Here is a 69780-nt window from a genome sequence, read left to right as displayed (position 1 = left end):
CTTTCCTCCTGACATTTTATTCTTCGTCCTCTGTCCTTCACACTTCCAATGACATCAGGACTTGCCTCTCCAGCTTGACTTTTCACCACAGCCTCCAGCCTTGTGCTGTGACCCATACTGTGACCTGACCCCAGCCACAGATGACCCCTGGCCACTAAGCACAACCCCAGCCATTGACAGCCTGGTCTCTGATTCATATCTGACTCCTGCACAGACCGAACCCTGACCCCACCAGAGAGTCAGCCTTCTCCTGGTGTCTTCAAATGCCTCTGTGTCCCAGCTGCACATCCAGATCAATGCCTGGCATACAACTGGCACTTAAGAAATATTTGATGAATGAATGAATCATGGGGGAGGGAACTCAGTCCCACTCAGCAGCACCAGCTGCCATCAGGTGTCCAAAGGTCATGCTAGTTACCTACCTGCCAGATAGCAACTCACCCTGGGAGAAGAGTGGGGGAGTCTCAGATCCTAAGTTGATTGTAGAACATAAGGCCCTTGGCAAATCATAATCCTCTCCAGGGCTCAGTACACCCTTCCATAAAATGGGATTGAGCAGAGCAGCTAGTCTCTTTCTCCCAGAAACATTGTAATTACAGTCAGGCCTTTTGTTGCAAAGTGTTTCCCTGTCCGGTCTTCCCTCTGGCCTTCACAGCAGTCCCAAAAGGCAGCCAGATTATCTGCCCCATTGTATAGATTCCCAATGCAGAAGCCAGAGACATCCTTTTAAAACACAAGGCAAGGGCCAGCCCGTGGCTCACTCGGGAGAGTGCGGTGCTGATAACACCAAGGCCATGGGTTCAGATCCCATATAGGGATGGCTGGTTCGCTCACTGGCTGAGTGTGGTGCTGACAACACCAAGTCAAGGGTTAAGATACCCTTATCAGTCATCTTTAGAAAACAACAACAACAAAAAAAAAACCACAAGGCAGATGACTACACTCCTCTCCTTACAGCCTTCCCATGGCTCCCTGTGTCACTCAAAGTAAAACCTATCAATGTCCTGTCAATGGCTGCAGGATCTGGATCCATATCTCGCTGACCTCATGTCCCCTCATGCCCCATCTCAGACACTGCAGCCACACTGGCCTCTTTGCTCTTCCTCAGCCATGCCAGGCACCTTCCCACAATGGGGCCTTCACTCTGACTCTTCCTTCTGCCCAGAACACCCTTCCTGCAGACGTGGGCTTGGTTAATTACCTCCCATCCTTCAAGCCTGTGCTCAGATCTCACCTCATTGATGAGGCCCATCCCGACACCTTATGAAATCCTGCAACCTGTCCCACATCCTGCTTCTCCGGAAATAAGTTCTCTTTTTCCATAGCACTTGTCACTCTCTAACAAATAATACAATTTACTTGTTTATCTCCTGCCACTAGAATGTAAATTCTATTGAGGACAGAGAAATAGCTTCATTCATTCACATATCCCAAGCATATAGAACAGCGCCTGGCACAAAGTAGATGCTCAATAAATAACTGTTGAATAAATGAATGAGTGAATGAGAGAAGTGATCTATGCTTGCCTGGGACAGGTATAGCAGATACAGGACTGGAGTCCAGGCCTGCTCCCTTCCCACAAAGAGCCCCTTTTCTGGTCCCTTTGTTTATGGCCAAGGTTTACTGGGGTCCAAGAAGGCCTCACACAAAAAGGATGAGCTGGGCCATGTGGACAGTGGGCAGGGTTGGGCATGCACTGCCTGCCTGCTCCTTGGGGTGACTCATTTGGGACTTAGGAACCAAGGAGGAGAATGCAGAGGGGGAAGTCCCAGGAGACTCCACCCACCTGGCTCACTCCAGGTGAACTGGTAGGAACACACACCTGTAAGCCTGGAGTGCCCAGACCAGGGGAAGACAGGTGTATCAGGCAGTCTCCTAGTCTAGGTTAGGTGTGACACCATGGGGCAAGACTCCCAGGAAGGTCGAGAGAGGGAGCGTGAGTCCCCCTGTGGCCCTGTTGAACAGCTCCAAATCTCTGCACACTCGCAGGGTCTCAGATTCAGATTTAATAAGTTTGAAGAAAAAAGTTATATCACTGAACTACCTAAATTTATTATACACTTTTTCTATGTCAGTCATGACTGTATTAATTCATTCAATCTTTCCAGCACCCTGATGAGATAGGTTGTATTAGCATGCGCATTTTACAGGTGAGGAAACTGAGGTATGGAGGATTTAAGTAACATGCTCAAAATCACACATCTGGTAAGCGGTGGAGCTGGAAATTTTTGTTCTATCAAAACAAAACTTCTGATAGTTGTTGAAATTTTGCTGAGGATTAAAACATACATTATATGCATACGCTGTGAAGGAGTTCACTGTCCCCGCAGGAGTCAATGTAACTATGATGGGAATATAGTGTCTTCTTAGTAACTAACACAGTTCCTGTAAAGGAGGACATTGGATTTGTTCACAATTGCCTTTAAATTTTTCCCAACCATTTCTTATGAAAAATTTCAAACGTACAGAAAAGTTGATTATTTATATACCCAACACCTAGATTCAACTATTAATTTCATCTCTCTCTCTTTCTGAACAATTCAAGTCAGGTTGTTCCACTACTGGTGATGCTAAGTTTGATCACTTGTTTGAGGTCATGACAGCAAGACCATACTACCTTTTTTTTTTTTTTTTTACTCTTGTAAAGCATCTTTCCTTCTTTGCAACCAGCAAGGAGCTTTGGCATATGACTACTCTGTTCTCCCTCAACCTTTTTTTCTTCTTTTGGTGGCTGGCCGGTCCCCCAAACTTTCATTTCATAGTGTTGGTATCCATTGATCATTCTTTCCTGATCAATTATTACACTGGGGGTCACAAAAAGAGATTTTCTAAGTCTATCTTTTCTTGTGCAAGAATGCGAAAAGCTTGTGTTCTTCGGTAAAGTTTTTACTCAGTGACTGGGACTGAACTATATAGTTCCTTCTAAGAGGCAGGGTAAATTATTCTAATTGAGGCTGGCATTGTCCCACATTTGACTGGTAGGTGCCCCTTCAAGTTGGCTCCTGGGACCTCTGACAAATCCCAGGAGTCTTTGAGTACTTTCTTGCTTTTTTTTTTTTTTTTTTTTGGTGGGGGTTGGGAGGAAGATGTCTCAGATTCATCTGTATTTTACCTTCCCCAGACCTGGAATCAACCAGGGATGTGAATCCAAGTAGTCTGCCTCCAGCCCTTTTGTTTTTAACACTTGTGCCCTATTGCAGGGGCCAGTTCCAGTTCTGTGGACCCTGCCGTGTGACCTTGGGTCTGTTCCTTTCCCCTCTCTGAGTCAGATTTTCTCCATATGAATAATGAGGGAGCTTGGTTCTGCCTTACCCCGTATCATGACAATGGTATGGCATCCAAGCCCTTTGCTTCCTGCCCCTCTGTCTCCTTGCCCTTGCAGGCAGGGGCGGGTGGAACAGTACTTCCCCACTGGGCTGGGGGATCTGTGTGACGACTGCGAAACTGGAACCTCTGACCCTGTTAGGGATGATGGAAAGAGCTATCGCCCAGCCCACCTTGGGAAATTCAGTCTTGGCGCCCACTCTCCTGACTGGAATCAGTCTCTAGCCTTCTGTGGGCAAGAAGAGATGGCCTTGGGGTCATCCAAAGCCTTGCCCTAAAGCTGCTTCACAGGGAAAGATTTCGAACTGCCATTTTGTCACAATCAGCTTAGAATCTACTGACTCTGATGCAGTTTTTCTTTAAGTTTAGTCTTACTTTGTATCACAGTTATGGCTTCACATAGTTGGAAGAACCAAATACTTCTACAGAACTTGCTGTGAAAAACAGTAGATCCTTACCCTCCTCTTCACACCCCTTTCCAGTTTTTTAGCTGATTCTTTTGGTATTTACTTCCATACCTCTGAATAATTTTCTGGTATTGTTACTTCCTGATTTTTGTGCTTTAGACATGATCTGGTTGGCTTCTCACTTTGGAAGATGAAGACCTGGCTCTCTTTCCTCCCCTGCCCCCCACGTCCCCCTCCCTATCTTCTCATTCTCCCGTGTGCCTCTATCGTGTGTTTGGTGATATCAGTATTCAGTGTTTACCATGTCAGGACAGCATAAACACTCTTCATAGCTGAGCTACATAGCATACTAGGTTTACCATTCATTTCCTATATAACTTTTGTTTTCCCAAGAGTTAGTAGGTCTTGGTTTTTCATTTGCTTAATTTTCTATGAAATCATCATAATTCAACCTCACATTCTACAAAAATGATCTAAATTGCCTGTCTGTACATTCAGATGTATCAGATATTTATCAATTCTATCTTGTTGAAGAAATGTCTTTCAGAGCCTTTGGGCCTGATCCAATCTGGACCTGTTGCCTTCCTCCTGGGACTTCTCTCTGCTAGCATCCTGTGGCTCCCCATCCCCTCTCAGGGGCTGAACTTTATTTAAAAAAATTTTTTAACTTTTTAATTTTATTTTTTTATTTGACTATTTCTTGTTTGGGGTTGAGCTTTAGTTTCCTGTATCCCAGGTCATCCTTTTTGCTTAGTGAACTTCTTCATTAGGAAGGAGCATACTATCCTGAAGCTTTCTGAGAAAGGGTGTATGGAAAGAAATGTTTTTAAGATAGTGGATGTCTGAAAATATCGTAATGATACCCTTATACCCATTTGATAATTAGACTCAGTAAAGATTCCAGGGTAGAAATAACTTTTCCACAGAGTTTTGAAGTCCATTGCTCCATTTGTCTTCTGGTTTCCAGGGTTACTGTTAAGAAGTCTAAAGTCGTTTTGATTTTTGATCCTTTGTATCTGTCTTGTTTTTCCTTTCTGGAAATTTATAGAATCGTCTCTTTGTCTTCATTTTTCTGAAACTTCATGGTGACGTGCCTTGCTGTGAAATTATTTTCATATCTTGTTCTTGGTACACACTGGACCCTTTCAGCTTGGAAATTTATGTCCTTGAGTTCTGGAGAAATAATGCATTATTTCACCGGTGATTTCTTCCTCCCTATTTTCTCTGTTCTCTATTTCTGGAATTCTGACCTTTGGCTGTTGGGCCTCCTGGACTCATCTTTAATTCTCTTATCTTTGCTGTCTGATTTTTTTCTTTATCTTTGTGGTCTACTTTCTGGGAGATTAAAAAAAAAAAGCTATCTTCCATTTACTGATTGTTTAATATCTGCCCTTGTACTTCTAATCTTCAAAAGCTGTTTTTTTCTTTTTCTATAATACTTATGCCTCAATAGCATCCTGTTCTTGTTTCATGGAGGCAGTGTCATCCTTTATCACCCTAAGGCTATTGATGACAGTTTGTTTCTCTGTGGTTCTCTTTTCCATTTGGTTATTTGTTTTGTTCACTCTTTTTTATGTTAAAGGCTTTCTTTAGATGTCCCATGATTCTTGATTGTCAAAAAAGCTGAGCGGAAGCTGTGACCCATGAGTAGGGCTCATCCACCTGCTATAGGGTCATCAGGTTGGTTCCCTTCATCAAGGAACCCCCAAAGTCAGAAGCTTTAGGTCTTTCCTCCTGGGGTGGTCATGCTCCCCAAAGTTTCCTCCAGCCTGTTGCGTGGAAGGAGAAGGCCTGGCTTGGGGCATTCTCAGTAGTGGTGAAGACTGGGATTCCCAGTTTCAGTACAGGGCTCCCGCCCTGCTATGCGTAGGGAATACACTTCCACCCAGTCTTCTCTCAGGGAGGGAAAAAGGAACTCAGGGAGGGAGAGGACGTGGGTATCGGACTGTTTTATAAACAGACTTCCAAACAATCCTTCTCTTTTTAGCCCTACCTGTACTCACCACCCAGGTACTTGTCATAGCAATTCCATAGAGTCTGGACTGCCACGTAATAGGTGGCTTCTCAGCTTTTCTAGCTGCAAGTTTAGGATTCAGCTTTTTTAGGTCTGCTAAGGGACTTAACACTAATCCATCTGCTTTCCAGCTTGTAAAATTCTTTTGTTGTTTTCTGTTCTACTTAACCTTATAGATTTACACTTTTTAGAAAATCTATTGTCTGAGCTAGGCAGCAATAATTAACATTAATGTACTGCATGTTATCAAATGGCTGGAAGAGAGGAGGTAGAATGTCCTCAACACAATGAAATGATTATGTTTTGTAATGATGAATTGCTAATTCTCCTGATTTGATCATCACACATTATACACAGGTATTGATATTCAACTCTGTACCCTACAAATATGTTTAATCGATTATATTTCAATAAAAAAAGAAAAAAGATCTATTGTCAATGTAACTGAAACAAAGTGAGAGAGGAAGCAAAAGTAAATGTGCATTCTACCCATCATTACAATGTTTTTAAAAATTGAGATATAATTCATGTATCATAACATTCGCCCTTTTACGATTGTACAATTCAATCGTTTTCCTTGTATCCACAAAGTCATGCATCATCAACACTAATTCCAGAGTATTTTCATCACCTGAAAGGAAACCCTGAGCACATTAGCCACCACTCCCTGTCCCCTTCTCCCCCACCCCCTGGCAACCATTAATCTTTCTGTCTCTAAAGGATTAGCCTGTTTTGGACACTTCACATAAATGGAATCATACAATATGTAGCCTTTTGTGTCTGGCTTATTTCACTTAACATAATGTTTTCAAGGTTCATCATGTTGTGCCATGAATCAGTACTTTATTCCTTTATTTTTATTTATTTCTTTATTTTTTATCTTGGTGGCTAGCCAGTAACAAGGATTAAATCCGGGAACTTGGTGTTATATAAACACCACACTTTAACCAATTGAGCACACTGGCCAGCCCTATTCTTTATTTTATTTTATTTTTTATAACAGTTTTATTGATATATTCATTCCTCTGTATGACAGAATAATATTCCATTATATGGATATACCACATTTGTCTACCCACTTATCAGTTGATGGATATTTGGATTGTTTTTACTTTTTGGATATTATGAATAATGGTGCTATGAACATTCATTCATGTGCAAGTTTTTGTGTGGATATATGATTTTATTCGTTTTGATTATCCAGAAAATATCTTGACAGTAAATATTTGAATAGTAACAGTTTCATTTCTTGAGCATCTTCTTGGCTGTGTGCCAAATTTTTATTTATTCTAACAGCTCTGCAAGGTTGCTATCATAATCCTTACTTTGCAAAGGGGAGAACAAACTCAGAAAGGTTGAGGAGCTGATTCAGGTCACACAGCCAGGATGTTTAGGACTTAGAATTTGAACTCAGGTCTGGCTGCATCAAAGGCCATATCTGCTCTTTTCTCCTCCCAGAATACATATACTATCTCCGTTGACTCTTGGTATCCAAGACTCATTGAATCTTGAAATCACAAAGTCTAAATTAAAAAGATAAAGTTTATTAATGCAAATTTTAAAACTCACAAAATACATAGATTAATAAAACAAATATGGTATATAAAAGGAAACTTATTTCTTTTTTGGTTTTGGCAGCTGGCCAGTATAGGGATCCAAACGTTTGACCTTGGGGTTTTAACACCGCACTCTAACCAACTGAGCTAACCAGCCAGCCCTTGTTTCTTTACGCTCACAACACTTCTGACACCAAATGTGGGGTTTTTTCCCCCACACCATTCCAGTTCTATGACTCTAGGCACCAACTGGGCATCCTACAATTCAATTCAATTCTGACACTATCTACCTGGGGTTAGCATCAGATTTCATGGGTTAAGGCCCTAGTCCCACAAGACTGCCCACACTTCAGATGCCTGTTGCAAGTCTTGGGCCTCCAGTAATTCTGACCAACTTGGCTACAAATCGGGGGTTCCGGTGACCTTCTCTTCATGTTTGATAAATTGCTAAAATGACTCAGAAAAGTCAGGGGAACACTTTGCTTACTATTACTGGTTTATTATAAAGGATATAGATGAACAGCCAGATGAAGAGGGACATAGGACAAGGTATGTGGGAAGGGTCTTCTGTCCCTGTGGAGTTGGGGGTGCACCACCCTCCTGGCACAGGTACACATTCATTGACTCAGAAGCTCTCAAAGCCCGTCTTAGGGTTTTTATGGAGGTTCCATTAGGTAGACATAATTGATTCAATCATTGGCCATTGGTGACTGAACTCAATCTTCAGCCTCTCCCCTTCCTGAAAGATGGGGTGAGGTTGGTGGGGGTGAGGATCTGAAAGACCCAACATTCTCATGGTTGGTTCCCTTGGCAACCAGCCCCCAACCTGAAGCTATCTAGGAGCTTTCAGCCACCATTCATCTCATTAACATACAAAAAGACACTCATCGCTCCAGGGATTCCAAGGGTCTTAGTAGCTCTAGTGTCAGGAAACCAGAGGCAGAGACCAAACATATTTTTTTATTATGTCACAGTATACAATCTACAGATATGAAGCAATAAAACCCCATCAAAACAGTTAAATCTCCCCTGGGCACCCTTTCCCAATCCTTCCTTCTTCCCTTCCTGCAGGGGCCCTACTCTCCAGGATGTGAACCACGCAACTTGAGCGTTAGAAGGTGGAGAGTAGAATGGTTAAAACACGGGCCCCACACTTCCTGGACATAGGATCCTGGGCAAGCACATTGTCTCTCAAAGGCTCATGTCCCTCTCTGTAAATGGAGATGATGTAATAAAACACTCCTCAAAGGGCCGCTGTAAAGATTGCATGAAACAAAGCATGCTCGCACGGTGCCTGGCACAAAGGAGGCTTAGTCAGTGGTGGCAAGTGTTAGTACCAGAGCCTTAAAATCATGGCCTCCTAGGTTTATAAAATGCTCCAGTTAGAAGGGAGCACAGGGGACACTAAGTCCAGCCTTCCTCCTCATTTCTGAGATGATATACTGAGGCTAAAGAGGACTTGTCTAAGCTCCCAGAGGGTGTGCAGCCCCATTCTGTACCCATCCATCTGTGGATGAAGAGGGGACACAAACAAAGGCATTTTCTGCTTCAAAGAGATTTCCTGTCTAGGGGGTGAACATTTGCCTGTTTCTTGAAACATCCAAAGAGCCTTATGAATCCAAAGGTCTGCCCAGAAACAAGTGATAAGAGCCCTGGGCAGCCAATGGGATCGCACTGGCCTTTCTACTACCTACCTGGGGGGCTCCCCCTCCTCATCCTGCCCCCTGAAAGGCAGCTTTGCCCAAGTGGGGTATTTCCAGCTTTGTGGCTTTCACTTCCACATCTCTAGGTGGGCGGAGTGGCCTCCTGTGGACGAATCAGATTCCTCCCCTGCACCAACTTCAAGTAATGAGCCAGGGTTCAGGGTCCCAGACACGCAGGCGGCAGCAGCAGCAGCAGCAGCAGCAGCAGCAGCAGCAGGAGCTGTGGGGAAGACCAGAGTCCAGAGCCATGGAAGACCAGCGCGACCTTATCTCCAACCATGAGCAAGTGCCCATGCTGGGCCAGCGCCCTAGAGCCACGGAGAGGTATGTGTGAGCTCCAGGGAAGAGCACACAGATCTGGACTGCACAGGTGTGCACAGGTGCCAGGAAGGAACACTGGCTGGGAGTCATAGGAAGGACGGATTCAGGCTCTGACTCAAACTGACTTTTTGGGTGATTTTGAGCAAGTCTCTGGCCGGCTCTAGGCTTTGGTTCCCTCTCCTGTAAAATGTGGGGACTACTTTAGAGCAGGGCTTTGTAAGCTTTACTTCTGAAAATAGGAAGAGGGCTGTGATTCTCTCCCTAGAGATTCCCATAATGTCAGGGGCTTCACAGACCCCACTGAAGCTGAGCCATGAAACCTAGGTTCGAAACCTTGGACTGGAGTTTGAAAATGTTCTAGATCCCATTAGAAAAACAGAGTTTATTGAAAAGAGAATGGTAAAAGCAGCTCCTTATAGAGTTTCCACCTAATTACCATGTACGGGTACAGGTGTTTGTAGCAAGGGAATTATAGTTGCAGGTGTCTGTATAATAGATGGAGGGATTGAGAGATGTTGGGAGGGGGTCAAAAAGAGTGAGGGGCTCTGGCTAAGTTTCTAGAAGGAGCTTAAGGTCGATGTGGGTTGTGCCCCTGTCTATGCCACTCCGTCTTGCAGCAAGAGGCCAGCACAGCAATCCAGAGGACCCTGGGTCCCCTCTTCCAGCCCCCAAATGGCCTCACCTGTATGTTCCCCCGCAGCCCCCAAAAGGGCTACCACAATGCCCCTGCTCCCTGCCAGTCTCCAAGAAGTAATTTGCAATCTATGGGGACCTACAGATAATTGTGATGTCAGCTGTTGCCAGGCAGAGAGGGGTTTGGGAGAGACGTCATGAGGAGCTGTGTTCTGGAGGACAAGGTAACCAGATGTAGACCATTAAAGCAGTGGCCTATGAAAATCCTGGGGAATTCCATGGCAAGGAGCACCGACTCACTTATGAGAACTGGATTCAGGTCCAAGTTCTGCTATGGTCACATGTGACCTTGGATAAATCACTGCCTCTCTCTGGGTCTCAGTAATAATAACAACAAAAGTCATGATAATAGTCCTCATCCACTATAAACCTGTCACCAGTCCTCAGCCACTGATAGTTGTTACCATGACTATGTGCTTGACACATAACTAAAGGCTAAACTCAATCTTAATTCTCACTGTCACCGTAAGAGTCGGGTACTTTTATTATCCCCATTTTTACAGAAGAGGAAATTGACACTCGTATTGGTAAGTGACTTACCCAAGTTATCACAGCTAGTGAGTGAGTTAGAGGCAGAATTAGAATTTGAACCCAGGACTAGTCTGATTTCAAAGTTTGAGCTCACTTCTCCTTCTGGCTCCCTTTTACAGGTGCAATTTGCAGGGAGGGGATGTGGGGCCGCTCTGAGCTCAGACCATCCAGTGAAGTGCAGACCCAGAGTGAACTCAGTGTTCAGAGAAGGTGCCTCCTCATCAAATCCTTGTCTGGTTTTCATTTTAGTTGTTACTGCTTCTAAAACTAGCCCCACACTGTATGCTCAGGCCATTCCAGACTTGACTCTGTTTTGGAACCTTTCCTGAACACTTCTGCCTGGCAACACTTGTATCATGATTCCTGCTAGTTCTGGTTGGCTCCTGACTTTGGCCAATTACATTTTTTTAAAATTCCAGAGGGAGGCAGTGCAAAGGAGGAAATAAAGAGAGGCGGTGACAAGAGTTGGCACTCTACCAGGACCAGGGGACAGGTATTCAAGATACATAAAGAGGAAGGAAACCAGATGCTAAAGTTGACTATTAACTCCCCTGAGAAAAGTACTAAGTGTTATTATTAATAGAGTGCTAACAGTGTGCTAGGTACTGAGCCATGAGCTCTACCCTCATTATCTTCCTTAATGTAACAACGCTTTGAATAGATGTTCCTACCTGATTTTACTTACACAGAGGGGTTAAGTGACTTGCCCATGGTCCTCGAGCTAAACAAGTGGCAGAGCCAGGACTCCAATCCAGGTTACATGGTCTCATCTTTGATATTAATTTCTAGATTCTATAGATTCTTTTTTTTTTTTGGCAGCTGGCTGGTACAGGGATCTGAACCCGTGACCTTGATGTTATGAGGCTGTGCTCTAACCAACTGAGTCAACAGGCCAGCCCAAATGCAATTAATTATTTTTTATTTGTTTATTTTGGCAGCTGGTTGGCATGAAGGATCTGAACCCTCAACCTTGGTGTTAATAACACTGCGCTCTACCCAATTGAGCTATCTGGCCAGCAATCTAGATTCTTAGGCCTCCTGAGAAACTGAGGTTCAGAGAGGGGAAAGGACTCCCCCAAGTTCCCACGGGGGATGGTAGAGCTGGGACTAGAACTGGGTGTGGGGTGGCAGAAGGGGTGAGTGTGAGGCTGGAGAGCTTGAACAGGCAGGACTGAAGACGGGTGAACTTTCACTGCCTTTAGAGGCCACCCCTATTCCTTGGGAAGGCCAAGAAGTGGAATGTGTTTTCCCCTCCTGTCTTATCTCTTCTCTTTCCCAAGCAGAATTTTTGCTTTTTCCTTCCGGAAGAATTCTCTCTTGGGCTGGGCCTTGGCCCAGAAAGCTATGAGGGCTGGGCAAGCAGAGAGCCAGTGAGAGTGAGTTGTGTCTGTGATGTCATGAGTTACTAGGCAGAAGGGTCTCCTGGAGTTTTCTAAATCATCCTTGCTGGTTGTTGCAGTAAGCAGGGTGCAGTCTCATTCTGACAATTTCCAATGGGATATTAGTCCCTTTTGTGCTGCTATAACAGAATACCACAGACTGGGTAATTTATAAAGACAAACATTTATTTCTCATAGTTCTGGAAGCCGGGAAGTCCAAGATCAAGGTGCAGACATCTGGTGAGGTCTTTATTGTTGGGTCCTCACGTGGCAGATTGGGAAGAGAGAATCAACTTCCTCTGTCAAGCCCTCTTACAAGGGCACCAAATCCCATTCATGAAGGAGGAATCCTCATGGTCCAATCACCTCCCAAAGGCCCTACCTCCTAACATCATCATATTGGTGACACATTTGTCCCCTGAATTTTGGAGGGGACATATCCAAACCATAGCAGGGACCTAGTAGTACCACCTTGGGATAATCAAGAGAGAGCAGGTCAGGAACTCTCAGGGTCCTTACATCTACCTACTGTAACATGTGCATGCACCCGCAAACTGCATCCAGGGCCCACAGCTACAAGGGCTCTCTGAGGTTTGAAGGTCTGGCTACCCTCATTGTGTAGATGGCCAGTCCAGAGAGCCTGAGAAATTCACCCAGGTCACACAGGCTCAGGTACCTATACTCCTGTCAAAATCCCCCCAGCTGGATGTTACCATTCAAGATACTTCTGTGGTCACAGTCAGGTCTTGCTTCAAAGAAAAAGACCACCAAATCCTAGAATTGCTGAAGTGAGCAGTACCCATGTGACAGATGAGGGAATTGAAGCCCAGAGACTGGTGGGGCATTTGCTCAAAGACACATGGAGGGTCCAGGACCAGGGATGTGCCCCTGGAGAGGGTAGTTCCTGGCCCAGCTTCAGCTTGACATTGTCAAGTGCTTCCCCAACCCACTCCTAAAATGTCAAGGTCTCACTTCTCCTTTTTAGGTGGGCCACCTTCTCTGCTGTTCCAGTCTCACTTCCTTCCCTTTTCTCCTTCAATCTGATTTCACTGCAGGGGTTGGGGGCTGGGTAGAGGGGTGAAAACTCCCTTCCCCTTACACGGTAAATACGTACGATTTTTTGTGTGCCACTTAAAAAAAAAAACCCTTCTCCCTTGAGGGGAGCCCTGATCTTTAGGAAATTCCCCATGGTAGAGGGAGACCCTTTACCTCAACCCCTCATTGCACAGGTGGGACACCAAGGCCCAGAGAGGACAAGGAACTTGTCTCTTGGCTCTTCCCCATTTAACCTAGACCCAGAGGCAGCTGCAGGATTTCTACTCACGAGGACTTTAGGGCCACCAATGGTTGGAAGTAGAGGGTTGGGGGAATGTCTTCAAGTTGCATTTCCATAGTCAGCTTATTGTTTGTGCTTAAAGTCTGTGCTCCGGCTGATGGAGATGGGGGGATACATTCCTCCACTCCCAGCCAGCCCATGGAGCAGCCACCTCCATGGATTCTCCTCTGACTTATCCCCCACCCCCCTGCCAACAGCAACTGCAGCCGTGGAGCACTGTACACAGGCTTTTCCGTCCTGGTGGCTCTGCTCCTGGCTGGCCAGGCCACCACTGCCTACTTTCTGTACCAGCAGCAGGGCCGTCTGGACAAGCTGACGGTCACTTCACAGAACCTGCAGCTGGAGAACCTGCGCATGAAGCTTCCGAAGCGTGAGTGCTCCACCTCCATCCTGACGTTCCTCCTACCCCCTGGGCCACTGTCCCTCACATGAGATCCCCATTCGTGCACCAGCTGGGCTCACTGTCCTCCTCTGGTCTGGAGTCCCAGCTCCTCCCCATCTGGTCTAAGCTCTCAGTCTCTGGGCACTGGGACCACACTCATGCTGTGTTCCTGCCCCCACAGCTTCCATGCCTGTGAGCAAGATGAGGATGGCTGCCCCCCTGATGATGCAGGCCCTGCCCATGGAAGGCCTGTCCCAAGGGGTAAGGACAGCCCTAGTGCGGTGGGAGGGGGAAATGTGACCTAGCCTGGATGGAAGACGGGTGCCAAGGGGAGAGGTGGGGGACAGCTGGCCCAGGAAAAGCCCAGTGGAGGAGGAGTAAGACCCACCTCAGGAAAAGAGGGCTCCCCGTGGGGGGGGGGCAGAGAGAGCACCTTGGGGCCATCCCTGGTAGGAGGGCCCAGCCCTCCACAGTTTACAAAGTGCTTCTCATTTCCACAGCATCTTACAGTCCCCTCTCACTCATAAAACCCTTGATATTGCATATCGGTAATGTTTCTGTTCATGAAACTGTTTGCTGTTGACAAAGCTCTGGGCAGGAAAGCTTATGCCAGTTTGACCAGTGAGGACACTGAAGCAGGAAGGAAAAGTGACTTGCTTGAGCTCTCATGTTTGGAGGTAGCAGAGATGGGCCCAGAAGAGCCTGTGACTCCAGACTCTTATCCAGACCCCAGATGCTGGCTCCTGCTCCAGGACCCTCCTTGGCCAATGCTGGTAACCCTCTTTTTCTTCCTTCCACAGCCCACACAGAATGCCACCAAGTACGGAAATATGACACAGGATCACGTGATGCACCTGCTCCTGGTGAGTGCAGGGGAGCCAGCCAAGTGGCCCTGCCTGCCCACCCAGCATCCAGAAAGGCTGAGCTCCAAGGCCTACACTGTGCCTGGCTCACTATAGACTTTCAACACACTCTCCCTGGATTATCAAAGGGAAGCAAGCATGGCCCTAAATGTTATACATAGTGCAGCCTCCTCTCATTTTTGAGATGGAGAAACTGAGGCCAAAAACTTGAAAGTGACTTACTCAAGATACACCGTTTTTTCCTTCCCAAACTTTTTTTTTTGTCTTTTTTCGTGACCGGCACTCAGCCAGTGAGTGCACTGGCCATTCCTATATAGGATACGAACCCGCGGCGGGAGCGTCACGGCGCTCCCAGCGCTGCACTCTCCTGAGTGCGCCACGGGCTCAGCCCCCTTCCCAAACTTTTACTGTATGTCTCCTCTGTGCCAGGCACTGTGCAAAGCTCTGGGCCCACAATGGTGAGCAACTGGACCCAGCTCCTGGAGCTATTGGGATCCCAGGCTAGTGTGGGAGACAAACAAGTGACCAGGTGATGAGGGAAGTGCAGGGGGCTTTGTAAGGAAAGAGGCAGAGGACCCAACCTAGTTGGGAGTGGTCAAGGAAGTCTTCCTGGAGGAGGTGAGACCTGAAAGATAAGTAGGCATCTTCAGTAGAAGACTGGGGGTTATTGGTGGAGTTGGACAGGAACCTGGAACCTAAGAACCCAACTTGCATCCTGAGTTTTTTTTTTTTTAAAGATGACCGGTAAGGGGATCTTAACCCTTGACTTGGTGTTGTCAGCACGATGCTCTCCCAGTGAGCTAACCGGCCATCCCTATATAGGGATCCAAACCCGTGGCTTCTGGTGTTATCAGCACCACACTCTCCCTAGTGAGCCACGGGCCGGCCCCTGCATCCTGGGGTTTTGTAACAATACAGCTGGACTGCCCTTATCCCCTTCCATCCCATCATGGCTGAGGTCCAGGGTCCGGGTTTGGCGCAGCTTGGGTCCACTCCTCAGAATGGAAGACCAGGGGTACATGGGCTGCACATTTCACATTGCCTGCCAGGGAGCTCTTTTTAACCTTCTTTCCTGCCCTGTCCCCTGCAGAAGGCCGACCCCCTGAAGGTGTACCCACAGCTGAAGGGGACCTTCCTAGAGAACCTGAAACACCTTAAGAGCACCATGGAGAACCCGGACTGGAAGGTGGGTAGGCTTCCCAGCACTGAAACTCTCTTTCTCCCAATGTCTTGGGCAAGACTGGGAAGAAGTGGGGTGAGGGGTGTGCCAGGGAAGCCATCCTCGAGATGCTGGTGGGTTCTTACCAATACTTACAAAGCCTCAGACCTGGAAGAGTGCCTGGAGCTGAAGAACCACCTGGACAAAGCTTTGTGGGTCTTTTAGGGGGAAGCAGGCTGCAGTTGGATTCTGGCTGTTGGACCCTGTCTGGTGCTCCATGTTTCTGTCCCCAGGGGCAAAGCCAGGCAGTGTAGGGGCTTGGTGATAGCTATTGAGCCTGACCCCCACCTCTCTCCCCATTAGGTCTTTGAGAGCTGGATGCATTACTGGCTCTTGTTCGAAATGAGCAAGAACTCCCAGGAGAAAACGCCCACTGAGGCTCCAACAAAAGGTACAGGGAGTGGGAGCTTTGGGGTGCCAGGGCTCTGGGAGCTCCCTTGGAGCTCTTCTGGAGCTACTGGGGTAGGGCCTTCAGCACTCCAATCCAAGCTCCACAGCAATCTCCCACCTGCTCTCAACTCTCACTTGTCTCTCTTCCTTGTTCCTCCTGAGCTTGGCTGCCCCCCTGCCCTGCTCCTGTCTGTGGATCTGTTCTCACACCACAGGGGCCTACAGGGTACAGAGGCCTCCCTTCATGGGGTGACCTCCCTTGTGGAGGACAGCACTGGGCAAGGCGGCCTGGAGCAAAACCAACCTGAAACACACCAGGCGGGAATCCTTATCCTGACACTCCCCAGCATTACCTTTGCAATCCCAGTGAGGGGCCGAGGTCACGTAGCCAGTGAATGCTGGATAAGAGGGCCTTGGAAGTGTCTCCCACCTCATGTTTTAGCCCTAAAGCCTTCAAGAGTGTTGTGTTCTCATCCTGGTGCTGTCTTTAATTTGCTGTGCAACTTTGGGCAAATCTCTTCCCTCTGGGCTTCAGTGTCTTCAAGTGGAAGGTCAACAGTCCACCCTGCCCCAGGCCTCAGTTTCTCCATCAGATTCATAGAAGGCAGCATGTATGCTCTCAACCAACTTCTAGCTGATGTGTGAATCCCCTCTACAATACCCCCTACAAATGGTAACCCCTATTTATACTTGGGAAGTCCCAGTAACAGGAAGCTTATACTTGCCAAGATGTCCATTGCTTTTCTCTAGAATTCAGAATCATAGGTGCAATCCCAAAACTTAATGGGCTTGGAGTATCAGAAGAAATAGTTAAGTTCTGGGTTGAACTAGCCACATAACCATTCACTTCCTCTTTGATCCTGGACCTTGTTGGTCTAGGCCTTGGGCCTCAGTTTTCCAATCTGTGCAATGGGTTGAGTGAGTAAAGCCACTTGGGCAGAAAGCATTAGGCCCACAGCAGTGGTGTGTGGGTCTCTGGCTCTGCTGAGACCCCAGCCCAGAGCCCACTCACTCACTGAGTCTTCATCATACCTGTCACTTCAGTACTAACCAAGTGCCAGGAAGAGGTCAGCCACATCCCCGCCGTCCACCCGGGCATGTTCAGTCCCAAGTGCGACGAGGATGGCAACTATATGCCGCTGCAGTGCTATGGGAGCATTGGCTACTGCTGGTGCGTCTTCCCCAACGGCACCGAGGTCCCCCACACCAGGAGCCGCGGGCGCCATAACTGCAGTGGTAAGCAGTAGCCACCGTGCCAGCAAGTGTCAAAGGACGAGGAAGGACTAGGAAGGCTGAGGGGCAAGAGGTCCTTCCTGGAGCACCTGGGGCCAGGACTCTCGGGATGACAGCACCCGGAGGGCAGCCGCTGTCAGCCATGCATCCAGCCCTTTGTCCATCCACTATCTGCATCCCTCTCATTTATTTGTTCATTAGTCCTTCAGTCCTTCCATCTGTGACTTCCACCATCCACACGCCATCCTCCTGCCTCCAGCTGTCCTCTGCATCCACCCACCTCATTTCACCACCCCTCCCTTGGCATGGCTCACCCAGGCCCCCAACCACACTTCTCCATTGTGGCACTAGGTCTGAGGCTAGTTTGGGAAGGAAGGGTGCCTTGCCAATGGTGGGGGAGACTGAGTGGCAAGTAACAGATGGATTTGCTGCTCCTTTGCAGAGCCACTGGAAATGGAGGACCCGTCTTCTGGGCTGGGTGTGACCAAGCCGGAACAGGGCCAAGGTAAGGAAGGGCCCTGCAGAGGGGATCTGGTCCGCAGAAGTTCATCCAGTGGGGCCAGCACCGCCATGGGCAGATGCCCACCTCAGCATGACCCTGAGCTATCTCTGACATCCCTGGGATGACCATTTCACAGATGAGAAAGGGTTGGGGGCTACATGAGTCCACGATGATCAGTACTTGTACCAAAGCAGGAGGCAGTTGAAGGCGGAGAGTCCTTGGCTGCTCTGTGGCCCCAGGGTGCTGGGAAGGGGCAGGGACAACCAACGGGAGACCCCAACCCCAACCTGCTGCTTCTTTCTCCACAGTCATCATGTGAGGACAGCGGAGGCAGTCTCCAGCACTCAGCCAGCCCACATGGCCACAGCTTTCTTGCTCCCCTCTGCCCCAGTCCCAGCCCTCCCCCTCCCCTTGCAACCCCCCACCCGCTCCCACCCCATACCTCATTCCATGAGACCCTGGTGCCTGTTTCTCCATCTTCCTTGGATGTGACAAGTCGAGTCTGAACAGCACAGATAATAATGCAGGAAGTCCCTGCTGCCCACCCCCCATCTGTCAACAGGGACTTGAGGCCTAAAAAGGTGGGCCAAAAGCTAAGCAGACCTGTTTCTGACATCACAGCAGCCTCCAACGTGGGCTTCCAAGATCTAAGCCCATGGACAAAGTGCGAAGGCACAGGGAGATGGGACAAACCTGCCCCTAAACCACAGGCTGACACATTTGCTGTCCTCTCCCCTGATGGCCTTTGGCCTCAGCTTTTTCAGCCCATTTACCTGGGGGAAGAGCCACTCTCTTCCCTTCCCCAGCATCACTCCCCAGGAAGAACCCAGCCTCTCCCCACTTCCTGCCAGCTCCCGTTCCCTGTGCTTGGCCAAGCTTGTCATCAGCCCTCATGGCTTGGCTCATGTAAGAATAAAGGGTAGTGAGTAGAACACTCTGGCTCTTCTGCTGGGATCCAGTTTGTTTAACTGAAGACCTTAAACCCAGTCATCCAGGTGGCAAAACGTGGCCCAAGGAGCCCAAAGACGGATGCCTGTGGGGCCAGGCAGGGCCAAGGGGGCTGTAGTCTTTGGACAGAGACACATTTGGTTGCATGTTTAACACATATAAACTCTTCCAAAAAGAAATAGCCTCTTTAAGTACAAGCTCCTCTTGGTCCAGCTTTCATTTTCCCATGCCCCTAATTTTATTTCTATACTAAGAACAGTACAAGTGTGACGACAGATGGCGACCGACATGGGCCTCAGTGGCAGGGCTGAACAGGAAGTGGGGGGGACTGTGCAAAACTGGGCGCCCATGCCCTACCTAAGGAGCTGACTGCTGCTCAGCTGTGGCCACTTGTTGCCAGGAGGGAGTGCAGGCCCGTTGCCAGATTTGTTGACTTTTCAAGAGGAGCCAGAAATCAAGATCGTCAGTGAAATTGCCATGGGTCCACAAAACCCAGAGGACACTATTCTGCAGTCTCTACTATAGGCCAACACACTTGTAGGGCAGAGAGAGGCTACCAGAGGGGAGAACCTGGCCCAAGGCTGCATGTTAAGGGCACAGCTGGGTGCCAAGCTGTGTCTCCAAGACCTCCAGCCCAGCATTCTTTTACTGCACTTCCTCTGGCTGTCTCTAGCAAGAGGCTAAAAGCCTTGGAGAAGCCTCCATGACATCTGGTGCTCCATGCTGCTCTGTGCCCAGGGAAGTGGGCCTTCACACTTCCAGGTTGGAGCAGCAGGAGACACATCCCTTGCTACCCTCCCCTCCCTCAGTTTGCACCCAAGACATCACCAAGTCCTATAGATGTCACCCCAACATGTCTTTTGAGTTCATTCACTTCTTGCCTTCATTGCCACAGAACTATCGTTACCTAGACATGAGGGCAACTCCTAACTGGCTCTCCTGCTCCTCCTGTGCCCACCACAGCTATTCTCCATGACTATCTTAAGAGAGCTCACCCCCAGCTCAAGTCCCAACTCTAAAAGATGGCTCCCTAGGCACCCTTCCACTTCTTGCCTCTGGGTATTCACATGACCTACTCTGGCATCCAGAAACCAACCACAGATCCTTGAGGTCCCCTTCAGCTTAGATGCAACCTCCTCCAGGAAGCTTTCCCCACTAATTCAGCACCTACGGTGCTTCATTGAGTCCTTCTCTGGCAAATTGTCTGTCGCATTCACCACTGTACCCCACAGCCTTGACATGCAGTCAAGGAGGAATCCTGTTTTGGTCTGTTTACCTCCAGGTGTCAGCCAGACTGTACCCTCCAAGAGTAAGCCAATCGTAAAACGTTTGCCTCAGATGCACTGGGAATTTGAACGTTTCCTTCAAGTCTTTTATTTTCTGAGTTCTTAAAAAAAAACCACGAACACACACATCTGGGAAAACTGACAGGAGGACAAAGCCTCGGAGTAGCAGGAGACCAAGTGGCATGAGGTGCACTGGAGGTTGGGCCTCACTGGGTCTGCAGAGCAGAATGATGGGAAGTCCCAAGGCCTTTGGGCATATTGGGTTTGAGGGGAAGAGGCAGGGCACTTATAAAAATATATATACTGTACACATCTATACGAAGCATCCCATGTCGTGGGAGTGGGGGCGAGGTCGTGGGAGCTGGGCCCACTTTCTCCTGGGCCCAGCCTCCCTGCAGTGCCACTGTCTTGGCCAGCACTGGGACCCCACACTGGCCATCTTCTGCAGAGGGAGAGGAAGTTAAAAATTCAGTTCCAATTCATGACGTGCAGAGGTCAGAAGCATGGGATGGTCACCCTGGGAGAAGGAAACACATCTAATGTTAAGATTTCCCTACCTTTTCTTTCATTGAGGAAAATAAAACCTGGCATCTCCGATGCAGCAGAGGAGCATTAACTAACCACATGGTGAACATTTTTAGTGCTTGCAAACCATCCACAAGATACAAGATCATAAGGAAGAGGAACCAGACAGGAGCCAGGAAGAGACCAAGCCATACTGGACCTCACCTAGGAATTGCCACTGCCCCAGTGCCCGCCTCCTAAGGCTGCCAAGCGCCTAGGCCCAGGAGCACTCGGGTGTTGGCCACTGCCACTACCCCACTGGCCTCAGTGACCAAGGGATGGAAACTCTTTCTCCAGCCCCTCTTCCCTCGGGGCCTACCCACCAGGCCTGCCTGGCTCTCTGAGACCACGGAGGATGCCGGAGCTGCCCTCCCACCCTGCATGGTCAAGAAGCGTACCTGCTCCTCGAGTCTGTGCCCCTCAGACAACCTGCTCTGCTGTCTTCTTCTGTGGGAGAGAAGTGTGAGAGGTTCTCATACCTGAAGCTTCTCCCCACCCACTGCAGCCCCCACAGCCTGAGCACTGGTGGCTCCCCTGGAACAAATCTGCAGGGATCCCCGAGGGCAGGGGCAATGCCTCGTGTGCCCCCCAGGAGGGAGCCCAGGGCCCTGCAGCAACAGATGTTCAGCTTTCTTAACCATGCCCGAGGCCCTGCTGGTCACGCTGAGAACTGCATCTGTGTGTGCTGAGGTCCTGGGTCATAAGGACAACCCACCGTTCAGGGGATCAGCTCTTAACACCCATGCAACAGATGGGCAGAATGTCTCTTCGCTGGAGACACCCTGCCAGCCAGGGCTCACACTGCCCCGGAAATGTTTCCTCTCACCTGGAAACTGCAATAGCCTGCCTGGTCTCCCTGTCCCTGGGGGTCCTTCCTTCACCCCCTCCCTCCAAACATCCTTCTGCCTCACAGATGAGACAGGGTCACTTCTATGGCTTCCACATCTTCCACATGCTCCAGGCTCTTCCTAGTGTCACAGCTCACAAGGTCCCCCACCACACTCAGAATGGAAGGGGGCAGGGCCCAGGCCTGGGTGTGAGGGAAGGAGTTGACATGCCCCCCAGGGACGGGGCTTGCAGCTCTCTTCTGGCCTCAGAGCCCTCAGGAGCTCTCTCTACCTTCTTCTTCTTTTTCTTCTGGAATGGTGTGTCGGGGTCTTTGGTTGAGGCCTTTTTTGCTTTCTTCTTTTCTTTTTTTTCCTTGTCTTTTTTTTCTGAGGGAAGAAAGAAAACTTCCTGAACAGAGGTTAATCACAAGTGCTGGGGTCAGTATCAGGAGGTGCGCAGGGGCAGGGCTCCGGAGACCCAGAACCTGCTCCTCCCCATACCGGGTCCCTAGCTCTCCCCATAGCACAGAGCCATCAAAACAGGTCAGCAGCCTTTGGGACCACCCAGTGGGGATAGCACACTATACCTCTCTCTGGGGGCTAGCCTCATTTCTGTCCCATCCATCGACGACCTGGATTATTATTATTTTTCTTTAAATTAACTCATTTTTTAAAGCTCCTACACATTTATCTAAAAGGGACACTGGCTAGATTTAGATATGGCTTTCCTTGCAAAACTGTGATTCTGAGCAGCTTCTCTGAACTTTGGTTTTCTGCCTGGAAAATGGGAATGAAATACCACCTACTGCACCAGGCTGGGATGAGTATTAAATGAGGTCCTGCTGCATGCAGTTTGGCACAGAGCTCAATAAAGGGCCTCTATTACCCCTGAGGGGAAACTGATGTATGAAGAGAGGACTTGGGATGAGGATTCAGGTGTTCTGGTTCCTGGTGCACTCTGTACCCAGGGAGCTGGCTGCAGAAGCAGGTTCCTCCCAGATCTGCTAGCTTGGGCCAGAGGAGGAGAGGACATCATTCCCTGTCCTTGCTCAGGTTGGAGCCTGACCATGGACCTTCCAGAAGCTTGCAGCTAAAAGCATACGTGACTGCTGGACACTTTAAGTGAGCACTCTGGGCTCTGGAAGCAGGCTATGCTTCAAGCCACAAGTGCCTCCCTGGCAGTGTTGGCCTAGGTGCTCCGGAATCTAGTGCTGGCCTCACCACTGGCTGCCCCAGGACCCTCGACAAGCCATGTCTCAGCCTGGTGGGAGGAGGAAGCCCAGGTGAGGGCCCAGGGAGTGAGTGCACTCACTCTTGTCAGACTTCTTCTCCTTCTTGCTCTTTGGGTTGCTTTGCTCTCCACCCTCAACCGGCACCGTCCCTGGCTCCCCTTCTGGCTTGTCCTTGGCCCCTCGGGAGCCAGGAGGCCCCTTCTCCTTCTTCTTGCCGTCACCACTGGCTTTCTCTCTCTTTGATTTTCCCTTGGAAGTCCTGGAGGCCTTTTCTGGGCAAACAGCACCCACCCCACCTTCCCCGGCTGCCAGCTGCTTCTTCTTCTTGCTCTTGGGGGCCCTGGCAGCTGTCTGGTCCTCCGACAGCTTACGCTTGCTGCCCTTCCTGCTGCCGTCCTTGGCGGCGTCCGTGGCCTTCTTCCTTTCCTGCTCTAGCAGCTCTGCCAGGACCTTTGCCACCGACGCCTGCACCTGGGCCTCACTTAGGGGCCAGGGCTCGCCCAGGAGGCGCTGGGCGATGCTGTTCTCCAGTGCCAGCGTGGAGGCTTGGGGGCTCCCGGCCCCCTTCTTGGGCTTCCAGGGCTTCTGAGGTGTGCTGCCCGAGGTGGCCTCTTTTCTACCTATGGAGAGAAGACTGGGGTCAGGGACCCAGGAGGGTGGGAGGACAGATTTCTTACAGTATGTGAGAGCTGGGGGTGCAGGGAGAGTATGCCTCCTCTTATAATGGCACAGATGGGAAAAGCGAGGCCCAGTGGTCACTGTGCCCCCACTGTCTGCTAAGATCACACCTTTCCGTCATCTTCACACCCTGATCTCACTTTAACTCAGAGCTTTCCTTTTTCTCCTCCCACTAAAATCTCCACTGAAGTTAGGGCTGTGGATGGAAAACGACTCCAGAATGTCAGTGAAAGGGCCTGGAGGAGGGAGATGGTATTGTCTGGGCAGGAGTCCACAGCTGTGAGGCAGAATACCTGGGTTCTAGGCCTGATTTTACTATCAACTTGCTTGCGATTCTTGCCAGAACCCAGCTCCTTCCAGAGCCTCAGTTTCCCTGTTTGTAAACTAAGGGGTTAAAGGAAGAGTGAGGTTCCCCTTTCATAAGTGCTAGATATATACTAAAGTGAAGACCATGCAGACCCTCAACCCATGCCCATTCAGAGCCCATGACCCTTCTTGGCTGGGGGTCCAGACGGCTTGGGGGAGCGCTGAGTGCAGCGTATACGTGCATGGTGGCTGACTAAGCAGGCTTACTGCCTGCCAGAGCGACTTCTGGTGCAGCCTTTGTTTAGAATTTTCCACGCCTCTGCTTGCCTTTGATAATTGTGTGCTGACTACACGTGTAAAAAAACCTTCCACAGCCCCCTCTAAAATGTCTCCTTGTCACACCCGCCTCTCACAAAGAGAACATTGGGGAAGAAAGTGAGCAATAACTATTGTGACCCAGCATGGGACAAGCCACCACTCAAAGCCCAGGGATTGGGTTCTGTTGCCACCTCTACCTTCCCAGGTGACCTGGGCAGGTCTCTACCCCACTGTGGGCCTCCTAGGCAGAAAGCTCCTACGCTCTGGGCTCTGAAAGGTGGCTCAGTGGTTTGGTCCTTGAGGTGTTCACCTTGAAGAGGAGCAGGAAGGCACTCCATGTCATATGGGGCTTGGGACTGCTCCCCGCAGTGTGCACTGAGCCTGGCAGTGCCCCTCGCTCCCGTGTAAGGTCTGAAGCAACTTTTGGCTCCAGAGCTGTGGTGAGCTAGGCGAGGCGGGCAGGGCAGGCCAAGCAGAGGGGGTCCCAGGACAGATGGAGGCCCAATTCAGTCCTCTGGCAATTCTCTGCAAGGGCAGGAGCTGTCTGGAGAGGGAAGCTGAGGAGCTCAGCTTGCCCCGGCAACCTCTTTCCCCAAAGCCCATTTCTCTGCTTCCTGTCTGCAAACCCACCAGAACACCAAGGCTGGGGACCCCTACAGCTGTCCCAGGTGCGCCCATCTGAGATACCCATTCCTTAGCTCTGGTGCAGTCAGGGAAGGCTGATGCCCCAGGCTGGTGACTTGACTACTTCAGTCTAACTTCAAATACCATGTGGCTATTTTCCACATGTGCCATGCCTCGATATAGACCGGATGCATAAACTTCTGCCTTGTATGGTTAAGACACAGAGTCCTGAGTGGCCAGGGGCTGTCTGAGGCTATAGAGAGAGTTAGAGCAGCCCTGGGGTCAGTCCATAGCCTGGGGTCTCCTCCAAGTGCTGGAGATTGCCCCAATTGTGATTCCCAGCCTCTGTCTAAGCTACCCTGAGTCCCTACACCCCACAGTGTGAGCCCATCTGCTGGGAAGAAAGTCAACAGGGACAGCCAGAGAAAGCCAAGGCCTACTCTATAAACCAAAAGATGCTGCTTCCTCTAAGGCAGAGGTTATCCTACCAGATACACCAGAACCCCCCAGGGTTGGAATAATTCTGACTTCCAGCTGTCCCAGACCAAGGGAGCCACTGCACTTTGAGAACACCTCCAGGTCCAATGCAGGGCCACAAGGCCTCATTGGAGAGGCCCTGGTGGCAGACAGGACTGTGTTGATGGGACTGTTGCTCAGGGAGGGCAAGAAGGGGCTCGCTGCAGTGTCCCTCCTGCAGCCCTCAACTCACCTGTTTTAGGGGACATGGTGCCTGCTGCTTGTTGGGGCTCTGCCTCCTGTTTGCCATCTGGGTCATCTTTGGTGGCAGGAGTAGAGGAAACCAAAGGGTTGGAGTCTGACCTGGTAGTGGCTTTTGAAGCCTGGGGTTTGGCTGGGGTCAGTCCTGAGAGGAGAGACTGAAGAAGCCCAGTGTGAAAGAGGCCGCAACCCCAGCCCACACAGCCCCGGAGAAATGGCCTGCTGTGAGGAAACCAGCCCAGGGGCCTCTAGGATCAGGCCAGCCCTGCTGGTGCAAAGCAGTGGGCACTGAGCCCCAGCGGGAGACTTCAGTTCTCTGCATGTACCTTCTGAGCAATTTTAATTAATACTCATTTGAGACAGGCACATTTAAAAAGGAAATTTCTTATTACTAATGCAAACAAAAAAATCACCAGCACTTGCTGTGTACAGATAGTAACCTCAGAAGAAATCTGTTTTTGTCTGAGGATCACCCAGAATCAGGCCAATCCTTTCTGCAGAACCCAAGGGTTAACTATTTGTAGCTCTTTGCCAAATGGAGCTTTGGGGGAGGAGACAGCCTGGCTCTAATCTGCTGCCTGGGCTGCACCTGGAGAGCCAGCACCGCCTGGTATCTCACAGACAGGACCTTGCCCAGTGCCCCTGTAAAGAGGGAGGGCCCAGACCCCTGAACTGAGGGATCAGGGGTACAGAAGCCTGGCCTGGGGCTCCAGCCCCAAGACCTGAGGTTGCCAGACTTTTCCTTTGCAGTTACCTGGGAAGGTGCCACCATCTCATCCTCACTGGACTCTGCTGTGGTCTCTTCCACCAAGGTTTCCCTCCCGGAGGTGGCTGGACCTACTGGAGAAGCACAGGTATTCTGTTGGGAGTCCTAGGTAGCCCCGGCCTTCAGGAGGCCCTGGGATGCCCTTGTCTCTCTGTATGTTCCTCGCCCTCGTGCCCAAGCCTTCCTATTGCTCCTGCCAAATTCAATGCCATTTCCAGCATTCCAGGTAAGATGCCTGAATGCCAAAGCCTTCATTTCTAATTTCTGAGGCCCCCATTGTATTCCCTAACACCAAAAAGCCAAGAGTGGTCAAACAGGCAGTCAGGTCTTAGAAATCACTTGGACTGACTTCCTCATGGAGCTGTACAGATGGAGAAACTGAGGCCCAGCATGGGATGGCTGCACCAAGGCTGCAGAACAAGTCGAGACAGAGCTGAGGCCAGGCCACATCTCTTCTTCCTGGCCCATCCTCATTTTCCCTCCTGGCCCCTCACCCAGCCCGTGGGCCAACTTGGCCGTCTGGGGCCCTTCAGCATCATCCTCACTCCCTGAAGAGCTGTTGCTGCTGTCCTCGCTGTCTTCCGAGCTCCCAGGGGCTTGGGTTTTGGGGCGTCCTGCGGGAGTGGCTGTGGCCTGCTGGTCCCCAGGGAGCTGGGGTTTTTTGAGCTTGTTGGTCACTTTGGCCTGAACAGGGGTGCTCAGAGGACTTGTCACAGGGAGTGTTCCTGCAGCACTGTCAACCTAATTTGGTGAAAGGAGAAAGAGTGGAAGGGTTAGGGCATGTAGGATCTGGTGCTCACTGAATACCTCGGTAGGACCAGACACTGTGCTAGGCACGTCCCACATGTGGACTCAATTGATCCTCCTGCAACTCTCTGAGATGAGTATTGTAGCTTCTTCTCACACATCAGGCCACTGAGGCCCAGGGAGGTAAACACAGGCCACAGGCAGGAAGTGCCAGCACCGGGATTCAGGGCCATGCCTGTGTCCTGCCTTCTGCACTCTGGCAGGGCAGAAAGATGAAGCAGCCTCGCCTAAGGGAGCAGAGCCGGGCGAACCTGCTTGCCCTGGCTCCCAGGCTCACCTCACTTGAACCCCGGGTCCTGGCAGGAGGAGGCTGGGCCGCACTGGCTTTCTGGGCAAGCACCTTCAGGGCAGCCTGGGTCAGTGGGAGGGAAGCTGGGTTCCTCTTTGTCACCTGTGGACAATGAGAGGCAGCCCTGAGACTCACGGGTTCTCAGAATGCCATCTATGCCATACCCTGGTCAGATCCTGTCTGGCTGGGGTGGGGGGGGTCTCCTCCCAGCTGGCCTGCACAGCCCTTCACAGGCAAGAGGAGCCAAGGGGCTGGAGTGGGGGACCGAGTAGAAGCCAAAGGGGCAATGTCACCATTTGGACAGAAAATGGTTGCCAGGTTTCAGGTTATGAGCCATTCACAGTTCTCAAAGGGCACAAAGACAGCTCCCAGGCCAGGAGAAAGAAGCAGCTCAGGCCCCACCGGTGGCCCCACCACTCAATCTGTGCCTTCATCAGGGACAAGTCTCTACCCTGGTGGTCTACTTGCAGCCACTCCTATTCCCTACACCCACCAGCAGTCAGGGAGAGAACTCACTGCCCTTCAGATGCTGTGTGGCCTCAGCACAGCTTGGCCCCTGTCCCCTGTACCTCATCCAGCTGTCCCTGCCTTCTCAGTTCTCCTCACCCCATTCACTTCCCCAGCGGGTCCTGGCACCTGTGGTGTCCCTGCCTGCAGGGCGCCCCCAGCTCAAACTGTAACTGGCTGCTTCCCCTGCTTCAGTGCCACCTCCTCGGGGAGGTCTTCCCTGCCCATCCTTCCTAAAGCAGGTCACCCCATTATTCTCTCACTTATATTCAATTTCCTACAAAGCTCCTGCTGGTTGGTGAGTGCTTCATTTATATTTTGGTTTCCTTGTTTAGTGGCTGCCTCCCTGTTGGCCTGTAAACTACATGAGGGCAGGGACCCTTCCTGTCTTGTTCTTGCTGTGTCCCCAGTGCCTGGCACGGACAGATGCTCAGTACCATCTGCTGGCTGAATAGCTGCAGGTTTTTTGGGTATGCTGATCACAACCCACCTACCCTCCTAGCACCTGTCCTCCCAGCAACTCTTCTTGGGCTGTGGCTCGTGATGAGCCCAGTGAGCAGGTGACACAACAGTCCCTTTGAGCTGGGGATGCCGAGTTCCCTCAAGCCCACACCAACCCCTCAGAAAAAGGGGGTGAGGGGCGCAGCAAACTTCTCTTTCTCAATGGGATGGGAAAACAAATGGGTATGGCCCAAACAGCAATGGATTGGGAGTCAGGGGACTAGGGTCTGGCCTTGCCCAATGCTGGTCAAGTCACAGTTCTCTGGGTGGGGGTGTACGCTTCACTTTTATCGTCTGAACAATGGGCCATTAACCCCACCCTGCCCAGCATTTAGATTTAGGCAATGACCAAATAAAAATGCACTGAAAATGGGCAAGGCTGAGAAGAATGCTAAAGTCACTATCATAAACACTAAAAATGGACAACTTTTGTTGGTATTTCAAAACTGGAATTAAAAACAAATTAAAAGCCCAACTGCACTGGAAAAACTGGTGAGGGACTCACAGAGCAGAGCTGGCTCCTCCTGGATGCCTTGTTCCCAGATTACTCTTCCTGACAACTCAAAGGTGATTCAGGAACCCAGTGTTGGGGCTGCAGCCAGAAGGCCAGGAAAGCCTCTGGCTCTGAGAGGCCGCTACCTCTGGGGGGTGGGTGGCAATAGTTGCAGTCCAACCCATCAGCACGTGTGGGTAAGTAGTGGGAGAGCGGGCACGCCCACCCCACTGGTCACAGTGAGTAGTGGGAGAGTGGGAACCCCCACACCGCCTGACACAGCGAACAGTGGGAGATCAAGAGCCCCCCCCATTCTGCTGGCTTGCACAGCCTTCCCTCGCCCACCAGGTACCTGAGCAACTGGTCCCTCCTGTTTCTTGCCTTCTGGTACCCGACTGGGCTCCTTGCTGCTGTTGGCCCCAGAACCGCTGGCTCTGGGGGCTGTCTTTGAGGGAGCAGTGGGCATGGTCACCATGTTGGTTGTAATGGCTGAAATGGAGTGGGATGGGGAGCACGTCAGGGCACAGAAGCCCCAACGCCTTCCCAGCAGTGGCAATAAACCAATTGACCAGCCCCTCCTGGGGGTCTGGAGCCATGCTCCAGGCTTACACAGGTTAGAAGCTTGTTTACTCCCCTCCTCAAGCCTCCAGGCAGGAGACATCACCATATTCTTTGATAAGGCTCGAGGAGATCAAATGGCCGCTGCAGCTCTTTCCTCATTCCCTCCCTCGGCGGGCCAGGCTGCTACTCCTGAGCAACGGCTGGAGCACTGGTGCTGAACGACTCTCCTTACAGTTAAAACTGCCTCTGATGACTATCAACCTGGCTACCAGCAGAGGCTCAGTTACATGGATGTTAGCACTGTTTAGAACAGCTCAAAACTCAGAAAACAAAAGCTTCCACTTCCTCCAACATGGTATTAGCCAAATAAACTGTGGTATATCTATCCAAAGGACTACTCTGTAGCCAGTAGGACTCACACTTAAATATGTAACAACAAAATAACCCAAGGCGCACAGCCTTATAACACCAAGGTCATGGGTTCAGATCCTGTTACTGGCCAGCTGCCAAAAAAAGAGAAAACCCTCAAGGTCCCAATATATCCAGTAGATTACTGACCATTACATACAGTGTGGTCTCACTCACTTTGAAAACACACATGTGTATCTCAGGTTTTTGCAAAGTTAGCACTTATAAAAATGTTAACAGTAATTATTCAGGGCAGTGGATTATAGGTGATATTTTTTTCTTTTGTGCTAATCTGTACCTTTTAATTATCCTATCAGTATCAGGTATTATTTCCTCATAAAAGTGTTATAATAATAATAGTAACATTAACCACTTTCCTGCTATCACTGGTAGAATCAGATTCTCTGAAGTCAAAGAAACTCCAGATCTAGTCCTGTCTCCAGCTGATAGATGAAATCTCTCCCTGCAATGTCTCTGCTTAGGGATTACCTAACCCCCTGTACATGCCACCAGGGACACCCCAGTCTACGTTCAGGCAGTTGTTACAGAGCTCTTCCTCCCACTGCATAGGAACCTGGTCCCTGCAGCCTCCTGCCACTGGTCTGGGTTTCCGGCTTGAAGCCGACAAAGAGGCCCTGGCAACTATCCCTCGTCAGGATGGCCAGTGCAGAGCCCAGAGACCTGGCCTCAAGCCCCTCCTGAGTGACACCTTGCTATGCAGCTTGGCTAATGTCCTCTCCCTTCTGGGCCTCAGTGTGGGGTAGTGCTGGCAGCCCCCCGGCTGGGCCCGGCAGGTGCCGCAGGGGAGTCAGCACCGCACAGGGGCTGCGCTCACCAGGAGTTGAGAATTGCGAAGCAGGGATCACGTCCTCATCCTCGCTCTCGGAGGAGGAGCTCCTGGCTGTGCTCTCTAAGGCCCGGGCCTTCCTTGGGGCACTTGCAGCCTGAGCTTGCGCGGGGGTAGCAGTTGGGCCAGCTGGACTACGATTAGGGTCGACAAAAATCAGAGGGGGTTTAATCACCTTGAAAAACAAAAACAAAACACACCCCCCAGTGATTAAAGGCTTGGCCGGGGGAAGAGGAAGATGGGGTGAGGGAGGGCTTTACAAGGCAAGGGGTCCAAAGAACTTGGGGGCAGCTGGGCACAGTCAGAGGCCATTCTAGCTGTCCAGGGCACTCCCAGCCCACACACCTACCAAGACCCAGCACAGCACCTCATAGTTCACAGGAGCCCATCTGATCCTCACAGTGAACCCCGAAGGTCAGCAGTATCAACTCCACTGTACAGGTGGAAAACCACAAATCCAGAGAGGAGAAAAGAGCTGCCTAAGGCCCCCCAGCCTGCTGGACTCAGAGCCAGGGCCAGAATGTCCAATGTAGCCCTCTTTCTTCTAGCTGACATCAGAGACAGCCACCTGCTGAGGTGAGGTGGGGTGCTAGGCCACGTTTCCTACAACTACCCAGTGGTAATATTCAATTCACCTGGGGAGGTCTTTATAGTCTAGTTGTCCCCCCACCTGGAGATTCCAATGCAGACCTCCTGAGATGTGAGCCAGGAAGCAGCTCCCCAGCTATACCAACCCCGTTTCTTCACGGTGGGTGGGTGGGGAAGAACCAAGAGATTTAGACTTAAGGGACTAATAATAACTCAATGTAGTATGTGACCCCAATTGAACACTTATTTGAACACACACCAAATATTCAAAATACCATGCATGAGAAAATTGGGGAAATGGGGAAGAGGGCTGGGTAGGTCAATTTTTTTAGGTGTGATATTATACTGTGGTTGTGCTTTAAAAAAAAAAAGCGTCCTTATCATTTAGAGCTGCATATTGAAATCCTGGTGGATGAGATGACAGTCTGAGACCAGTTTCAAAGTAATCCAGGGGTGCTGGGGAGCTGAGGGGAGGGTTTGCATGAAACCAGCCTGCTCATGAGATCATAACTGCTGAGGCTGGGGAGGGTAGGTGAGGGTTCTTTATATTATTCTATCTTTGTGTATGCTTTAAATTTTCCAATAAAACAGTGAAAGAAAAAGAAAGCAGCAGCATCAGCTCCCTGGTATTCTGCAGGCCAGTCTGGTTAGGAACTATATCTCCCCTGAATATGCCCACTGCATGCAAGGGGACTCCTGGTCTGCTTCCTTCCCAGAACCCCCAACTAAGGAGAGCACGTGTAGCCACGAACCAGGGAGCTGGGTTAAGTCTACTTCCATGTCCCAAGTGTCAGATCTGGCTCGAGTTCTGCTCCCTGTCTGGCCAGTGAGGAGATGCAGGGCAGGAGGGAGAGAGAGCTATGTGCGGTCAAGGGAAGGGCGGTCAGGTCTGGGACCTGGTCTCTGCCCGCCGCACCACCCTGCATACATCCTGAGCATGACTCAGCGGCCCTGCCCCCCAGGGCACTGCTGAGAGGTAAAGTAAAAAGTAAAGCAGAGAGGTGCCTGCCTGGGATGGAAGCTCTGCTGGGCTCAGGCCCTTCCTACCTCTGCCAAAGAGCCTCCCCCATGGCTGCTCTGATCTGCCACTTCCAGAGCCTTCCTTCCCACATGATGAAAAAGAGAGGGATGGAAAGTGGGAGAAGGCATACAGTTGAGGGAGGGGGGATCTATATATATGTGAGAAGACAGAGGAACAGATTGTTGGGGACGAAGAGAGGCAATGAATCCACTGAGGCAAACAATAGTGTCTTGGGATGTTAAAAGCAGCTCACAGCAAAAGCCTCCTCCTAGTTCCACCTGCCCACGCACCCCACCCTGGCGTGTGCACGTGTGTGTGTGGCCATGGGAGGGAGGTGCTGCAGGAGGCCAGGCTACAGAGGACAGAGACAGGCACAAGGGGGACCACAGCCCAGCGCTGCACGGTTACGCCTGTAGAGTTCAAAAAGGTGGGCCGCATTGCCCCAGAGTGTGAAGACCCACTCCAACTACACCTCTGCAATGATTTCACTGTGTGGATCCCTGAACATCCTGAGTTTCAGTTTCCACATGTTGAAAGGGCTATTAGTAATCCCAGCCTGGGCTCACTCGCTGGAGGGGTTCTGATGCACTTTGGAAACTGCAAGGTACAGACCATGCAGGAGTGTACTTCTGGGGTTGGTTAGAAAAAACTCGTCAGAAATGAAGCGGTGAAACCATCCCCACTCGAACATTTGGCTGTACCTCCCCATAGGCGCTGGGCAGTAAGGACCTGGGGGAATCAGAGGTTTCCCTTTCTGCCTGGGTCTGATGCCTGAAGAACCAAACCAGGGGGCTTTCTGGGCAGTGCTCACTGCCTCCTGTCAAAGCTGAGATCATCATAACTGTGCCCTCATTCCAGCAAGTCTGGGGCAGAGTGGGGCTGGAGGGCTGGCAGCCCCAGGCTGCTGACCCTGGCAAGGACACAGATGCAAAGGCATCACTCCGCCAGGAATCTCTCAAAACTACCTGAGGGTAATAGGCCCTGGGATGGCCCACCCCAGGGAGTCTCACTCGAACAGTTGATAAGGTTGAGGCTCAGAGAGGGCAAGCCGCCTTGCCCAGAGTAACCAGCAAACTGGTGCCAAAACCAGGATCAGAAGTTAGTTTTCCAGGCAGCAGACAGAAGCTCCTTCCAGGACCAATTATGCTAGGCCCTGATTTATACCCAAATTTAGTTTCTTACATGTTTTTCTCTCTGACTTAACCTGAAACTTTGAGGGGAGGGTCTTTTTTTCCTTATCTTTAATTTGGTGCCCTCCCATGGCCGCCAAACCTCCCATGGCCCCAGCACAGACCCTGGCCTGAGGTTGCTGCTCTGCACCACAGGGCTGAGGCCCAGTGAGGAGCCTGGGAGTGGAGCCACAGGCGCCATCCCCACCTCCCAGCATGGGCTCTGCCCACCACCCTGGCATCGATGCCTTTCCCCCACTGGTGGGCTAATAATAAAAACAGAACGAAGCTTGTCAATAGAGAAGTGCTCAATAAGTGTGTAATAATGATAATAATCATAATTAGTGAGCTGGGGATTAAGGAGCTAAAAATCCCCCAGCTAGGCGGAGGCTGCAGCTTCCCTAGGCTATGCCCGTATTCCCTGAATCCTCCCAGAGGGAATGCACAAACTGCTGACTTTTTCCCTTCTGTTTAAATAGGGACTCCAGAATCTTCAGGACTAACGTACCAATTAAATGGTTCAGTTTAAGCATGATGTTCATTTTAATTGTGTTAGTCCTCCCCCGCAGAGAAAGGCGAAGCAGCCCCCTCCCTCCCAGCTGTTTAGATCTCTGAGAGAGGGAGGCAGCCTCAGAAAGGCTCCGCAGAGAACCAGAGGGCAATGCCAAAGCCCCAGAGCGGGGAGTGCATGGGCAGTGCCAGGGAGTGGGGCAGACTGCCCACAGCCTGGGTTCCAACACCAGGTCTGTCCACTCATTATCAGCCATGTGACGCTGGGGCAGGTCACTCAACTTCTCTCAGCCTCATTCCCCCTCCTTAAAATGGGAATAACAAAAGGACCTACCCTCACAGTGTGGCTGCAGGGATTATACAGGGTAACACAAGTGCAGGGCTTGGCACAGTGCCTGGCACACAGGGAGTGATCAGTAGCGTTAGCTGTGGTTGTTGATCATTATTTTTGCAATCTGCGCTACTGCGGAGAGAAAGGCAATGAACATCCCTTCCCCAGAGAGCACCTGACTTCAGTGATGGAGCACTGGTATATGACGATAAGCACGTGGTATATGATATGTAAGGGGTGATGGTGAAGGAGACCCCACTATTCTGGGGGTTGCAGGACTCGAGCATCTCTAGTTAGGCCCTGGGAGGGGAACCAGTACTCTGAGGGGCTTGGCAGAAGCTTCTAAGAATTTGGGACTAGAGGACAGAGGGCAGTGCTGTCTGCTGGAAAGTCCTGGGTTCACACGGAAGCTTGGACCACACCAGCCAGGCTGACCTGGGCCTCTGTCAGTCAGGCAGATATGGTGGGCTGGGTCCCAGCTTCAGAGGCGCAGTCTGGGGAGGTGCAGGGCAGCATGTGAAGGTGTGCCACAGGGGCTGGGGAGAGCCATGCACAGAAGGGGCCCAGTCCCAAACAGGAAATGGAGCTATTCAGGGAGCCAGGGGCCCTTCCTCAGCCTCTTCTGGATCATGGGCACTTGGGGAAACTGCTTCAACTCTTAGGGTCTTGATTTCTGACCTATCAAATGGGACAGAACTGCCTGTCCTCCTGACAGTAACAGACACTCCTTATCAGTCGAGCAACTATGCCAAGTGCTTTATGTACTTGTATCAGTATACACCCAGCCTCAGAATGGTCAAGGCCATGTGCCCAGGATCAGAGCTGGCAGGTGGTAGAGCCAGACTTGGGTCCTATGCCGCTCAGCTCTGAGGCCTGCATGTTCCACTGTACTCTGCTGCCTGCCTCACAGGGTTACTGTCAAGATGAATGGGTCAAAATAGAGGAAAGAGCTCTGGAAACTATGAAGTGCTGTTTAAATATGACAAGATTTTCCCTGGAAAGATCTGCCCTCTCCTTACGAAAGCCCCCCAGTCCAGCTCAGAGCCTGCAGTGTCTTCTGAAAGAAGGCACGGCCTACCTGGCCCGACGGCAGCTCCTCGTCGTTGCTCTCCGAGGACCCCTCTGCATTCTTCTCTGGAGGTGCTGGGGCCAGGGTCTTACTTCTGGCAGTTTTGGAGTTACTGTCCTTCTGAGGGGTCAAGACCTGAATAAGCATATGGTGAGGAGAGGGGTGTTAGCTGAGGGGGAAACATGGTCAGCGAGTGATGACCCTCACGGGCTCTGGCTCTCCAGGGGAGGCAGGATGGCCCCTTCCCGCACACGCATGGGAGACAGCTGCTGGCGCGGCATGCCCTGCAGCCACTGGAAACACATGCCTCCACCCTGCTTAAAAGGGAGGTGTGACTCAGAAACAGCTAAAACCTGGGGGCTGCACTGCTGTTGGCCCAGGGTCTGAGAGAGAAGTGACAGCAGCCTGGAACAAGGTTGAAGGCATGGACCGGGGGTCCCAGCACAGCTCACATCTGGCTGTAACATGGGAGTTCTGTTGGCAGCCAACCCCTCCTGCCATGCCGGGCGTGAGGTGGGGGGCTGGCTTGGTGGGCACTGCAGTCGGAGGCCAGAGGAATAGCATGGGGACGCCAACTCAGGGGAGGCCAGGGAAAGGCAGAGGGCAGCTCTGCGCTTCCCTGCTGGGTGGAGGCCCCACTTTTCACTACTTAGCCCAGTCAGAAAAGGGGGATCCAGGCAGTCTGAGCTTCCAGTTTCTCAAGAGAAGATGGAAGATCCAGATTTCTACATGCCATTTCCCAATTTTTAAATGAGATGACAACGAGGCACAACTGTTGGTTGCTTCCCCAGCAGCCACACCCCTGCGTCTTTCTTGCTAACAGAACCCTGACTGGGTTCTGGTGGCCTCTGCCACATGCTTTGGGGAGGATTGCCCTCCTTCCAGCCAGTCATGGGAACCGCAGGCCCCTCATCAATGACTGGGGGTGCAGCATGTCCAGCCTGAGGTTTGGATGAGGAGACCTGAGGGAAACTCTACTGGCGATTTCCTAGCCCTTTAGCTGCAGTCTTGCTGTGACCATGAGGCTGGGGAGCATAGAGACAGAAGAAATCTGGGTCACCAATGATGCTGAGCTGCTGAAGGAACCACCTGACAGCAGCCTGACCCTGGGATTTTGTGTACTGCAAGGTAGTTGATCCTCTTACTATTGGAATTCTTTTAAATTGGGCTTTCTCCTGCACCCTAGGACATCCTGATTGACCAAGGGTACCTTTCCACAAAGTCATAATTGGCAGAAGCAGATAGGGACTGTCCCTCTAGATAGGGCAAGGGCTCTCCATTTTGCCTTAGTTGCTACCACTCCCTACTGTCTCTCCAAATACCAAGGCTCAATGTCAGTTGCCAATTATCACTTCTACCAGGCCTGTGCCAATCATTTCCATCACATGCCTGACTGAGCCCTGTAAGTATAGGAGCCTGTCACCTGAACTTCAGCAGGACATAGCCAGCCCTGCTGCCTTCTGCGAGCTGGCAGAGGAAAATCATCCAGATAAAAGACAGTTTCTCATTCCCTCTTTCTGCCCACTCCCCAGGGCCCGGCCTTCACAATAAGCTAGATAAGCCTGCATTGAGAGATGCACCACCTATGTGAGACCCCTGGCCCAGGAGAGGGGTGTGACTTCCTCCACCTCCCCAGGGCCTACTGGTACCTGCATCTCAGCCCAAGCCTCCTCATGATTCTGGGACACCTTTGGATTTCTGGCCTCCTGTGCTGTGGTGGGAGTTGTTGGCCTGGCCTTCCACGGGGCTAGTGTGCCCGCTCATGCTGTGGAGGCCCTGAGAGATATAGGAATGCCTAGGACACCTTTCACTGGGGAGGCTGTGGATGACGGCAGCTGGGAGAAGGGATACTGGAGTCAGAGCCTTCACCAGGTCTTCCTTTCTCACCTGGCCCTGAACCCAAGTCTGACTAAAGCATGGGTGGCAATGACTCAGGGGCCTGGCAAGCCTCACCTGGGCCGGTGTCACAGCTGCTGGCATCTCCTTCTCACTGTCTGAGTCCTCGCTGCTGCTCTCCAAGTCCTCCTCCTGCTTCCCCAGCTGGGCCTGGGCAGCTGCAGGCCCTGTCTTGCCAAGGGGCGCTGGGGCAGCCCCTTTCCTGGCGGACTCCTTGGCAGAGGTTGAGGTGGCTCTGACTTGGGGGGTCTTCCCAGAGGGCTTCCCCTGGAATGTAGGAAACCCAGAGGGTGGATATGTGAGGCGACACAGGAGATTGATGGGGCAGATGCAGCTGTGCCCCTGCAGGGTCTGGGGCCTGTGGCACATAGAGGGAAGCACAGGGCTGCCTCCCTTCCCGGCCTCACCTGAGCTGGCACCTCCTCCTCACTGTCTGACTCCGCCTCACTGCTCTCCGAGTCCTCCTCTGGGCCCCTCACTGGCCCAGTCTGGGCCTGAGCTGCTGTGGCCACTGCCTTCCCCACAGCTGGCACAGACGCCTGTCCCCTCACCGAGACGGCACTGTTCTGGGGGGTTCTCACTGGTGGTTTTACCTGAATTGCCAGGAGATAATGGCATTGGAGAAGGAAGTGAACAGCAGGATTCCTTTTAGTTAAACTTCCCCACACAGTGTGATTGTGAGGTCACCACCACCCACGTAGGGCCCTGTCCAAGCTGGGTCACTGCTTGGTCCTCCTCTCTGCCCTGACCCCTGATACCTCCTGTGGCTTCTGGCCCCACTTGCCTTGGCTGGGGACCCCTGTTTGGCTTGAGCAGCTGCAGTGACTTTTCCAGGAGCTGACATTGTCCCTTTGGTGGAAGGCGCTCTGGTGGAAGCTGGTTTGGCTTTGGCCTGAGGGGTTTCCACGGAGGCCTTTACCTGGAAGGAGAAAAGAAAATTACAGAAGGGAGAAGGTGAGATAGAGTAGAGCAGTTAGCCAAGAATGCTCATTCTGGAATCAGATGCCTGGGTTTGGATTCTGGCAACTCCACTTAACAGTCACGTGAAACTGAGCAAATCATTTGATCTCAATGGGCCTCAGTTTCCTTCTCTATGAAATGGAGATAATAATAAGCCTTACCTACAGGGTTACTGTGAGAATTAAGTAGGAGATTTGGTGTTTAACATAGTACTTGACACATAATAAATGTTCAAATAAACCCATTATTATAAGCACCTTTCTTAGTGTTAGCTACATACAAAACTGCCCAGAACAAAGGTGTTTTCTAGGCTCCCTTTCAGTTAGGTGGCCATGTCATTAAATTCTTGTTAATGAAACTTGAGTGCCATAACAGGCAGGAAACGTGTCTCTTTCTCTTCCCTACTGGCTGGAATACTGAGGTAATAGTTGGAGCTCAGCAGTCATCTCAGTCTGTGAGGCAGGAGCCAGGTACTGAGGATGGCAGAATAAGACAGAAAACCACTGTTGTTTGAGGTTTTCTTCAGCTTAACCTATTCTCAACTGACATCCACAGAATCCCCAAAATGCCTCTTGGGGTCTAGCAAATACGGATCTAGAGAGATGAGAGCAACAAAGACAAATTCCCTGAGTGAGAACCTCAACAACAGTGTGATAGCAAGCCCTGCTAATGTGAAACAGAATGAGGAATTTGACAGGATCTCAAAGCCCCTGTCTCATTCAGAGATGTCATCGGTCAGTGTCAAAAGACACCTCTACCCCACAGTGTTCTGCATGCACATAAAACCAAGTGAAATGAATACAATGGACTTCAAGAAGGAAAATTCCCTGAAGCGTAGATCGTGTATGACTAAGGCTGGGGTGTCAGCACAGCACCCAAGTCATCCAGAGGGGGACCATGTCTTTCACATAGACGTAAGAAAGTGAAATAAAAGATATGAAGACTAACTTGACCTAATAAGTCTCAATACATACAAAAGGATTGAACCCGTGCAAAGTATGTTCTCCAACCACAATATGATTAAATTAGAAATCAACAACAGAAAGACACCTGGGTAATCCCAGACATCTGGAACTTAAACTACTCACTTTTAAATAACCTATGGCTCAAAGAATAAAAATAAAACACCCACCTCATGGGACAGGTGGGAGACCCAGATGGGAAGACAAACATTTAAATGACCTGCACAATGAGACTCTGAAAGGGATTGGGTCTGAAACGTGCATCTGCAGCTGGGAGAAAAGGGGAGAGGAGCCTGCTGGGCTGGGACTCTGGAAGGGGCCCCTGCATAGCTTGAAACTGCAACAGAAGAATCCTAGGACCTTGGAGCCCACAGGTTGGCAGCAAGCGGGGACTGAAAGGTCCACAGAAATGTGTGATCTGGTACAAGGAAAAAAGAAATGACTAATTTCTGAGTGGTTATTGGAAAAAAAAAAAAATGGCAATTAAAAATAATCAGCAGTGGGTGGGTGTGTAGGGAGTGGGCTCTCCTTGTGCCCCCAGCTCGTCCAGGCTAGAGGCCTGACTCTTGATTCTGTTCTGCGTGAGCCTGGCCCGCTCTCGGGGTGACAGAGGAGAGCACTTGCTGTGTGCAGGCTCCTTGCTGGGTATGACAGGTGAGATCTCCCCCAAACCTGTGAGTGCTGATTTCCAGTTCACAGAAGAGTAAATAGAGGCTCTACTGAATTACATCACATCTTGCTAAGATGGGCAAGATTACATATTGCTAAGATGTGCAGCTCAGACTCAAACCCAGGAAGTCTGGCTCTAATCCCCCTATCATTTGCCCCTACCACACCAGTGTGATCCCACCAGAATGGCTGCCTGTGGCAAGTCACCTGAGCCAGGCACTCTCCCATCCCCTGGCCTTTGCATAGGCTGCTTTACCTGCCTGGAACACTGTACCACTCCACTTCACCTGGCCAACTCTGTCAGGCCACGGTTTAGATGCCACTTCCTCCTGAAAAGCCCTTAGACGTTGTCACCTGTCAGGCTCTGCTAGCCCAGGCGCACACCCCTGCTTTCAACCCTGTCACTCCTTGCTGGAATAACCTGTGCACATGGCCATGCCCCAACTAGGTGGGAACTCCCTGAGGGCCAGGGCTGCAGTAGCCCCAGACCAGGACAGCACCTGGCAGAGTGGAAACTGAACAGAGCCCCTGGAAAGCACAGAGCATCTCAGTGGGAACTCAAAAGGCCAGGAAGGAGACCCTGGAGCTCTGATGGGCATAGGAGATGCGGAGTGGCAAGTGGGGAATGAGGCAGGGGTGAGACTGCTCCTGAGGCTCTGCACACCTGGGGGCCAGAGCTGCCCAGATGAGTCTGTCCTCAGCCCTGGCCCAGGCCCAAGTGTGGGCAGGATAGGCTGGCTTCTCTCCTAGGCCTCACCTGTGCTGGAGTCGTGGCCGCCGCCTCATCATCTGATTCCTCCTCACTGCTCTCTGAGTCTTCGTGTGTTTCAGTTTTGACCTTGATAACTGCAGGCCCTGTCTTCCCAGGGACTACTGGAGTGGTCTCTTGCCTCGAGGGCCCCTTGGTGGACACCGAGGCAGCTTTTGCCTGGAGACCTTTCCCCAGAGACTTCACCTGAAATGACAGGTGGAAGAGAGGGGTCTCATAGAAGCCCAGAGGATCACGTTGGGGCCAGCCCTGAGGTCAGCCAAGCAAAGGCAGGCCCCACCTGTCCTGCTGTTGCCACAGGAGCGGTCTCCTCCTCACTCTCTGACTCCTCGCTGCTTGAAGAATCCTCCTGTGGCCTCTGAGAAGTCGCTGCGCCCACTTTCCAGGGGGCTGGTGTGCCCATTTGCACTAGGGTGACCTTGGCAGATGTGGGGATAATGGGGGGACCTTTCCTGTGGGAGGCCTTGGTCTGAGGAGTTTTCAGAGCTGGTTTTGCCTGAGGGGACACCAAAGACAGAGGCTGGAGAAAGCTTCTGTATTCAGAGCCCCCATCTTGTTCTGGGGTAGAGACTGAGGAGCCACACAGCTTTCTGTAGGGCTGACTGGAGGGCTGACCGAGTCATGCTGTTTTGGCCTCCTCCCCCAGGCCTCACCTGAGCTGGAGTCCTGGCTACTGGCGCCTCCTCCTCACTGTCTGATGACTCCTTGCTGCTCTCTGAGTCTTCCTTGGACCTCTCAGCCTTGACCTGGGTGGCCACAGGCCTTGCCTTCTGAGGGGATACTGCAGTAGCCCCTTTTCTCAGCGGCACCTTGGCAGGACCTGAGGCAGGTCTGACCTGGAGGATTTTCCCTGAGGGCTTTGCCTGGAGCAAGACACAGAGGAGCAGGACAGGAAGGCCAAACAGTGGATGTATGCAGAGACAATAGACCAAGACGCAAATCGAGTCCCAGTGTGAAAGACAGCAGAGGGCTGGGGCCATGCAGGGCTGCTGGCACTGACAGGGAACAGCCTTATAGTAAGGGGCCTCACCTGGGCCGGGGTCCCAGCTGTGGGTACCTCGCCCTCGCTGTCCGACTCCTCGTCCTCCTCACTGCTGCTCTCTGAGCCCTCCTCCGGCTTGCCTGCCTGGGTCAAGGGGGCTGCGGGCCCAGCCTTCCCGGGGGACATGAGGCTGGCACCTTTCCCTGAGGATCCCACACCCACAGCAGAGGCAGGTCTGACCTGGGGTTTTTTCCCCAAGGGCTTCACCTAGGAGCGACAAAAGGACAGGGTCAGTGGAGGGAGCCCAGAGGGAAACTGTGTGTGAAGACACAGGCAGTGAGGAGAGCAAGTGCAGCTGCCCAGGGCTCTAGGCATGGGGGAGTACAAGTCCACAGGAGGCCTTCCTAGGCAGGACATCCTCCAGTCTCACCTGAGCTGGGCTCACGGGTAGGTTCGTGGCCACTGATGTCTCCTCCTCGCTGTCCGAGTCCTCGCTGCTGCTCTCTGAGGCCTCCTCTTGCTTCCCCACCTGAGCCTGGGCAGCTGTAGGCCCTGTCCTGTCAGGTGGTGCTGGGGCAGCCCCTTTCCTGGGGGACTCCTTGGCAGGGGTTGAGGCAGCTCTGACCTGGGGGGTCTTCCTCGAGGGCTTTGCCTAGAGTGAGAAACAGAATGAGGGGAGGAAGCCCAGAGGTTGGACATGTTCAGGGACACAGGAGAGCTCCCGGTAGGGTGAATGACACCACCAGTTAGGAGGGGTGAGTTGCTGGGGTCTGAGGCATGCCTGGAGTCTCCCGTCCTGGTCCTCACCTGAAGCGGCGGGACAGCTGTTGGCGTCTCCTCCTCACTGTCAGACTCCTCACTGCTGCTCTCTGAGTCCTCCTCTGGCCTCCCTGCCTTGGCCTGGGAGGCTAGGGGTCCTGTCTTCCCAGGTGGTGCTGGGGTAGCTCCTTTCCCAGGGGTCCCCTTGGCAGGGGCCGAAGCAACTCTGACCTGGAGAATTTTCTCAGAGGCCTTTACCAAGTAAAAGAAAAAGGGCAGTTTGTTCTCCTTCTGAAAACCCTCTGGTGACACTTTCAGGAGATAAAGCCCTGAGGCCTTAATGGGGCTCATAAGAGTCCCCTGCTTTTCTCCCCACTCCCCACCTTGAATGCCGTCCAGCAAAGCTGGCCTCCTTCTGGCTCCAAAAAAACTGATCAGCTTCACACTCTCACTCCTGAGGCCCTCCAGCCCCCTGCTTCACTTCACTGGGCTACCACCTCCTCAGCCTCTGGGTCTGACAGAAACCACTTCCTCATGGCAGTTCTCCCTGACACCCCTGGACTGCCTCCTCAGCTGCCCCAGCACACAGGGTAGTTACAGCTTGTCCCCTTCTGAGTTCCCATCAGTGGAGAGCTCTGTGGGCACAGGCACAGGCCTGTTACCCTCACTCTTCCTCCTCCCTGCTCTGATCCCAATAGCTTTCCAGCCCCCACGGCTTGCCCTTGGGATGCACCCAGAGCCTTGGGGACTGCAGACCTGGCTACTCCCTGGGGAAAGGGTCTGAGCAAATGGAGGAAGGTAACCAGATTCGCTTTGGCTAACACAGTGTTTGCCTGCTTAGGGTCTGAATTTGGCCTGAGAAGCCAGAGGACCAGGCAATTAAAACTTATTACATCCCATCACAGGAGTACTAGCTAGGATGAGGACAGCAGCCCATTTACTAGACAGGGCAACTGAGACAAAGTGGAGTGATCAACGACAGAGGGGAGTGCAGAATCCCCTCTGAGGAGGAGCCATTCCAGGCTGCCGCGTGGGCCACATGGGCCATTCCCACAGGTGGCTGAAGCACACTAGCACACTGTCCTTGCTCTTCAGTGGGCACACTGCTCTCCTCCCTCTCCCAGACCCCAGGGTGAATCTTCTCTGGCAGAGGTGTTCAATACACAGCAACTCCACCAGCATCTGGGGGCCATGGCAGAGCCCCCAGGCTGCTGGGGACCAGCAGAGCCCCTGAGGGGCAGCCTCTCCCAGGCTCACCTGGCTGGGTGTCCCTGCAGGGGCCTCCTCCTCACTTTCAGATTCCTCCTCGCTGCTCTCCGACTCCTCTTCTGGCTTCTTGGCCTTCCCGGCTGGGGCCAGGGCACTTCCTCTGACCTGGGGTGTCACATTCCCCACCTTCCCAGGGGTCGGGGCTGCCTTTTTTGCTGGCAACTCCTTGGTAGAGGCTGGCAAGGCTTTCACCTGTGCTGGTTTTACTGATGGTTTCACCTGGAATAAGAGGATGGATGTAGTCAATAAACAGAACCATTTCCCCTTAGGTGTATTTCACAGTTTATAAAGCCTTTTCCTAGTGTCATTTGATTTTCAAATAACTCCCTGAGACAGATAGAATCTTTACACCCATTTTCCAGAAAAGTGCAAGAGGCTTGGAGAGGCTAAATCACTCAAGATCGATAAGAAGGGCCAGAGGCCCGCCTGAAACCCACGGCTGTGTGGTCTGGGGCAGAACTCTCAGCCACTGGGCTCGGCTCCCGCCCAGCACACAAGTTCAGCCCGAGGTGGGCAGCCCCTCTCAGTCAGAGCTCACCCTCCGCTGCCCCTTCAGATGAAGGATCCGATCATGGTGGCCATCCTGAGGGCCAGGAGTCCAGGATCTGAATGCCAGTCCTGTCACTGGCTTGCTGAAATACCTTGGGCACATTCCTTTCTTCTGTGAGCTCTTTCTCAGACTTCCAAAATTCTGACTTTTCTAAAGTAGTCAGTGTCCACCTCTCCCTCCATGATCTGTTAGCCCTCACCTGACCCTGGGTTTCTGGGGCATCTGTGTCAACCCCAAACTCCTCACTGCTGCTGGACCTCTGTGCCAGCCTCTGGTCCACCGAGGCTGTGTATTTAGGGGCTGGTTTCTCAGGGGCAGGAGTGGTCCCCTTTCCTTTGGCAAGGCCTGGGGTGATAGGAGCCAGGGGTGTCCTCATGGTTGGCTGTATCCAGGGCCCAAAGATGAGGACAGAAGGTGGGTTGTGGCCCAGGGCCAGGCCTGGGTAGATGGGGGTGATGACCTAACCTTCACAGGGTTACCGGGTGAGGCAGGACAGCAAGGTGAAAGGACCCTGGGCACCAGATTAATCCATCCCTGACTCCTGCTGCTTCTCCCTCTAAAACATCTTTCCAACTTGACACCTTGGTTCCAGCCACCAGTATCTTCTGCCAGTACTACTCCAACAGCCCCAAACGGTCTCACTGCTTTTATCCTGCACCATCCTCCAATCCAGGCTGCGGCCAGCAATCTTTGTGAAACATTAATCAGGCCATTTTACCTCTGTGCTCGAAACCCTGCAGTGGCTTCTCACAGCCCCTAGAATAAAGCCCAAACTCCTTATGGTGGTCCTCAAGGTCAGGCAGTGGATCTGGCCCGGCCCACCTGTGACCTCATCTTATATCACTTTGCCCCTCATTCACAAAATTACAGATCAATGTGCTTTAAAAGCACCAAGCTTTCTTTGCCTCTGTCTCTGCAAACGCTGTCCCTTTGCCTGTGCCTGTCCATCAGTGTCAGGGCACTGCATAGCTACTCAAGGCCCTTGACATTTTCCCTTCACAGCAACCATCACCATTGCAGTTAAACATCAGAGGGACCCTCTCTTTGCCCATGGCAGCAGGCACTCCAGTCCATCTTGCTCACCACTGTATTCCCAAGGCCTGGCACTTAGTAGGTACACAACAAGGAATGACCTGTGGGGAACCTCTCCCAAGTCAAAGTTCAGAGAAGAGACAAGGGTGCAGAAAGAGTCCTGCCCAACTCTGGCCAAGTGCCTAGGACTGGGTTTACCAGTGAGGACCCTCTCAGTAGCCTTAGCCCTAACCACGCCACATGAAAGCCACATCTTGCCCCCCCACCCGGCTTTTGCTCCTACCTCTCTTCCTGCTTGGAATGTCCTGTTCCCACTCCCTTCCCAGCGAAGCCCGCTGTTCCAGGTCCCCCTCTCCCAGGAAGCCTTGCTGTGCCTCACAGGCAGGATGGCACCTCTTCCATGCCCTGGATCCTTCTCACACTGTGAGCAGGGCTCCTCTCCTCACCCCTCCCAGCTGCAGCCTTTCCGATTCCTAGTCACCCTGACACAGGTGCTCAACAGAGCTAGGCCCACTGGTGTCTGAAGTCCCAGCCAGGCTCCTGGGAGAGTTAGAAGCTTGAAGAGGGCAACTCCTGAGGATGGTTGGCAATTACCTCCAAGTCTGTCTCATCGCTTGAGCTGGAGGTGTCCTCGGTGGAGCTGTCGGCCTGGCCTGCTGATGCTATCCCTGAGGGATGGACAGAGGGGATTGAGGGACACCCTTTCCAGACTTGCCTGCCCTCCCCAGTACCCCAACCCCTGCCTGCCGCTAATCACAGCCAAGTACCAAGCACTCACTCCTCACATGCATGGAGATATAGACCCATCCTCTCTTGAAACTCCCCCACCCAAGGTTATCATAATCCTCATTTTCCTGCACACCTCTGAGATGCTGGTAAGGGCTAGAAGAGAACCCAGCTAATATGCACTGCAGCTGACAGCTTACAAAATTGCCACCCACCATCATATCCACTGAGGCAAGCAGGGCAAATGCCTATTCCACATTAAGAAACATAGGCAAACCCAAGCCTTTCTGTTTAGTCTCTAAGCCACCACAGTGGTCCCTGTAACCCACCAGAGTAATAAACCAGAAAATGCTCCAATCACTACCCAGGTTGCTTAGACTCCCTATGAAAAGCCTGAGGTGGTGTCCTGGCAGCGGAACCTCCCTCAGCTAGGGGAGGGGAAAATGACCTGAGGTGCAGGACCCTCGCTGTCATGGAGACAAACCTTTGACTTGCAGAATGTCCCAGAGCCTGACAAAGCAGTGCTTTGGCCTGCTGCAACAGCCTAAACTCTGGGGCTTGGCTCCTAGAGGAACGGGCTTCTCACCACGCTTGGCAGCAGCTCCAAGGGCTGGGACCCCGCCCTCCTTCTCAGTTTCTGAGACCAAGACGGTATTTGCCGAGGGCTCTGCTGACTTTCTGAGTGACTTCCCAGAGAGGAGGTGGGCCACCACCTCCTTGGAGGCAGCATGTGGCATGGAGTTCCCCATCTTGCCGGCTTTCTCGGTATTTGCCTACAGAGAATGAGTGACAGACACATCTAGTGTGGCATGGCTAGTGAAAAGCATAGGCCGCGAGCACCAGAACCACTTCCTAAGTCTCTGTTTCCTCATATTTAAAGTGGGTCTAAAAAAAAAGGTACCTCCCCTCTCCCCTTACAGAGGTGTCATGAGAACTGAATTATAGTTCTTGGGACATAGCAGTTACTTCTTAAGTGGAAAGCAGCAGTTTGTTGTGGATATTATCATTATTCATAATTACTTTTACACAATTGTTGCTAATGCTGCTGGCAATTTCAGGCGCATAATCCTTTACATGTATACCGGTGCTTTATGGATTATCAGAAAATAATAATTCTTTTTAAAAAAAATACGTTGTCAGGCCGAACCCGTGGCGCACTCCGGAGAGTGCGGCGCTGGGAGCGTGGCGACGCTCCCGCCGCGGGTTCGGATCCTATATAGGAATGGCCGGTGCACTCACTGGCTGAGTACCGGTCACGAAAAAGACAAAAATTAAATTAAATTAAAAATTTAAAAAAAAAAAAAAAAAAAAAATACGTTGTCTACAAAAGTGATATTCTACTTTCTAAGCAGTTTCCAGTTTAGAAAATGCTTCTAGAGTTTCAGAACTGCAGGTGTCTCATTCACTATGGCATCGCCACTGCCTAGCACAGTGCCTGGAACGTAACACGGATCAGTAAAGGTCTATTGCATGAACAGGTGAATGCAGCGATGAAGGAGGAAAGAAACTGCCTATCCCAGGTGCATATGTGCCTGGTGGCCCATGCGGTAGTCATCAACCCCATCTTACAGAAAAGGAAACTAAGGCCCAGAGAGGTGAAGGGACAAACTAAAATCCCATAGCCAGTGACAGAGGAAGAGATTTGAGGCTAGGCAATTACTCAAAACCCAACCCTTCTCTGATGTAAGGGACTGTCCCCTACAGGGCACTTCAACTCCCATATGCAATATCTTGGAAGGTAGTCCCACTCACCTTGTCTTTTTCTTTCACGCCTGATGGCAAACCCATCCCTGTGACAGAGGAGATGGTAGACACTAGTCTTGGGGCTGTAAGACACAAACACCGGCTGGATGAGCCAGATGAGCTTTTCTCATCTAAGAATGGTTTCACCTCACCCTGCAATTCAGCTGTCTTAGTGATGGCATGTGAATCTGAGGCTGAGCCCAGACCTGTGGGAAAGAGCTCTGTGATGCCTTAGCCACGTCCACCAGCAGCAAGAGAAGAGAATGGTAACATAAAGGCTATGCGTCTGCATCTCTGATGGATTTGCAACGCCCCTGTGGCATGAGACACCGAGGACTCCAGACGGCAAAGGATTGGCTCACATTCCTGCTATCCACCACCATGAAGGCACCACACAACTCCGGTGGGTACCATTCACACAGGCTACCACACTGTAGCCCCGAAAGTTGCTCAAGAAGAAGGGGCAGTGGTCAGGCAGCCAGCCCCAGGTTCAGACAGCATTGCTCAAAATGGTTTCTTAGAGGAGAGGTGGCTGAACCATGAGGCCTGGGCCCAGTCAGATGCTGAGATTTATAGATTCTTAGTGCTTTTTGTCTACTTAGATCTCAGACAGGGAAAGATTTCTAAGGCATGTTGTTAACAAGAATGTTACTGAGATGAATGGCATGATCTAATTCTTTTCCTGACACTTAACTCTATCTCTCTTTCTGTAATTACAGAAAATTTTAAACACATTCATAAGTAAAGAGGAAGTATACTGAATTACTCAGCTCCAACCATTACCAACTTGTGGCCAATCCTATTTTCATCTACTGTCTCATCTACCCTTTCCCACCATACATTAGTTTAGAGAAAATATCTTATCATATTGCCCACAAATACTTCAGCATGTTTCTCTCAATAAGGACTCTTAAAAAGTATAATTACAATTCCATTATCACAGCTTAAAAAATTGATTAATATCAAGTAGGCAGTCACAATGAAATTTGACCATTTTTGTTTTAAATAGTATGTAGTTCTGCACATATGCATGTATGCATGGATACCTGTGTGTCTGTAGATGCAAAGGAAAAAGTTTTAAAGGCTACTCACCAGGAGATGCATTTATGGAGTGAAGGGGGAACAGAGTAGAAGAGGAAACCTGCCATTTTTCTTATAAGTGCTTTTGTACAGGTCAAAACAAACTTGTTTTGTATTTGTAATTTAAGAAGATTAAGTGAGATACAAAATATACATGCAGTATGACCGCAAACATTTTTAAAAGCATTTTCAAGAAAAATAAATAGAAGAATAATTTGCCAAATTGTAGGTGGCAAGAATATGAGTAATTTTTTCCTGCCTTTTTTCAAAGTAATTTTCAAACATTCTGATGAATAGTCCATAATAAATCCTATATTTCTTTTATAATTAGAAAATGTAGCTGGCCAGTTAGCTCAGTTGGTTAGTGTGGCACTGACAACACTAAGATCTGGGGTTTGATCCCTGTGCTGGCCAGATGCCAAAAAAGAAAAGAAAATTTATTTAAAAATCAAGAAACTACCTTCTAAGTAAGCAAAAAATAACAATAATATGATGTATAGGAGACACAGCAATTCCTCTGTGGAGTTATGGCTGCTGCTGGGTAAAACACAAGGAGCCCCAGGAACTCAGAGAAGGGGCTGTAAAGGCTTCACTGGGCTACCTCCACCAACGCTCTGAAACCAGATTGCCCTGTAGGACCTCCCATTGCTAATGTGCACACTTCCAAAATAACAAGGAGATAGCAACTCTTGAAGAAGTCCATAGGCCACAAAGAAGAAGGGTCTGCCAGGTGCTTTCTGAAATCTCTCTACCAGGACTTATGAAAATATGGTCTTCTTTCCATCTTTTTTTTTGTTTTTTGGTGGCTGGCTGGTACAGGGATCCGAACCCTTGACCTTGGTGTCTTTCTATCTTAATCAGAATCACCTGGAAACTTATAAAAATGGAGTTCCTGGGCCCCAAGTATGTACACCAAACAAGACTGTAAGGACCCATCTGGGTTTTTATTGGTTTACTCTTGGATCCCCAGAGCCTGGGTAGACAGTGTCTGGTGCCAAAGAAGGGCTCAAATAAATACAGCAATAGATATGTGGTGCCCTCTCAATCTTCCCCCTAAAATCTCCTGGTCTTCCCAGGGCTTGCTAAAGAAGACAGTGGAGGTGGACTCTATCCTGGAACAACCCAATATCCCACAGTCTGTTCCCAAAGGTGCAGGGCCCTTACTGGCTTTGGAGATTTCAGCTTCTGCCTCCTCCTCCTCTTCCGAGCTCTCTGAGCTGCTAGTGGGGTCCGACACACGGGTCTTCTTAGCTTGCAGTGCTGCATCGTCCTCTGCCTTTCGCTTCTGGCCAAGTTCTGAGGTTCTGCAGGACAAGAGTACTCCATGAGATTTAAATAGACAGACTTTCCCATGTCCTCTCAGCCCCCAAAGGAAATATGTATAGAGTTTAAACAGCGATGAAAACAAAGCGTAGATACAATTTTGTATACTGCATTTTCACTCATTTTATAAAATGCTTAACAATTCTGTTAGTCTTTAATATAGTCAAGAATGGTCAATAATGTTATATGATAATAGCAGCTAACAACCATTAAGTGACAGGTGCTGGTGCATGTAGGCCCTTCACAGAACCATTGAGACTCCTCCTCATCCTCCTCCTCCAGAACTTGCTGCTCATGCTGTGCTCTCCTCCTGGAAGACTGCACCCCGGTCCTTCTTGTCCTTCTGTCTCAACTCTCATTTAGCCTCCTCAGAGAGGGCCCGGCTAATCACCCCTTCCCAGGCACTCTCTGCCATCATCCCATTTCATTTTCTTAGAGCACTCATCTCTATCTCCTGTCGTGTTACTCACTTCCTGCCTGGCTTTCCCATACAGAAAGGCCTCGGGAGGGGAAGGAGAGCTGGCAGCTCACTACGGTATCCTCAGTGTCTAGCACATTTCCCAGGAAATGAACAACTAAGTGACTTGTGCAGGGTCACTGGGTAGATTTGGGGCATGGGTAGGATAAATACCCAGATGGCTGAGTCCCTTGAATTTTCAAGTATCACCTCCTTTGACCCCACCCTCTCACCCCCAGTGAGTCACTATCTATGCCCCATGTTTTCCAGCTGGGTTGGACACTGCTCTGCCACAGTCTGGGATGTGCTGCTTGGGTTCCTCATTCCCTGGAAGGCCACTTGTCAGGAATCTCCTGCTAAAAACAGGTTTCATCTATCACATGTATCAATTTATTCTGCCTCACTCCTCCCAAGAGAATGTGAGTTCCACAAGAGCAGTGATGTTTCTCTGGTTTGTCCCCAGCTATATCAAGAATAGTGCCTGGCTTGTAGTAGGTGCTCAATAATACTGGAGGGGAAAGCTGCCAATGGCCAGCTTTAGCACTTTATATATACTACTGGCTTTAATCCTCACAATGCAATGAGATAATTACTACAGATGAAGACAGACTCGGGGAGGCCATGAAACTTGCTCAAGGTCATACAGCTAGTTGCTGGGTTTGAACTTTGCAGGGAACTAATAAGCCAGGCTGCTTCTGGTGGGTGAGGTCCTCCTTCCACTAAGTACCCCCACCCCCAGAAAGGGCCAGAGGCAGGAAAGGGCATGCAGTGCAGCTCACTGAAGTGGTCTTCTGGGGAAGGAAGTGCTATAAGAAACATCCACACACTGGGGCAAGTAGGAGAGGACGAGGAAGTATGGGGTGTGCTCTGTGCTCTGAGTTCAACTTAGCAGCAGAGAAGAGCTGAGGACTAAGAGCTGGCAGGGGTTTTAATGACCTTAGCTCTCCACTAGATGCTAGGATCCCTTCTGTACCATTTCAGCCTTTGTTTACATACCTGATGACAGGGGCTCACACTCCCCCTGTAGCCTACTTTGTTTTTCGAAAAGTCTGATGATCAAGTGCTGAAACCTGCCTTTCCAAAGCAGGTACATCTGGGGTCCACTTCTGTCTCCCAGAGCCTCAGAGAACATGCTACTCTCTTAGTCCTCAAAAATGTGCAGACAGTTGTCCCTCACCCACCCCTTTACCCTCCTGGACAGTTCAGTATTCTCTGCCATTCCTCATGGGACATATCTACAGGTCCTTCACTCCCCTTGTCGGCTGAAGATAGGCCAGTGTGTGGAAAGAACATGATTATCCCTTCCTTCATTCTCCAACTGTTCCTCCGTTGACGCACCCTTGGGTTATTCCCCCTTCCTTGAAAAGTATGTAAGTTTTAGGGCCGGCCCGTGGCTCACTTGGGAGAGTGTGGTACTGATAACACCAAGGCCACGGGTTCGGATCCCTATATAGGGATGGCTGGTTTGCTCACTTGGGAGAGCGTGGTGCTGACAACACCAAGTCAAGGGTTAAGATCCCTTTACCAGTCATCTTAAAAAAAAAAAAAAAGTATGTAAGTTTTACATGTTTCATAGGCATTCTATACTCAACATGTCATTGAACTCTTTCCATCCAAGCATGGACCCACCTTCCATCCAGGAGTGCAAGTCAAACCTGGGGGTCAACCAGCAGACACTTCCTCTCCAACCCATCCACAGATCCTGGTTTCATCCCTAATATTCCTGGAACCTCCTCTGGTATCCCTGCTGCAAGCCCTATCAGCTCTTGCCAGGATGATGATGTCCACAGCCCTGACCAGCCTTGCCATGTGCAGAGTGATCTCCTCACTCTCTGCTTCCCCCTTCCATGGCTCCCATTGCTCGTGAGTACAGACACATTTCTCACCATGGATGACCAGTCTTGTATGGGGTGGGCCCTGCCAACTGCCCAGCCTCATCTGTACTGGCCCCACTGTCAGGTACACTCCATCTGCCTCTCTATACCTATTGCCTAGTTCACTCCCCACTTCCTGCAGCTCTCAAGTCAAAGGTCACCTCAGGAAAGCCTCCCCTCAACCCCCAAATAAGGCCAGACTTACCCATTTATGTGGTTGTGGCAGCAGATACCTCTTTTATAATCCTTACTACCATGTAACTGTACATTCGTTTCATTCTTTGACTCATGCCTACCTCCTTGACTACAATGTCAGCTGCAGGAAAGAAGGGACCATATCTGTCTCACTCATGACAACATCTCCATACCTAGAACAGGCATTCAGTAGATGCTCAATAAATGTTTATTGATTGAGTACTAACAGGCTGGTGAGAAGTTTTGTTCTTTTTTTTTTTTCTTACAAGCTCAAAAAATGAAGAAGCTTTTGTTCTTAAGAGATCACAGCTCCCAATGTCCTTTACCACCACCAGACACCCACTCAGAAATACTCACGTGTGGTGTGACCCAGCTTTCTGGGGGCAACAATGGTGTCCACAGTGGGCATTGGGGTCAGATTTTAGACCAGATGTGTATCCTAGCTTATTCCAAGCAGATTGCTTGGGGTGTCCCTACTCCACCCCTTCAGCCCCACCAAACTTACTGTTGCCAGTGTGTATAGATGTCCAGAAGGGTTACAGGCTGAGCCAGGAAACTTTTCTGCAGAGAAGTAAAGAGAGCCGCAATTAACCCCCCAGCACAGTTAGGGTCCTCCTTGAGCCCAGTTCCCCCTGACATCATGACTTGCACAGACAGGCAGTTCAGAAGAAGGTCTTTTTGCTCTGGGAGTATGTCTGCTTGGCCCTAAGTAAGACAATACTTAGTCCAAAGCATTCCAGAGACAGGAAGGGCAAGCAATTCCAGGTAAAACCTTTTAAGACAACATGTTGGTGAGAGGCACCTTTCAAAAGCTGGAGTTGGAATGTTCCAAGCTAGCATTTATCCACCCCCCAGCCTCCCTGGCATTATCCATGCTCAGAGGCCATGAGACAGGGCTTTCCCCACCCCTGACCTTTAAAAGACTTCCAAAGGCCTGGACAGTCAATCTCCTCAAAGCACAAACCACAGCCCAGACACCCGAGGCACTCAGGTGACATGACTGCAGTCCACTTGTCTGCTGGGAAGAGACTGGGCCCAAATGTTGCCAGCCTCTTGGTAGAAGCAGAAGGAGCCAGGTGGAATCCAGGCCTTTGGAGCTGAGGCCTGAGGGCTTACTCTCTCCAAAAATGTCAAGAACCGGGGGTGTCAAGTGCTCCAAGGAGGCTGAGCAGAGTGGGACAAGGGTGGATGGTGTCAGGAACCTGGGCAAAGTGGCCAAGAGGGTGCACCTGGAGTCAGGCAGAACTGCTTTGGTAACTGGCTGGACTAACCTTTTCACCTCTTCAAACTTCAGGTTCCTTCTCTATAGCAGGGGTATAACAGTAATACCCAACTTGTAGGTTGTCAGTGGGTCTTAATGAGACAATCTACATCAGTGCCCAGCACAGCAAGCCAATAACATTGAGATTTCAAGTGTCAGTTTCACTCTGCTCCACTCAGGTACAGTGGCCTCCTCACTGTCCTCAAATGTTATCAGGCCATGCTACCCCTAACAGGGCCTTGCTATTGTTGCTGTTTGAAATGTTCTCTCCCATGCTAACTACAAAGCTCACACCCTCATTTCCTTCAGGTCTCTGCCCAAATATCACCTTCTCAATGAGGCTTTTCTGACCACCCTATTTATAATGGAATCCTGACATTCCTTAACCCCCTTGCCTGCCTTATTTTTATAGCTAGCACCTACCATCACTGGATATACTATGTCATTAACTTATTTTGTATATTTGTCATCTTTCTGCTCCTGCAGAAGGAATGTATGCTCCATAAGGGCAGGATACTTTTGCCTAGGCATATGCTCCAATGAAGATGGGTACTATCTCTTGCTCCCCTTATCTGTTAAGTGATATAATGAGTAAAAAGGGAAGCTGAAGTCCAGAGAGGGTTGGGAAAAGCAAAGATAAAGTCTTAGGGTCCATCACCCTTTAATCCATCCAGAAGGTCCTGAAAGCAAGCATTAGGACAAGAGCCTACATGGCAGGCAAAGAGATATTGACTAATCAGGTCAGTATCCATCTCACCAGCTTAAAACCCTCCAGTGGTTTACCATTGCTCTTCAGATGAAGACCAAACTGCCCAACAGACCACTCCAGCCAGCCCCTGCCTCCATCTCCTTGGGGGCCTCTGTAGCCCTTGTACCCCACACTTGAGCCAGTGAACTTTCTTGAGGCCAGCAAGTACACAAGCTCCCTCACACCACAGGGCATTTGCACCAGTGCCTGGAATATCCACCTCCCTTCTTTCAGATCTCAGATTAACTGCCATTTCCTCAGGGAAGCAGTCCTGGATAACCCTGACAAGGGCACACTCTGCCATCTGTCTTAGCACCCAGTGCCTCTCATTCTTAGCAGTTAATATAGTGTTAAGTGGACAGTTATTTTATGATTCTTTGATTTGTCTGCCTCTACTAGACTGTAAACTCCAGGAAGCTGGGGAAAGGTGCTCACCATTCTATCACCAGCACCGAATGAATGGAGTTAGAAATGACTGCACCAAGAGCTCGAATCCCAAAGCTGTCCGACTCAGCACAGAGGATCGCTGAGGGTCTGAGTTCCAGCTCAACTAAGAGGCTGTGGGCCCCTTCTCTAGGTGCTCTTCAGTGGGGCTGGTCGCAATCCACCTCGAGACCCACAGCAACCTCCTCGCCCCAAGGGGGCTGCGCCGAGCCACGTGGCCGAAGCCTTAGGGAAACTTAAACTCGCCGCTACCAGGAAGGGGGTGGAGATAAGGGGCGCGGGAATTACAAAGCCCTGCACTTCCAAATCACACGTCCCGGCCCGCCCACCGCACAGATGGGGACACTGAGGCCCGGGGGGGCTGAAAGCCGGGGGGAGGGGAAGCAGAGGTTGCGGCTCCTCCGGCACCCCTGGCCCGCGTCCCTGAACACCAGGGGACCCGGCTCCGGCAACCACCAGGGCGCCTGGGGTGGGGACGCGGGCCACCGCTCTTTAGACCTTGCACGCGGCCCTCGCACGCCTACCTGGCCGCTCTGCTCCTTCACTTCCCGCGCCGCGCGCACATAGCCCGCCTGCAGCAGGTGCTGGTAGATCAGAGGAAGCAGCTCCCGCCTCTTCCTGGCCTCGGCCATGGCCGCGACCCCCCGACCAGTCGGCTCACCTGCTGCGGGCCCCCCCTCAGTCCCCGCCCGCCGCTTCCCTTGTGCCCTTAGACCTCGCGCGCCCCACTTCCGGCTCCTTGTTCGCCCCGGCCGCACGGCGCGCCGGGAAATGTAGTTTCATTTCCTTGAGTGGCCGACCCCGTCCCGACGGACGAAGGGGCGGAGACTCAGAGGGCAAGAAGATCTCCCATTGGCGCAGCGAGGGCGTGGTCAAGTCGGGACCCGCCCCAGGGGCGGGCCAAGACAAAAACGACTCCATCTTTTTAATCCTTCAGGCTTGCTCCTTGAGGGGTTTGTCTTCCATGTTAATTTTCTGACGTCTGCGTCCGCGTTTGACTCACATCTCTGAACTCCCTAATCTGCATCTTGCTCTAGATTCGAACTTCCAGGCTTCCACTCATTTATTTGTTTCACACATTTTTTAGGACCCAGAAACCCAGAAGCCAGGCACGAATTGTCATGAGCTTATTCATTCATTCACTGATTGAACAGATCCTTACTGAGCACCGTACTTTAGGCTAGCACCCTACTAGGCTGGGGGGATAAAAAGATCAGTAAGACACGGCGGTTGCCCTCAAAACTCACAGGGGCGAAAGAGTCGGTAACCAAGCAACTACAGTATAGTTAAGTGCTTGGTGTGCATTGTTAGGGACAGGCACAGCCTAGGGGATCCCAGACGTGGAGCATCTAACCCAAAAGAGACATCTCAGCTGAGGCTTAAAGACGGAGTAGGAATTTCTAGGTACAGAGTAGAGGACTGGCACAACAGGCAGAGGGCACTGCATGAGTCTAGACATGAGAAACCACTCTGCTACAGGCTGGGAAACCCAAACACTGAGTCCAGTGTGTGCTGCCGGGCTGTAGAGTTGGAGAGAAGAGGGACAAATGAGGACACACGAGGACGAAGTAGACAGGGCCTACAACAGCCCCTTCCCTCACCAGCAAAGTTTGGAATTTGCTCCAAGGGCAATAGATAGTCCCCAACTGGTTTTATGCAGGAGGGTGAACTGGGTTTGTTCTTTTAAAAGATTGCTATGACCAAAGCATGGAGGATGGATTTATGGAGAATAAAATTAGATGTGAGGCTGCTGTAGTTGTTGAGGGAGGTTGGCAGGGAGAGGATGAGCTAGGCTGGGGAATATTTGAGTCAGCTGTTCTTAACCTCAAGGACCCATTGAGAATCTGATGACAGCATGAACCACCCAGCCCTGCTCTAGAAAATGCTGAATGTGTACAGATACATAACATTTTACCCAATTTCAGGACCTAGATAAGCACATACTTGGACCTCCTAGGGTTAGGGATTCCTGCTCCAGGAAGAAACATGGACAGGACCAGGTGACTGAATGGGTGAGGAAGAGTCTACATTCAGCCATTTGGCAAATATTTACTGAGCACCTACTACTGGCAATGAAACATCTCTACTCTGATAGAGCTTACAGTTTTACGGGGGAGACACATGCTAAACAGATAGCCATACAATACACTGTTACAAATAGAGGGTAAGCGTGGGAAGGAAAAGAATAGTGTTTTCTTATGGCTTAACATTGTGTTTAAAAGCTACACTGGAGGTTTTGGTGATGGGGAGCAATAATCAGCCACAATGTATATCAACAAAATAAAATTAAAAAAAAAAAAAAAAAGCTACACTGGAGTCACACTGCCTAGGTTCGGATTCTGAGTTTGCCTCTTATTAACCTAGGTGACCTTAGGCAAGTTACATAACTTCTCTGTGCCTCAGTTTCTTTACCTGTAAAATGGGAATATTATAATTATAATTTCTACCTCATAGGGTTGTCATGAGGAGTAAATGAGTTGTAACCAGAAATTCTTAGAAGAGCTCCTAACTATAGTGTTCTGTGTGTGCGTGTGTGTATTAGCTATTCTCATGAAAACATTTAACAGGCAGAAGGGATCTCTCTTTTCTGGGGGTTAGGAAAGGATTCTCTGAGAAAGTGATGTTTGTGAAGAAACCTGAACTATTTGTAGAGGATACTAGGAGAGAAGAGTCCTAGGCAGAGGGAGGAACCTGTGCAAATGGCCTGAGGCAGAAGGTAGAGCTGAAAGGAGAAGCAAGGGATGGCCTTCGTAGCAGGGCCCAGAAGGACAGCAGGGGGAATGGGCAGTATAGAAGGTGGGCAGAGGGCAAATACCACATTAAGGATCAGCCACATTAGGGGGCTTTCTCTTCATCCTAAGAGTGATTAGAAGCCACTGACAGTATAAGTCCAAGAGGGAGAGGATTAAATTTGAATTTTAATGTGAACCGTATGAACGTCCAGTGGAGAGTGGAGTGGGAGCAGATATGAGGAGATGTGGGAAGACAAGGTAAGATAAAGAGTGCAGGCAAGCATTCAGAGAAGATATTGGGGGTGGGGGCTGGTGGCAGTGGAGTTGGAGAGAAGTGGAAGCATTCTAGAATTAATCAGGAATGGGGCCGGCCCGTGGCTCACTCGGGAGAGTGTGGTGCTGATAACACCAAGGCCACGGGTTCGGATCCCATATAGGGATGGCCGGTTGCTCACTGGGTGAGCGTGGTGCTGACAACACCAAGTCAAGGGTTAAGATCCCCTTACCGGTCATCTTTTAAGAAAAAAAAAAAAAAAGAATTAATCAGGAAGAAAAATCATTACAGAGATGTGTCGGCATGGGAGGTAAGGAAGAGAGTGTCAGGTTGGACTCTGACATTTCTGTGCAAATAGGTAGGCAGTACCTAGGGGGAGGTGAAAAGTATAAGTTTTCTACCTTAGATATGTTGATCTTGAAATGCCTTTGAGACTAACAAGTGCAGATTTTGAGTAGATACTTGGAAACCTGGGTGCTATGGTTTGAATATTCCCCCCAAACTCACTGAAGCTTGTCCCCATCATCACAGTGTTAAAAGAGTCACAAATCAGACTATGGTATTTGAAGTGTGGGGCCTTTGGGAGGTGATTGGATGATGAGGACTCTGTCTTCTTGAATGGATTAATCCATTCATGGATTAAATGGGTTAATGGTTTAGTGGGTCATCAGGGAGGAGACTGGGGGCTTTATGAGGACAGGAAGAAAGCATGTGGAAATGTGCTCTTGCTCAACCTCTCATGATATGATTCCCTGCCTTGCCACAGGACTTTGTAGAGAGTGCCCACCCAGAAGAAGGCCCTCACCAGATGCACCCCCTGGACCTTGGACTTCCCAGCCTCCAAAACTATAAGAAATAAATTTTATTTCTTTATTAATTACCCAGATTCAGGTATTCTGTGTTAAGCCACTGAAAACTGACTAGTGTGCTTGGTTTGGACAGAGCATAGAAGTCTGGGCTGGAGATGAAGATGGGAAGTTGTCAATAGAAAGATGATAATTGAGGCTGTGGATGAAGACAAACTTGCCCAGGGAGAAGAATTTAGAGAGTGAAGAGAAGGTGGCCCAGGTTGAAACTTTGAGGCACATCCACAGGCTGGGGCTGTGTAAAGAAAGATATGCCTGCAAAGGCTGAGAAGGAGTGGCTGGAGAGGTGGGAGAAAACCAGGGGAAGGAAGCCAAGGGAAGAATTTCAGGAAAGTGGGGAAAGCTGATGGTGGGGAATGCTCTGAGAGGTCAGACAGGATGAGTATGGAACCAGGGGGTTTGGTGTAATGGCAGGCGTGGAGGTTATGGGGGGCTGTAGGGAGGGCAATTTATGTGGACTGATGGAGCCAGTCAGATGGCAGTGATCTGGTGAGTGCAGGAGGGATGGGGAGGCAGTGGGTCTTTTGAGAAGTTTTTGTGTGAAAGGGGGGAGAGAGATGATGTGATAAGGTCAATGTGTATGCTGGGGGAGGTGTGTTTTAAGGTGAAAGAGACCTGAGTTTGTTTAAAAATTGATGGCAGCTCAGGAGGAGAAAGACTAATCAAGGGTGTAGGAAATAGGGAAGATAAGGAACAAGTAATGTTTGCCAGCGTGTGTGGGAGGATGGGATCAAGCGTGTGGGTGGAGGGGCTGGTCTTGCGGAGGGGGAGGGATGATTTCTCCAGAACCTAAAAGCGGGAACAAGGAGAAGATGGGAACAGATGTAGATGTAGATTCGTACTGGGATGTTAAGGGAGATTTCAATTTGAGCTTCTATTTTTTCTGCCAAGTGGGAGGCCAGGTCTTCTGCTGAGAGCGAGGAAGAGGTGGTGAGGAGTTTGAAGGAAGGAGAAGAGTGATCATTCAGAGAATGAGGAAGCAACTTGTGCACAAAATTCCCAATTACCAGCTGGTCTGGACAACCCATGTGAGGTTGGTGGTCATTGGTGTACACAGGTCCTGTCCTGTCCTGCTGAGTGATTTCTTACACTGGGGTGCACCAACCCGGGTGCAGGTAGGGGAAAGTACTAAGTGGGGTTTATCCAAGCCTAGGGGTTTGCTGGATGGGTGGATGAAAAAGGGCACAGGGGTTTAACGTGTTGGCAAGAGAGAAGTCAAATCTGTGGACTCTGTATCTAGGCTGGGTAGGGAGGGAAGTGAAGGCTGATGGGGTCAGTTTTCAGGGAGATAATGGAAGACTTCATGGTCTGGGCCACCATGAGGTTGGGAACGAGAAGCCTGAGATCAGAGAGGGCTGGCAGCTCGGATTGATGACAGTGCCCAGGTTTCTGCTTGGGTGGCTGGACAGGTGAGGAGTATACATGATGAGCATACAAGCCATTGTAAGATCTAAGTGTTTTTTTTTTAACCAGCCCCCTCCCCCAACCCCCAAGAACCAATTTTTGTCCCCTTGAGGGCATTATTGCTCTGGCTGGAATGCAAGCCTTAGTGGAATGTAAACTCCCTGAAAGCAGACTCATGGTTGTCTTGTGGCTGTGCCTGCTGTCACAGCAAGCACTTACTAAATATTGGCAAATGCGTGGGTGGTTACAGACTGGCTCCTGAAGAGGAGAGAAGGGCAGAGCAGGCAGGGTGCTCATTGCAAGTACAGAACTGGAGGCAGGAAAGCTGCAGAAGGCAGTGAAGAAGGAACTGGACTGTGCATCCTTGGCTGGCCTTGGAAGAAATGGAGAACTGGTATTAAATTAAAAAACAAAAGCAAAACAAAACCAGGATGGACCAATACCTTCTGTCTGGCAACAGGTTGTTTGTTTTTGTTTTGTGCCTAATAAAATTTATTGTCAGCATTTATGATTTGTCCTCGGCTCCTGGGAGGCTGCCTCTTCCGTGGACAATTTCTTTATTTCCTTGATTTTCCAAATCATACCCTTCACTGAATTGCCTCAGGGCCCAAGCACAAAATTAAAACATTAAACTGATAAAATATAACATGGCAACAATTAAGACAGCAGCAAACAAAACAGTGCATTAAAAAAAAAGAGCCTCAGAGCATTTCTCTACTAGTTAGAAAAAGCTGTCTTTGTTAGTGGTAGAAGCCAGAAGCTTCCAGACCACTCAACCATGAGTCCCTCTTGGCCAAACAGCATGCCTTAGTCACTTTCGATTCCTGTGCAGGGCACAGTGAGGGCCCTCAAGAAATGAGTGAAGGGAAGAAAGCTCCGCGGGGGTCACGATACCCTTTCCTCCCAGCAGTAATGGCTCTGGCACAGAGGTGGGAGGCAGCATGGTACAGGGCAAAGGCTGCTGGGCCAGGAGTCAGGAAACTACCTTTTTGGCCTGGCCTGGCCTGGCTGTGTGACCTTGGGCCAGTCTCTCCACCTCTCTGGTCCTCAGCATTATCTTCTGTTAAATGAAGCTGTTGGACAAATGCCCTTCTAGCACTGGAACTCTAAAGGGAGTGCCCATCTGGGAAGGCTGTCCTTGGCCCCCGGATCCAAATATGGCCCCCTTCCTCCACTGGAACAACAGCTTTTCCCTGGGCCAAGTCACTTTGTTCAGAAGATTTCTCATGGCTTCCATCCCTTTCATGGGATGACAATCTTTCTCTTTTTTTCTTCAGTCTCACAGGAGTTCTTAAAGGTTTACAAGTTGTTGCTGAAGTTGCAAGTTAAGCAATTCAGAGATGTATCAAGACAAAGTTAATCATCTTTGCCTAGCTCTTACCCGGTCCCAGCTCACTTCTCCACATTCCAGCTCATCTTGGGGGCCTGGTGCTAGAGTCTTCACATCCTTTCTCTGCTCACACAAACACAGACATCCTTCACAGGGTTTTCGTCCGTTGTCCCCTTTCATTTCTCTTCTCTTTCTTTCTTACAGAAGGGGACCCTACTAAACACACAACTCTGCTACTCTCTTTTTTCACTTAATAACAACATTTCTGGAGCCATTTCTCCAGACACACGGATCTGCCACAACCTTTTGAGTACTAGTTACAGCTCCTTGTGTAGAGTGTGTACAAAGAGCCTGAGCTGTGCTTCAAGGCTTACGAGCACTGACCAGTTTAACCCCCACAACATGCTATGAAGCATGTGATATGGTTATCAGCCCTGCTTGTAGATGAGGAAACTGAGGCTCCGAGGGGTGAAGGCCTGGGCCATGCAACTGGCGAGTTGTAGGATTTGGACAGACTCTCGCTGCCAGAGGCTCCTAACCAGTCCCCAGACAGGAACACAAACAGATGGAGATGGGGCACAGCACGACAGAGGTTATTCACTTCTATTTTTTGGCTAATATAACCGAGTGGCTGTAAACGCCCTAGTAAATACATCCTTACAGGCTAGAGCTTTAATTTCTGTAGGATGGAATCAAAAGTGGACCAGAGGGGATGCATGTGTTTTATTTTAATAGCTAAAGCCAGATGAAGTGCCAAAAGCTTTGCAGCGATTCACAGCCTCATCAGCATAATGTCTTATTTTTGTGGTTTTATTTCTCAGAGCTGAAAGGGTCCTTGGGGAGCATCTACGTCTCTTACTGATAAGGAAACAGGTCCAGTGACAGGAAGCGACTTGGCAAGGTCCCCAGAGGGTTAGAGGCACAGGTGGCCCTTGTCTCTTTTGCCTGAACCATTGCCACATCCCCTTCCCTCCAGACTGCCTCTGCCTCCACTCTCCCTTTTCTCCTGTCCACACTGTACATGGCTTCACACCACACCCCTGCTTATCCACCCTCCCCGCACTGAACCATTGACCACACACTCAACAAGTTAAGTTCCTTAACAAGTATTCAAAGCCCATCCCAGCCTGTTCCTTGGTGTGTATCCTTATCATCCAAACCAGTGACCAACCCTTGAGGACGCATCGTCCTCAGAACATCTCACTCCCTTCACACCATTTGCACAGGAATGCCTTTTTCCCCTTTGAAGTCTGGCTGTTTCCTATTCATCCTTCAAAGCCAAGGGCAAATGCCACCTCTTCAACGGTGCCCTCTCTGATGGCATAGGTTTCCCGCCTCAGGCAGAGTCATCTTCGTTCTGAAACAAGGCCCCCTCTCCCCACTGCTCCTTCTAGGAGGACACTTGTTGCAGAAGAACCAGCCAGGAGGGGGCAGTGCACAACCAGGAAGGTCTCTCAAAAGGTCAAGGTCACCAGGGTGCCTGGGACCTGCCCAGGGTTGATGCCTTCAGAAATATCAGGTTCACTCCAGTGGCATGACCTTTGGTAAGCTCTGCCCCTTTCTGGGGCTCAGTTTGCATCTCTGTGAAATGGCAGTGTTGGGCTAGCTCGGTGTTTCTGAAAGTGTGGTGATGCGCAGAATGACTTCAAGAGATAAATAGATGGCCATTTAAAAATGGAAATCAGTATGTATTTATTTTAATGTGTATTAGACAAAAAATAACTAGCACATCAAACCTGTTATTTCGTAGATATCATTGCTTAGGATGAGGCTGAAGTAGGCATTCAAATAAAAAGCAGTAAGTCAATGTAAGAGAAAGTACCAATTAAATAACAGTACAGGTGGTAAGACAGCAGTGAGTGGCTGCCTTCGGGAAATGCAGGCCTGCCTGTGACAGTCTAGCACGCTGTGATTTGCAGTGTCGCCTGCCTTTGGTAGGGGTGTAGGCAGGGAGCACTGCGCCTTGGGGCAGAGTGGCAGGAATTCAGCATCATGTCCATGTCCCCACTCCAGACCCTTCACCTGTGGAGGGGTATGGGGACTGCTCCCCCTCCCCGCCTTCTTTCTCAGCTTCCCCACAGTTACTAAGGAGTGGGAGGCCGAGAGGGGCTGCATTCTGGAAGCTCATCTGCTCCCTCATTCTCACCCAGCACCCTGCTTGGCATAAACTATTTAGGGTGATGATTAACAAGGATGTAGAGAAGCACTGGGGGTGGGGAGAGAAAATAGGCGGTGTGGACAGAGTTTTCTCACATACTTGAATGTCCAACCAGGAATGACTATGTAATGACTGCCAAGTGTGGCTGTGTATTGGAACCACCCGGCTATTCAGCAGAAGTACAATTCCACAGTCCCAGCTTAGCCAGTTGCGATTTGGGGGCCGCTGCATCTGCATTTTTATTTTTATTTATTTATTTATTTATTTATTTATTTATTTTTGTCGTTTTCGTGACCAGCACTCAGCCAGTGAGCGCACCAGTCATTCCTATATAGGATCCGGACCCGCGGCGGGAGCGCCATGGGCTCGGCCCTTGCATCTGCATTTTTAAAAACTTCCCAGTTGATTCTGATGCTTCTAGGTTTGGATTCACCATGTTAGACTGCATACCTCCCTCAGTGAACTGGGGGAAGCTCAGAGAGGTTGGGTCACTTACTCAAAGTCAGCCAGCAAGTCAATAGCAGTTGTCCTGACTCTGAGCTCAGTTCTTCCCGCTGAGTCTCCCTTGTTGAGCCTGGTCCATGGTTAGCAGAGAGAACTTCTCTGACGAATGTGGTGGGATTTCGTTGAGACTCCTTTGCTGCCAGGCTTGTCAAGGACTGTCTACAGAAGAGAACATGCTGTCTGAGCTGCCATCTGCTGAGAAGGCCAGAAGGGGTGGGGAGGGATATTGGTGGGAGAGGCTGGAGGGGTGCCAGCAGAGGAGGTGGCAGGAGATGTGGCCTCCTCTCTGTGGTTGCCAGCCTGCACAGTCAGCCTGCTGAGGGCAGGAGCCAAGTCAGATGTATGCCTCCAACAGTTGAGTTTTCATATAGGATCCTTAAGCAACAGAATTAGGGCCAATGACTGGGAGGTAAATTCCAGATGGAACTTTCTAACAGTGATCAGTGGCCTGGGAGAAAATTAACTTTAGGGCAATTGCCCAGCTCCCTGCTTTTTTTTATTATAAGATATTTGACATATGAAAAATGTAGGGACAAATACGTACAGATCCCATGTTCCCATGATCTGGATTGTGAAATATGACATTATAAGTAAATAGAAGCTTCTCAGCTCATTCCCCTCCTACCGGCCCAGAGATTGTCACCAGCCCCTTCCCTGAGGTTGGCTTGAGTCATTCCCAAACATGTTTTTATATCTGTTACATATGTATACATTCATAAAACATAGAAAGTATTGCTTTGTAGATTTTTTAACTTTTTGTAAATGGCATAATATTGTGCATAGCCTTCTGCAACTTGCTTGATTCATTTACTATTGTTTGAAATTTATCTGTGTTGACATACAGAGCTCCAACACATATCTTTCCACTCTTCAATCTCTTTCACTGTAAGTATGTACCATGATTGATTACTCCATTCTCCTGTTGATGGGCATTTGAGTGATTTTCAACTTTCCCCAATAAAAACCACTGCCAGGACCACCCTTGTACGTGTTTTGCACGTGCCTGAGGAGGAGTCACTGGGTGTGTGGGCATCTTGGGGCTCACCTGCCATTGCCCAACTGCATGTGAAGGGGCGAGCTTCTGCTGCTCCCCATCCAGGCAAGCACTGGCAATTGTCATATTTAGGAATGTTTGCCACTCCGGTGGAGGGTAAATGTCTCTCTTTCTTCTTTTTAATTTGTATTTCTCTGATCAGTGGGGTTGAAACATTTTTATAATTATATTGGTCATTTGGATTTCTTCTCCTGTGGGTTAATTGCCTTTTGTATCCTCTGCCTGTGTTTCCATGGGGTTGCATCTTTTTTATTGATTTGTAGGAGCTCCAATCCTATGGTCTGTTGCTATTATCTTCTGCGGCTTGTCTTTTCAACTTATTTAGGCAGTCTTTTGATGTGCAATGGTTTCAGGTTTGAATATAACCCTCAGCAGCGATGTGTTCCTCTATGATTTGGGGTTCTGCAGCCCTCTCAAGCCGATGCCATTTTGCGGTGTGGCATCCTGATCAGGAAGCCTTGGGGTGGAGTGTCAGGAGCATGGGCTTTAGAGCTGGGCCCACTTGGGTTGAAATTCAGACTGAGTTAATTGTAGGCTGGGTGTACTTGGGGGTAAGTTATTTCACCTCTGGGCTTCAGCTTCTTGTAGAATAGGAATAAGAACAGTCCCAAGTTCTCCGGGATGCTACGAGGCTGGAAGGAGGAGGCTGATGTGTAGAGGAAGTACTGGAGCTCCTAGGAGATGGGGATTCACTGAGAAAAGTCTCCAGAGAAGCTGCTACCTGAGAGCCATCCAGGGTGGGTATCCTGATGCTGCCTGGCGCAAGGGGGCAACACAGTCTCTTCAAATCTCCTAACTGCATCTCAGAGCGGGACTGGGTCTCTGGAGGAACTGGGACACATGGGACTCAGGTCTCTCACTTATGGCCCTGGGTCCTGAGCCACTTCTGAGGCCATGTTGTGACTCTGGAGGCAGGCATGTGTGTAGAGAAGCATTCGTGACTCGTAGGAAAGCCAGGAGAGGATGGAAGACCTGCCCCATGCCCTCGATACACCAGGGCTACTCAGAGCTGCCCAATCACCCATGGCAGCAGGCTTAGGAAAGCATCTGATAGCTCCAAGGAAAATATTTGTCTGGGGAAAGAAAAGGACACACGTGCCTGGTTACTTTCACTCATATATAGCCACATGCCAGCCCACACAAACAGGTCTCTTGAGGCCATGGCAGGGGGGCACCCCGTCACCTCCAAGCAATTCATCCTGGGTACAGCGAGCACCATACTGGGGCAATAACAAGCTGGGTATGGGTAGGGTGGGCAGAGGATTGTGGGGTCAGCAGCCTCTGGGACAAGGCCACAGAGCCTATGGTCAATAGGGCCAAAAGATGCCTCCTACTGCATCCCACTTACTGACCTCCCCCCACCACTTCTGAGGGGTCAGCCTGCTCAAGTGACCAGAGCACTGGGTGGCAGTGAGAAATGTTGTTTAAAACTGAAACATTTCTGGAGAAGGTGATACATCCGTATGATGCAAAAAAGTAAAGGTACAAAGAGGGTATGGAGAAAAGTAAATCTCCCAGCCTCTCACTCCTGGCTTCCCAGGAAGAAGCCATGTTACCAGAGACGATATATGTGTATACACACACACGCACTATTGATCATAGCACATTATACACACTGTAGTGAACCTTGCTTATTTTTTTCCACCCCTTCTTCTCTCCCTCAAATTTAGGACCTGGTATGTAACAGGCAGGAGTGAACGTTTGAAGAGTGGATGGATTAGTGGAGAGGTGGTGGATGGATGAACCATGTCCATGCAGGTTTAGGCTTTTTCTCCTCTCTATTCTGAGACTCATCCTGACCTTGGGAGGGTGGCTCCCTCCTTCTTTGGCATGTTGCTGCAGGTGGGCAAATGCAGGCCTTCTTGACCCTGGCACAGAGCCATGGTGGGGGAACTAAGTGATCCAGGCAGCTGAACAGCTTAATTGTCATTTCCACCAGCAGATGGTTACCAGGGAAACTCAAAGAATGTTAGAACGGGGAGGGGTTTTCAGGCAATGTGGAGGCAGCGTGATAAAATCTCAGACTGGCGGGGGGGAAGTTCCCACAAGTTCTTTAAGACTTTAATATTTCATTTTCACTTCAGCGGTAATCTATAAGCATTAAAAACTATTTGGGGATCATTTGGATGTCTGCCTCATAACATTGCATGGCCACACAACTTGGATGCCGTGTTGGTGTTTGTATTCATGATCATTTTGGCATTGGGATAACCAATGACTTCACAGCCTCCTGAATAAAATAAGATTTTGCTGTAGATCAAACTGAGGGGGTTCTTCAGTTTGGGTCTGCAGACCCCTAAGATACCTGGACATATTCTTAGGGCCAGCGAGAATCTTTTAAAGTATGTGTACATTCCTTAAGCATAGAAATCCTGGTGAGGACAACCCCTGGATGCAGCTCCTATCTCTGCCTCTTACTATCTGGGTCACCCGGACTCTTCTGTCTCTCCTGCTTTAATGTCCTCATCAATAAAATAGGGATCAACATGCCTTCCTCACAGGATATTATGTGTATACATAAGTGTGTGTGTGTGTGTGTGTGTGTGTGTGTGTGTATGTATACACTGGCCAGTGCAAGGAACAGAACCCTTGACCTTGGTGTTATAAGGCTGTGCTCTAACCACGTGAGCTACCTGGCCAGCCCCCTCACAGGATATTATGAATGCAAAATGAGATAATGACTGTAAGCGTGTTCAACCCTTTCATTTTATAAAGGTGGGAAATGAGACTTGAAGAGGTGAAATGACATTTCCAACATCACACCATCATTGGCAGGGCTGGACTGGGAACTTGGGCTTCTAACCCTCCGCTGCCCTGGGCGTGTAGGCCACAAACAGTAACGGTGTAATTCTAATACTGGAAAGTGCAATAATAACATCTCAGGTGGGGCCTGTCACTATTTGGGCAAACATATTATCTTTATTTTTATTCATTAGATGAAATTAAGGAAATCAAACAAATAAATGAGCACATTGAATTGCCCACAGCTATACCTCTCTCCTGGGAGCAAAAACAAATTCTTCTTCAGGCGAAAGATCAGAAAGTAGGCATGTGGGGACAAAACACCCAGGTACTTCAGTGCCAGACACCTGCATTTACTGTTTTGCTGGGTTGAAAGGCTACTGAGCCAGGCGTGTGGGCTTCATTTCATCACCTGGCTGCTCTGGGGAACATGGTTTCAGGATTTGGGTCCTCCAGGGCAGGCTGTGAGCACCAGAAAGCAGGGACCATGTCTGCTCCCTTCTGTTTCCCCCAAGCTCAGTGCACCTATGGGTGCACAATCAGCATTTAAAGAATGGAGGAATGAATGAATGACTAGAGTCACGTTCTTTGTGTTTAAAGGTTTGGAGGGGTCCCAGAGAAGATGTGTTTCACATATCTAGGTTACTTAATCAGGAGGTCAGGAAGGGAACTCAGGGCAGAAATGGCCTTTTGGTCTGGATTTCAGGATCAGGGAGATAAGCAAGGAGTAACACCCAGTCCAGAGGCTGAGGTCAGGTGCAAAGAAATTACTGTTTTGTTCTCTCTTTGAGCATCTTCCATGTGCTAGATGCTGGGGACCCTGAGTGAAAAAAATCCTGCACCTCAAGAACTGCCAGTCTCTGGTAATGTGCCACAATGGTGAAGAAGAGTTTGAGCTTTGAGATCCCACAGATATGTGCTCAAACCCCAGCCCCATGGTGTGTGACCGTGGGCAAGTAACTTTATTTCTCTCTGTTTCAGTTTCGTTACCTGTAAAATGGGATGAAGAACAGTAAGTGCCACCTCAGCTGGTTAGGGTACAACCCTAAGGTCCATAGCATAGTGTGAGCTCTTTGTGCCTATTATCCAGCATGACGATCTGACTGGGCCTGGGCCCCACTAGAAGATGGGCCCCCCTCTTCCATCTGTCTTGAACTCCAGAGGAGTTTCTCTGAGTGGACAGAAGGAAACATCTTGGATGGGCATCTCCTGTCCACGGATATCAGGTTATTTATAGTTGTTTGGTTATTGTGGTTTTGCAGTTGTTGGTGTTTCTATTAAGAACGTCAATGCTATGAATAACTTTGTGCACTTCTGTTGGTGTACATGAGCATGGGGTTTCTTGAGGGTGTACATAATAATAACAAACAGCTCCAAAGGTAAGGGCACTGAGCAGTCAGAATGAATACTATGGAGGTGGAGCATAGGCCTGGAGAGATTCTGTAAGGCCAGGTGTTAACCTTTTAGTTTCTGGATCATTGGGAGTTTGGGAGAGGGTCCAGGGAAGAGGCTGGGACAGCCAGAACACAGGTGGTTACACAGTAAGGGGGTAGTAACTATTTACTAACTGGCATGGAAGCATTTCAAAATTCTAACAACCACTGTGGTCGAAATTGTAAGCACTGGTGTGTACATGCCTGGGAGTATATATTGCTTGGAAGTAGAGTTGCAAGGCTGTAGGGAAAGTGAGCAATCAACTTTATGAGATAACACCATTCCAAATCACTAATTCCGATAGACATTTTCTCCAGCAGTGTATAAGCATCCAGTTGATCCACATCCTTGTCAACACTTGGT

The 69780-nt window shown here is 50.2% G+C and overlaps 2 protein-coding genes across 7 annotated transcripts; one reads left to right on the top strand and one right to left on the bottom strand.

Moving 5' to 3' along the window:
* The first annotated feature begins 9076 nt into the window (after positions 1 to 9076).
* CD74 (CD74 molecule) lies at positions 9077 to 18980 on the top strand. 2 transcript variants are annotated; one of them, XM_063086667.1, is made up of 9 exons: positions 9077 to 9328; positions 13462 to 13634; positions 13828 to 13907; positions 14447 to 14509; positions 15600 to 15695; positions 16032 to 16119; positions 17163 to 17354; positions 17794 to 17856; positions 18162 to 18980. In XM_063086667.1, the coding sequence occupies exons 1-9, from the start codon at positions 9150 to 9152 to the stop codon at positions 18170 to 18172; spliced, it is 945 nt and encodes a 314-aa protein (XP_062942737.1). In that variant the 5' UTR covers positions 9077 to 9149; the 3' UTR covers positions 18173 to 18980. The 2 variants fall into 2 exon arrangements, with proteins under 2 accessions (XP_062942737.1, XP_062942738.1); XM_063086668.1 differs by lacking the exon at positions 17163 to 17354 and having other exon boundaries at positions 9083 to 9328.
* Positions 18981 to 20181: 1201 nt separating this feature from the next.
* Positions 20182 to 55588, bottom strand: TCOF1 (treacle ribosome biogenesis factor 1). 5 transcript variants are annotated; one of them, XM_063086181.1, is made up of 27 exons: positions 55444 to 55588; positions 52972 to 53027; positions 49782 to 49921; positions 47547 to 47620; positions 46381 to 46567; positions 45663 to 45736; positions 43475 to 43705; positions 42266 to 42469; positions 41889 to 42110; positions 41507 to 41725; positions 41130 to 41339; positions 40757 to 40972; positions 40465 to 40662; positions 37901 to 38035; positions 37524 to 37709; positions 37174 to 37383; positions 35230 to 35355; positions 30521 to 30707; positions 29069 to 29205; positions 27204 to 27317; positions 26614 to 26860; positions 26108 to 26193; positions 25346 to 25511; positions 22791 to 23330; positions 21771 to 21865; positions 21050 to 21098; positions 20182 to 20604 (listed from the first exon to the last, which is right to left on the bottom strand). In XM_063086181.1, the coding sequence occupies exons 1-26, from the start codon at positions 55549 to 55551 to the stop codon at positions 21072 to 21074; spliced, it is 4395 nt and encodes a 1464-aa protein (XP_062942251.1). In that variant the 5' UTR covers positions 55552 to 55588; the 3' UTR covers positions 20182 to 20604; positions 21050 to 21071. The 5 variants fall into 5 exon arrangements, with proteins under 5 accessions (XP_062942251.1, XP_062942252.1, XP_062942253.1 ...); XM_063086182.1 differs by having other exon boundaries at positions 26108 to 26190; XM_063086183.1 differs by lacking the exon at positions 27204 to 27317.
* Between the last annotated feature and the right edge of the window lie 14192 nt (positions 55589 to 69780).

Source organism: Cynocephalus volans, chromosome 2 (genome assembly GCF_027409185.1).
Source record: "Cynocephalus volans isolate mCynVol1 chromosome 2, mCynVol1.pri, whole genome shotgun sequence".
NCBI classification, from domain to species: Eukaryota; Metazoa; Chordata; class Mammalia; order Dermoptera; family Cynocephalidae; genus Cynocephalus; species Cynocephalus volans.
The sequence above is the reverse complement of the archived record's forward strand: the minus strand, read 5'-3'. Positions and strand labels throughout refer to the sequence as shown.

Excerpts from the sequence above, each read along its gene's own strand:
- CD74 (XM_063086667.1), top strand. The coding sequence starts at position 9,150 with ATGAGCCAGGGTTCAGGGTCCCAGACACGCAGGCGGCAGCAGCAGCAG. Across the intron at positions 15,696-16,031 it reads TGGAGAACCCGGACTGGAAG|GTCTTTGAGAGCTGGATGCA; the intron begins GTGGGTAGGCTT and ends TCTCCCCATTAG. Across the intron at positions 17,355-17,793 it reads CGGGCGCCATAACTGCAGTG|AGCCACTGGAAATGGAGGAC; the intron begins GTAAGCAGTAGC and ends GCTCCTTTGCAG.
- TCOF1 (XM_063086179.1), bottom strand. The coding sequence starts at position 55,551 with ATGGCCGAGGCCAGGAAGAGGCGGGAGCTGCTTCCTCTGATCTACCAG. Across the intron at positions 45,737-46,278 it reads GGACATTCTGCAAGTCAAAG|GGATAGCATCAGCAGGCCAG; the intron begins GTTTGTCTCCAT and ends TCCATCCCTCAG. Across the intron at positions 23,331-25,345 it reads CACCATGTCCCCTAAAACAG|GTAGAAAAGAGGCCACCTCG; the intron begins GTGAGTTGAGGG and ends TTCTCTCCATAG.